At 36.6% G+C, this 72,089-nt stretch overlaps 2 protein-coding genes and 2 pseudogenes across 5 annotated transcripts; 2 read left to right on the top strand and 2 right to left on the bottom strand.

Annotated features, from left to right (window-relative positions):
- The first annotated feature begins 1,424 nt into the window (after window positions 1-1,424).
- LOC104215792 (protein CUP-SHAPED COTYLEDON 1-like) lies at window positions 1,425-2,345 on the top strand (annotated as a pseudogene).
- Window positions 2,346-4,898: 2,553 nt separating this feature from the next.
- On the bottom strand, window positions 4,899-29,722 carry LOC104215793 (uncharacterized). 4 transcript variants are annotated; one of them, XM_070162396.1, is made up of 12 exons: window positions 29,299-29,722; window positions 11,954-12,276; window positions 10,724-10,865; window positions 9,992-10,470; window positions 9,649-9,870; window positions 9,219-9,545; window positions 8,741-9,094; window positions 8,555-8,635; window positions 8,370-8,474; window positions 6,682-7,053; window positions 5,860-5,991; window positions 4,899-5,509 (listed from the first exon to the last, which is right to left on the bottom strand). In XM_070162396.1, exons 2-12 carry the CDS (start codon window positions 12,272-12,274, stop codon window positions 5,357-5,359), a joined length of 2,688 nt encoding a protein of 895 aa, XP_070018497.1. In that variant the 5' UTR covers window positions 12,275-12,276; window positions 29,299-29,722; the 3' UTR covers window positions 4,899-5,356. The 4 variants fall into 4 exon arrangements, with proteins under 4 accessions (XP_070018497.1, XP_070018499.1, XP_070018500.1 ...); XM_070162398.1 differs by lacking the exon at window positions 29,299-29,722 and adding an exon at window positions 12,420-13,108; XM_070162399.1 differs by lacking the exons at window positions 11,954-12,276; window positions 29,299-29,722 and adding an exon at window positions 29,216-29,245.
- A 19,072-nt stretch (window positions 29,723-48,794) lies between these two features.
- LOC104232497 (uncharacterized) lies at window positions 48,795-56,633 on the bottom strand (annotated as a pseudogene).
- A 13,488-nt stretch (window positions 56,634-70,121) lies between these two features.
- LOC138881799 (uncharacterized) lies at window positions 70,122-71,133 on the top strand. The gene is made up of 2 exons (XM_070162074.1): window positions 70,122-70,456; window positions 70,560-71,133. The coding sequence occupies exons 1-2, from the start codon at window positions 70,122-70,124 to the stop codon at window positions 71,131-71,133; spliced, it is 909 nt and encodes a 302-aa protein (XP_070018175.1).
- The last annotated feature ends 956 nt before the right edge of the window (window positions 71,134-72,089 follow it).

A 72,089-nucleotide genomic window follows, 5' to 3' on the forward strand; every position in this document is an offset into this window, starting at 1 on the left:
AGGTTTGATATTTCGATTGGAATTTAATAATTTATTACCTTTACTAGAATGTCATAAAATTGTTTTATGCTTGAAAATCCAGTTTCGCGCTCTTTATTTCCCTTTTTGGGGGTCCCTAATGAACCACAATATTTATTTCCTTTTTTTTATCAATTTGTTTTTTTACAGTGCACATTTTGCTTACACGCCGCTTTAGGCGCATGAATAAGTAAAAAAGAAACAATTAGACTTTGAACGCACCTTTTCTTATATTTAATGATTTGTGTAATAATGGACAGAATATATATATATATATATTAAAGCAATAAAGTTATCATATATAATTGGCATTGTAATTAAGCCAAGTGGCAAGCTAATAAATTTTAATATTATATGGTAACTTTATTCTATATTTTACTATGTTAATCAATATATATATATATATATATATATATATATATAACTGAATTTGAATTAAAAAATAATTTTAAATATTTCAATTTTAAATATTATATCAAATAATTTTAATTTTTTGTATATATAGGGTATTAAATATTATATACTCTTTGTTACACTTAAAAGTAGCTATAGAAACTATCAATTAGAAACCAATTTATCTCTTGTTGAGTTTGAAAAAAAATCTTTCACATAATCTAATGATTCAATACTAATATTCTTCAACGAAAAAAATATTATACCCTTGCAAATATTGGTTTGACTACAGCTAAATTAAGCGTTTCAGCTTATACACTTCAATTCCTTGAATGTGCTAAATTGAAATTAATGATAGCAATTGTATAGTTATAGTTTTGTTATTTGTTTGATGTGCATTTATGCAAATTGACTCTTTAAACAAATATTCTTCAAGAAGAAAAAAGAAATAACTTTTTTTTTAATATTGACTGATTTTGTGATGTTTCTTCTCCAGCATGTATGTTTACTTTATTATATATGTAAGTAAACTTTTATTTGGTTTTGTAAACTCTTTTTTGTTACTTAGATAAACATAGATGTGTACCTTATATATTACATTTATTTTAAAAGAATTTTGTTTTATTCAAATCTAGCTACAATGTTTCAAAGAACTATACTTATAGGATTTTAAATGTGAAAGAGTTATATGTCGAGTTACTTGAGAAAACGTATCAGTAGTAGTTTTATTTCTTGTCTTTGCTACTGCCAGTGGCAGAGCCACATGCACCAAAGGGGTGTTAACCGACACCTCTTCGCCAGAAAATTACATTGTATAGCTCGGTAATTTTTTTTAAATATGTATATATACTATATAATGACACCCCTTGACTTCTTGATGAGTTTATTTTTTTATATTTTGACTCTCCTTAATAAAATTCTGGCTCCGTCACTGGCTACTGCGGCAATTACTATTGTCTCATTCTTGTGTTTTCTCTATAAGCAAGAAAAAGAGACGACCATATATATATACCATGTCGTCGTTACATGTACGTCGTGGGTGTATCATGGGTGTTCGGTTTCACCCAACTGAAGCAGAGTTGATCAACTTTCTTAAAAGGTTCCTAAAGGGCGAGTGTGAATGCCCTAATTTCCAACTTGTCGATATCTAATTCTGATCATCCCGAAGAGAAGGTTCGCTATTTTTTACTCGGTTGAAGAAACAGAAGAGCGAACATACAAGGGTTCGTCGAACTTGCGCCAACGGGGCATGGAAAGTCCAAATCAAAGGTTTTCCTATCAAGAATGGCAAGGGAACAGTGGTTGAGTTTAGAAGAAGTTTCAAGTTTCAAAGTAGTAGTACTAAACAAGGAGAGAACAATAAAATTTGGCTGATAAAAGAATATTTCGTGGGAGATGATTTCTTCATAGAAAACAACATTCCTAAAGAGGATATTGTAGTGTGCCGAATCAAGAAGAATACAAGATCAGAGAAATCATGGGGTAAATATGGAGGAACAAGATGTTGCCAACGTGATCGGAGCTATATATGTTGCATGGACCTGATGAAGATTACTGCGCAACAGTACAACCAGAAATAATTTGTCAAGCAGCTGAACATCAAGTTATGGACCAGGCTCAGAAGATGAACGAACATAACAATAGCAGCTATATTAATGACTGCTCCAACTACCAAGAAGAGATCAACTGGGCTGATGATGTGCTCGTAGATATTGACGATTTTGGTGACATAATTTGCTGTTGATCTTCACAATCTTGAATAATAAATGGTGGAACCAGAACGCAGGGAAGGAGAGAGCAGCAATCAGTTTACAACTTTATTGAATGAAGTTTACTCAATAGAACTTATAGAAAAGTAGAACAATTCTAGGTAATAGTAGTGTCTCATCGGAGCAAACTTCTCACCAGAAGATTTTACTTGTATTCACTTAATAATATTGCCACGATTTTGCCTATATTATTCTAGTGTATCTTGTTTGTTTTGCTGAAAACAATTATCTTTTGTTGTTTTGATTGCGAGACTCAGTAGGAAAGATAGGAAACGTGCGCTTTGAGTGAGAAAAAATATATCTTACTTTCACACAACACCATCTTACTACAGTTTTTTTTTTAAAAAAAATTGAACACCTAACAATTTGACCCCTGATAAATACTATACAGTTCTTTCTACATCATTGCTCGTGATATCGCGATGAATCTCTATTAATTAACTTACATGTTGTAAAGGATTTCATCCATCAAGCTATATGCCCTCTAATTTAATTTACATGTACAATATATGGATTTCTTGTCATGTTCTTACTGGAATAGGCAAATTTTCTAGATCTAACAAGCATTCTAGTGTTGGTGTTGTGGAGGAACTGTTTGAGAAGATTGAATCAGAAAGGAAATATTATTCTTTTATTCAGTATGTGTGTGTATACACGTGTATATATAATACACTTGTCCAACTAACTTAACCACCTACTAGATTCCTATTGGTGGAGTATAATAAAATGACTAACCTACCCTTTAAAGACTTATGTAACACATTTCTTAACACTTCCCCTCAAGCTAGGATGTGCAAAAATACTTAAAATTTCTAGCTTGGAATTGAGGTATTCATGCTGAACTCGATTGAGTCATTTGGTCAGAATGTAAGCTGGTTGATCTCTTGTAGGAATGTACTTAGTCGTGATCAATCCTTGTAAGATCTTTTCTCTAATAAAATGATAGTCAATTTCAATATGTTTAGTACTATTCATGATAAACTGGATTTGCAGCAATTTGCATGGCTGCTTTGGTGTCGCTTATAAACATTAACAGGCTGTTTAGTATCAATTCCTAGTTATATTAAAATGGTATATCTCTACTTTGTCTGCGGAAATCTTTTTTTAAAGAAAAATAATTAGAATATTTCAGCGTTAGAGAACATCTAGTTTATCTCAGAAGCAAATTATGTGGTAAAGATTAAAGAATACAGATAATTCATATAACCCATCTTAATTCATACAAAATTGATACAAATTTAATGTATCTATAACAACTCACAAATTAAAATATAAATTTCTTCCAACTAATTATATAGTATATAATTTATTTATAACTTTCATAATACAACTACAATAACTAACAACTTAAAGATAATTTTCATATAACTATAATACAAATTTAATACCATTTTGATACATCTTCAAACGTGTGTCAATTATAATTTGTGTGTCATGCTTCATACGATATTATACAATTTTCATGTAATTCGCATACAAATTGCATACAATATATCTTTTATGTATTTTGTATGCGGTTTCAGTTCGTATGCATATAACTTAAATGCCATTTTCATACAATTATAATACAAATTTATTGCAATTTTTAACATAGAATCTTCAAATGTATTTTGTATGGATTTCGTATGTTATGTTTTTCTTCCTCTTCGAGTTTCAATATCAAAATTCAGCTACAATTAACTTAGTCTTCACCAAATACCCTCAAAATTGAGATATAAACTCTAAAAGATATTCCCCGTCATTTGTAATAACACCCAATCTAAACAAATAATATCTTGAGAAGACGCGAATATCAATCCAAAACTTCGAAACTTATTAATGGTTGTCAATAGTAGAGAATCAAACACTCAAAAAATTATTAATATGGAATTTCAGTTCGAACAAATATTGTGCTACAGTAAAGGAAATTGCTAAGTTAATACTATATAGCCAAACAATTAAGGAGTCGTTTGGTATGAGGTATAAGTGGTGGTATAAAAATTTAATATTACCTTAATACTTTGTTTGGTTAGCAAACCTGGTATAAGTTATCCCGGAAATAAATTAGTACCGGGATAACTTATACCTTGTAGGGGGTGGGATAAGTAGTGCCGGGATAACTTATACCTTCTTTTTAAAAATTATGCAATTGTCATTTTTAATACAACATACCAAACAGTGGATAAAAGCATAAACCGTATTGTAACCAAACGACAGCTAAAGGCTATGGATCTTAAATCCTTCCCTGAAGACGAGTTTTCAATTTTAGGGATGAGAATAAGCACAGTATCATTCAGCGAGGCAGAGAAGTCACAATTTTCAAGCTAAATTTGCCATTGGCGAACTACATTTGCGCATATAATAGGCCAACACCGCTGAAAGAATGTTGGATTAAAGCCATCTGTTCTCAAACTTGTGTCTGCTAATTTTCTTAATAGAAAACAAAATATTAGCCACAAGTTTAATAAGGCTATAATCAGAGATCTTTATTTTTACACATAAGACATGTAAAATAAAACATATCATAACTTTTGTAGGGTAAAAAGGTAAAAATTGTCTAATTATTACTCAAGCACAGAAAAATTTAAAGTTAGCTGCCAGTGGCTAACTATTCAAAGACAGATAACAGAAATATTTTCAAAAAATATTTCGCACATTGAAGAGATAATGGGCTTATAACCATTTAAAACTCGATAGTCATAATAACAAAAATATAACCAAATCTAAGCTTTACCACAATGAAACAAAACTGATGCATACCATCTGCTTCACTTGAACCAATTATACACTTTAAATACTTCAAATTCAAGCATAGCTAACATAATACACTCAATAATCAAATTTGTATCAGGAAAAAAATAATTAAATACGTAACTGTAACCATACTCGTAGGCAATTTCACCCTGTTCTTTGTCCTACAGATTTACTACACAACAAAATTCTATTTTTGCTGCATGGGCAGAGAGAGCAAAGCCTTCCATCTTCATAATTCTCCAGTCTTCACTACACTGTATGCAACCGCAGCTAATTCTTCTATCAAAACTGCAGAAAAGAGGCTCCCCTAACTACAGAGCCAAAACAAGGACATGGCGAGAAAATTCACTGGTTATCGACCATGGGATCTCGTAGCTGCTAGAAAACAACGAAAGGAATCCTTCTATAAAATGTCAAAGCTCGCGAATCAGTTAGGTTCCAATCTACACGGTTTTCTTTTTCGTGGCTTTATTGCCCTTACTTTTACCACCCTTCTTTTTCTGCATACCACCACGTTTGTGGTCCTCCGATCTTCCATGGGGATCTACTTCCTCGAATTTGATAGGCTTTATGATAATACCATTCCTCTTTACCACCTGTGAGAATTATAACACAAGCAAAGAAAACATCTAAACCACCTCCAGATCACAGCTACAAAAACAACCCCTCCTCTCACCAAAATAGACAAGTAACAAAGGAAAATCTTATGACCAAAAAAGGGAAAGGGCTAAGAAAAGGAATATATTTCATCCAACTGGATTTTAACATTTCAGATAACAGGCATTGCCCCTTTGTCACTCTCTTTTTTCCTTTTTTTTTTTTTTTTTTTTTTTTTTGGGGGGGGGGGGGGAGGGGGTTTCAGATATAGGATTGTATACTTCTGGAAACAACTAGGATATGGAAAGATAGGCAAAACAAAAGTTAGATAGTATGATTGAGGACGGACCTCTGGGCGAGTAAGAGCTCCAACTGTTGTTACGGGGTTGAATTCAGGTCCAATGGGCATCCGAATGCTCTGCTCAAAAACTTCTTGGGAAGTAAAGGGATAAGGCAGCGTCGGCGTGTGTAACTTCTCAGCCTGCACAGAAAATTAGAAATTAGAAATTGAGTCAATCGCAGTAAAAGTTGTACACTTCGAGCAAAGACAAGCAACACTGAAGAAATAGCCCTCTGTACATGTAACGAACAGAGAAGTTGTCTAAGCATGCATCTGTTGAACAGGCTTGAGACAGGCGTAGGGAACATGAAGAAGAATTTGTTGTGGCTAAATAATGAAAATAACCTAACTGCATGTTTCAATGAGTGTCTGAAAATCTCCAGCACAGACAGCATGATCTACATAAATTTAAGAATAGTGTTTCCAAAAAGACAGCAGGTCCATAACCTTTCCTGTAAAATGAACGACGGTGAAGTTGAAACTCTCTACTGCTTTCTGCCATTGTCTGTTCTTTTTTTTTTCCTTTTTTTCTTTTTTTACTTTTGTTTGATTAGCAATCCAACTTCTCTTTAACTGCTAACCTTGACTGTAACAGAAAGTGATTTTAATTTTCACTAATTTTTTTTATAACCAAAATGATTTTAGTTTCAAAAAATTTAATGCCAAGGGAAAAGGCAAACACAATAAATTTTTTCCACGCATGCACATAAGTCTGCAATCACAATAAGTAAAGCTTAGGTTTAGCCTCAACATCTAAAATCTAAACAGACATCAATCACGAGAATGTTTATTCTTAAATCAGGTTAAGGATGAAATACGTCTATGACCAACCTTCTTATCCCTCTTTTCAGAGATAATAACATGATTCAAATTTGCATCTTTTCTCTTCTTGAGAGCTTCTTCCCTTTTCTTTTTGGCAATATCATGTTCTGCAAGCATCCAAGAAGGTGGACCTCTCTTCTTTTGTATATTGGTCCATTGGCCCCAACCAGGCAGTAAAAGGGGTTTTTCAGGCTCGGGAACTTCCTCATTCAAGGCATCTTGTTTTTCTCTCTCAAAGTCGTCTTCAACATCATCACCAGCAAAAGCACGCCGAATAAGTTCTTCCTGAGATGGGATTTCATATGTGGACTTAGTCCCAACAGATAAAATCCCATCAACCATTTCTCCTCCACTATCTGTATCATTATCCTCATCAATTTCCTGCAAGCAGAATTAAGAGTCAATAATAACAAATGAATTCTTTGTGTTTTGCACCCCTTATGTGTGCTCTTTTTTTATTTACACCCTAGCCTTTCTTTTTTAATTTGCACTATAATCTCCCTATTTCCTTGTAAAATAATTAAAACACTCTTTTCTTGATTATCCATGAGGGCAAGATAGGGAAAAAACAATATTACATATTGGGCAGGAAACCACATCTGCCAGAGACAGCATATGCAGTAAACTATCTGAAGAAATCTAGAGGTCCCAAGATAAAATTCTTGAGCACTTTCACCATAAACAATTCTTAAGGAATTTTTTCGCATAACAAGACAAATCAGGTACCCACCAGCCACCATGCTAATGTAACTCAACTTTGAAGAGGAAACAACATTCCGTTAATGTTCTCTGTCTTGTTTCTTTTCATTGATTATTATTCACATTCTGTTGAATTGGTGCTTGCTAATGTCCACATTCTTTTGCTCAGCTGTTAAACCTTTTGTGCTTTAGCAAGTGCAATTGCATAGGGGCCTAGTCGATTTGCAGAAGTTCAGAAAATATATTTACATTTCTCCTATTTTTCAAAATGGACATTGAAGTACAAAATAAAGCAAGTGTAAAGGGGCTTGCTCCAATTTTCTCCCTATTTCTGCAGATGTTACAATCTGCTAATTTGACACTGATGACATTGAAGCAGAAAATAAGGCAGATTTTGTTATCATATCGCAAAGATAGAAAATACAAAGCGAAAGAGTAAGATTTATCAATTAAGAAACGCAATCCGGAGAAGTTACATAGAAGAAATGGAAAAGTAAGAAAGGGTAAAATAAAGCATAGAAGATATACAATCTTGAACTTCTCTAGCTGCTGGAACTTGGAAGTACTGTAACCATTTCGTATTTAAGCTTACAGCCATTTTCATGATAGTGGAGGAAAAAAACCACCTTCATTTCTATTCTCTCGGATAGTGCGAAGTTCATTTCTCTTGTCACTCTCCACTGCATACATAACTGTGGTGAAAATAAAAGATATTTTTTTGGATTAATACGTGATAATTTTATTTTATTTACCACCATATTTTTTCTTTTTCTTATTTGTATCTTCCCTATTGCGCGCTCAGGAATAATCGAGAAAGAAAGTGTCTTTATTGTTTACCAAGGAAATAAAGAGATAGGGAGCAAGTCACCAAACATATTAGGATGATGATAATGTGTAAATCACAAAAAAGAGCACACATTAGGGGTGCAAAATCCAAAGCTTTCGCAACAAACAGGTCAGAGAAAGTGCATTGTGGATTCAGCATATAGAGAGATTACCTCCCCTTCAGGTTCACTCGCAACAGGTTCTGTTATCTGTAAAGCCATCGCACTTTTTGCATTTGCAGATTTTGTCTGCTTCCCTTTAACTGAAGAATCATTCATCTGTTCACCAAATAAACCAGTAAGACTAAATTTGCTAAAAGGAGTAAGAAAATTGATTTTTGCGAAAACAAAAGCTGAACCTTTTTCCACGAGTCGTCAGCAAAAATGGAAACTTCGTATGAAGTCTTTGTGCATGGTTCTCTCGCAATGTCCTCAAAACTCTGAAACCCAGAACAAATTCAAACTTTAAACACCTCAAACAACGCAGAAAAGAGAGCAATATGAGATGGTACTGCAGGATTTGATGAAGTTCATGAAGCAATTACCTTAAACAGAGAATCATGACCAATCTCAGACTCTTCACGAAGTGAACTGGGATCAAAATGAACTTCCCTCTCGGGAAAATTATTTTCTTCACGAGCAGTAATGCCAGTTTCTCTGGCATCTCTCTCACCTTCACTATCACTGTCACCATAGTAATTGTCTGATGTCGCTTTCTTTTTGGGTACAAGTTCCTGCTTTTTTTGAGCTCCAAAAACTCTCCTACCACTCAAAATATTTGTTCCTTGAGTTTTTGGCTCGTTCTTCTCTTCGAATTCCTTCAATGATGACTCATACTCTTTTAGAGCAAGCTTTGCTTCTTCATCGGCCGCTTCTTTCCTTCTTTTCAATCCGCGGACCTGTGACATCACAGTGTTTCAAGATGGTACATAAACAATCTGAGATGCATAACCATAAATGAAATTCCAAACGTCAAAAAATTAAGAGCAAGTAGTGGTGCAAAGGAAAGATTGATGAAATTACCATGAAAGGTAAAGAAAGCACTCCTGACGCTGGCAATTCTTCATCCCCATCTAAGACTTCAACAGTCTTGTCCTTTGCTTTCTTCAACAGTTTCATTGCAGCGTCCTGATCTGATCCATCAGAAGTCTCATCAAGGTCATCGTCATCACTGCTTTCTTCACTACTACTACTCTCTTTCATGTTATTTGCTTTTCTTGTCAAAAGGGCATGTTGATTCAGTTGTTCAGTAATAGCAGCTCGAGTTCCATCGTCTTGCACATCCAAGCCACGTTGTAAGATGCGCTTTGCCCACTTGGAGCTGTTCTTGTGCTTCAGCGTCATGCGTTCCTACATAAAATTTAGTCTCCAAAGAGACAAACTCAATCAGTAAATAACCTGAAAAGCAGAAAAGACTCCTAGGTAAGTTCGCGCAGGTAATGAAAGAAATTACCTCTGCCCTTTTGAATTCTTGTTTCACTGCCTGCTCTTTGGCTTCTTCTGGATCAGTTTCAACTGCAGTACCTGCTTGTTTCAATCTATCTTTCTTCAGCAAACGATGATACACTTTCGATTTTATCTTCTTGACTCGTTTTGCCTTCATTTCATGACGGAAAAGAAGATTACGCATCTTAGCAAGCTGGTCTTGGCGGTCCCTTACATCTTCTACAGATATCTGCCAAAGTGGTACACGTTAATATAATTAAAAAATTTACAGACACCGTTTTGCTTTAAGAAAACTAAATGAAGAACCATTAGTATGAAATAAGGGGTGTAAAATTTTATGACCTCTATACCTTATTCAGTTCAAGAAGCCTTGCACCATCTTTTCTATGAGCTTCAACAATCTCATTGTCATTAACAAGAGAAGCAATTTCTTTCTCAAAATCAGTTCGTGGTTGAAATTCAGCAGCTATAGCTCCTACAGTAGAAAATCCCACATCCTTATCTTCGTCAAAATAGATAGTTGTTGCTTCTCTGTTTCTTTTGACATGAGGTTCCCATTTCGTAACATCTTTCTTGCTAAAATCATAAGCTACCTTTCTTTCCAATCTCTGTTGATCTGGTTTCGGCAGAGGTGCATGCATGGGTATGGACTTCTTCTCCATCCGACTCATGCTCTTTCTAACTTTGCTATAGCCAGACTTCCCCTGGAGAGGGCCGAGAAGATCCTGGACGCTAATGCGGCCATCTCCATCCAGAATATCACGACTGGGATTATATTCAGACTCTGGATATGCCTCGGACATAATAACATCATTTTTCTTCTTCTTTCCTATCATTCAGACATCTTTTGATCAGTCCTTCTCATCTTGGATCACACAATGTATTCAAAGAAATGCCATGTAATGACTTTGAAGAGACACATCATATTCTACTAGTAATTCAGAGATCTTTTGATCAGTCCTTCTCATCTTGGATCACACAATGTATACAAAGAAATGCCATGTAATGACTTTGAAGAAACACATCATATTCTACTAGTAATTGCAAGCATTAACCACGAGAAATGTGGGAAGGAAGTTTACCATCAAAAGCATCAGTCGGAAGACCAGTGATTTCTTGCAATAACCGTGAATGCCTTCCATCATGCTCTTCCTCATCATCCTCTCCTCGCCGACCATCCTCGTCTTCATCACCATCTCCTTCATCTGATGATACATTTTCATCCTACATGGAAAAGTTCAATGCTTATAAATAAACCAAAGCCCCCCAAAAAAATTGATTTCTCTATTCCCATCTTGTGCAGCTAATGCAAATCAAAAAAAAATTGATTGTTAAAGTTTATTGATTTCAGTAATTAGAATGTGTTGTGGAAGTATTTACAACAGTAGACTGCATTACGAGTCGTGTAATGAGCTCAAAAAGTCAACCATCGCCTCAATGCCATTTGCAACAGCCATGTTGCGCCAAAAAAATAAACAAGATATACATCTGTATTTAATGGTAATTACAGATTCCGATTTGCTCTCAAAAACTCTAGCATTCCTTTCTTTCCAAACTATCCACCAAATCACTGAAGGGATTGTGTTTCAGGTTTTCCTCTTTGCCTTTTCTGAACCTCTTAGGCGCCAACTCTGTAATAACTCCTTTGTTGTCACTGGCATTTTCTAGGTGACCCCCAAAATACTCCAAAAGAAACTCCATATTTGTGAGGTAAATGAACAGTGAAGAAATAGGTGGTTGACATCTTCGGTTTGACTACAACAAAGTAAACAACTGCTGCATAGGCCAATTCCCCTTTCTGAAGATCGTCGTGCATAATACATGTATGCACCCTTTGCCACCATTTAAAAAGGGAAAAAAACAGCACCCCTTTTGTCCCAAACATTTTTTGGCACTTTTTGCTTCCAGCAATTCAATCTAAGTGAACTTGGAACATCAGTAAAGTTGTCTCCGTGTAACCTATAGGTCATGGGTTCGAGCCATGAAGCCACTAATGCTTGAGTTGGGGTAGGTTGTCTACATCACACCCATCGGAGTGCGACCCTTCCCGGTCCGTGCATGAACGCGGGATGTCTAATGCACTGAGGTGTCCTCTTTTTCACCATTCAATAAGGGATTGCAACATTATTAACTTTCATGTAGTTTCAAAATATTATTTTAGCATATTGTTAACTGATTCCTCCCTATGAAATTCATTCAAGTCCAACGATATTCTTCCATAATAAAACTCAGACATAAGAAAATCCAGCCAAAGATCAAAACTTTCCTACAAAAATAGACCTCAAAAGCACAAAATAAAAGGCTTTAAGTACCTCAAAGTCATCGGGAAGCTCATACTGGAAATTCTCAACAGGGTCAAATCGTTTATTTTTCTTGGATTCTTCTTCAGCAACCCCTTCTTCATATTCATAAAAATCATTAACAGCTTCATCATCAGAAGCAATGTCTTCATCGGAGTATTCATTGGACCTTTTAGGTAATTGAAGCTCCTTTAACATAGCATTAGGCAAACGCGGACCTTTTCTTCTACCATCTTTACCATCATGTGAATTTTGTTTTCTCTTCTTAAAGTCTTTTCGACCTTTGTTTTGTCTGCTCCCTCCTCCTATGTTTTTCCTCTTCAACTCCGCCATCACTGTTGAAAAAGAAGTGTAAGAAGAAAAGGGTCGGTGGGTTTGACACACGCCGCCGTGGGAGACTGGTGGTGAAAGAAATCTCAATGGCTGAAACTAGCGCAAATCAACCGCCATGAGTGTAGTAGGGATGTTGAAGAAAAACCTGGGTAGAGCTTTCGTGCTCCCGGTACGTTGCCCCCGCTTCGGCTTGAACTGTCCGTTTGGGTAAGCCAGGTTTAGAACAATACGCCTCAGGTTTTTACCTAGAATAACTCAGCTTCATGCCGGCTCCCTAGTAGGAACGTTTGTTTGCATCACGTGCATTTGACTTTGGAGGCTCAACACAGGGGTTGGGTCTGTCTAGGACAGGTGTACCGAAAATAAAAAGACCATCCTGATGCATCCTACTTGCTATATGTGCATTCATTTGCCTCGAACATGCTTGCTGACCGGCTTAAATGAAATCATGGTAAGAGCGGAGGAATAAAATGGTTTTTTTTTGAAAGTAAAATATAGTTTTCAAATCTTGAAATAAAGGTATTTAATCTTGAAAGGTATTTAATCTTGAAAATAGTTTGAAAAATTCCAAAAAATAGTTTTAAATCTTGAAAATAGTTTTGACTGAAAATGATTGGAGTATGTTTTCAAAATGAGTCTTGACTTTATTAAATTAAATTTCAGATACAAAATGAGCACCACACAAAACCCCTCATCCGCAAATACAGAAGAGTTTCTATTCCAGCTTCAAATGTGGTGGTGTGAATTAGGCGAAGATGGTCAAAAGTGGGTCATCAAGCATTTGGGAAATCTCCCGGATATTATGAAAGTTAAACCCCGTGATGATCTGATTGCGGCATTAGTAACTTTTTGGGACCCTGTTCACAATGTCTTTCGTTTCTCTGACTTCGAGCTCACTCCTACATTAGAGGAGGTAGCTGGATATGTTGGTTTTGACGGAAGTTTAAGGAATCAAAGCTTGATATTCACGAAGGCTCCCTCGGTACATCGATTCTTCGGTCTTCTGAACATCAGCAGTCAAATCAGGAAAAGCAATGTCGTCAACGGATGTTGTTCTTTCAACTTTTTGTATTCAAGGTTCGGAAAGTCAGATGGGTTCGAAATTCATGAGAAAGGCCTTACTAACAAACAAGACAAAGACGCATGGCAGGTTCACCGTCGCTTCGCCTTCATGGTGGCTTTTCTAGGAATCATGGTCTTCCCGAACAAAGAACGAACAATCGATATTCGCACCGCAAAAGTTGTGCAAATCCTCACCACCAAGGAAAACCACACCCTTGTCCCCATCATTCTCTCAGACATTTATCGGGCTTTGACTTTATGTAAAGCAGGAGCGAAAGTCTTCGAAGGATGCAAATTTTTGTTGCAAATGTGGCTGATTGAACATCTCCAACAACAACCCAAGATCATACAGTATGGGCCAAGCAACGATAATTACATCGAGGGTTATGAGGAAAGAGTGAAAAATTATCAGGTTCCAGAAGGGATAGAAGCATGGGTATCTCGGCTAAGGGCTCTAACGGCAAATCAAATTGAATGGACTCTGGGATGGCTACCGATGAGGGAAGTGATACATATGTCAAACTCAAATAGTTATCTGCTACTATTGGGATTGAGAAGCATCCAGCCATACGCGCCATTGAGAGTCCTAAGACAACTAGGAAGATATCAAGTAGTTCCTGATGATGAAGATTTGAGTACGCAAGAAATCGAATTACACCCAGAGGCCACTATTCCTGAGGCGTTACTTCAGCAGATGTGGAATGGATGTCGATACTTAAAAAGCGATACTCAAGTCCCAGACACTACAAAGGGTGAGATAAATCCTGGATATGCAAGGTGGTTCGAGAAACGGTCTCGCGTGGATGATGTACCAGAACCTGAGCTGAGAAGGCCAACTAAAAGACCCCATATTCAAAACTTTAATGATAAAATCCAAGAGCGGTTGATCTGGGGAGAAAAAGAGAAGGGGTACAAAGCAACTATCCATGCCCTAAAGGAAAATCTAAGGAACCTCAGTCTGGAGAAGGATTTGCAAGCACAAGAAGCTGAAGGCGAGAAGAAGAGTCTAGCCTGTGAGAATGAAAGTCTTCATGCTCGATTTCTGAAAATGAAAAAGGCTTCTGAAACGCCAATGAGGAATTGGAAGGATCAAAAAACTATCGCCAATCTTTTTGAAAGAATGCAAGATTATGATTCCGTTCTTGCTGCAAAAGAAAGGGCGTTGAGCAAAGCAAAAGAAAGGATCCAACAATTAAACGAAGAAGCCAGATCTGATAAGGAACGCCAAGATAGGCAATCCGAGAAAGACAGGGCACAATTCAAGAAGGAAAAAGACCATTGGATACGATCAGAAGACCAACTTCGTGCACAACTAGAAGAGGCAAGAAGGTACAGAGAGCATCAACAAGCGGACACTGATAGAGAAAGAGCGCAGATGAGATTAGAGCAGGCCAGACTCCGAGCTCTATTAGAGTCAGCCCTAGATCGTGAAGGCCGTATCCGAGATATAGCCACCACTCGCCAGCAGCAATTACAGAATCAAGGCCAACATCTCCAAGATTTCAGGGCACAGATCCACGACCTGGCGGTCTACACCTCTCAAAGTTATGTAAACTGCCAAGGAATGAATTATGAAAGGTTTACCGAGCATGCACCCACCTTTGCCCGTCATCTAGCAGTGGAGTTGGAAAGGATGTATCGAACATTGGGAGGTCATCCGGGTCAAGCCCCGCCTTGAGCAAATGATCTAATAAGTTACAACACAAGTGGAAAGTGGGGCACGTTATGAGATGTTAAGAATTGTATCTTTTTATTTCAATTTGAATGTGTGTATTTCAAGACATTGTTTTTACAAAGTTTTTCAAATGTAATGTTTGTTCATCTTTTTATATAAATGTTAGCCTCATGGCAGAACTACGTCTGGTCTGATTCACGCGGGGACGTGATACGTAGGCAATCCCCATAAGATTCGACCGCTTTTAATAAAGAAAGAAAAGAAAATACAAAAACAAATAAAAAAGGGACAACTGAGCAAGCCGGAATGACGCGTGTTGTTTGAAGCAAAGCATGTAGAAACGGTTAACTGCCTAGGAGCATTGCATCCTCTATGTGTTATGATCAAATCTGTTAAGCTCTAACGCTAACAAAGTTTGTTGTTGTCTGATACCAGACAGTTAGTTGTTAAAGAATTCTGGCAACACACTCATACCAAACCAGATCCAAAGGACCGGTAGCAACAAGCATGACTACTTCGGAGAATAGCAATGAGGAAGAAAGGCCGATGAGCCAGTTGTTAAAAGAAGCGATGGAAAAGATTGAAAGGATGGGACTAGAGATGAATGCAATGCAGCTAGCCATAGCCAAAACACAAAAGAGCCCTGAAACACTGGGACACATGCCAGAATACCCTCACTCCGGCCCTTCCACAAGCCGCCCAAATCCCCTTTATCATCAAGAAAGAAGCCCTCATGATTCCCAAGCTCCACCACCCCATCAACCTCTCCCAACACCCAATATTCCCATTTTTGTGGGACCAACATCAGCCCCTTTGCAAAGAACGACCAGTGAGCCATTGTTTCAGGCTCACGATACACAATACTATCCCCCCGAGCCTACGTTTCATGCCCCCGAACCACAGGCTTACAATCCACATTTGGAAGTGCCGGCAGAGATTGAGAAGCCGGCTAAGGCCCCTGAACAAGATGAAGTGTTGAGAAAGTTCAAAAGCCTGGAGCAGTAACTAGGCCGGGTAGACTTTCGTGCTCCCGGTACGTTGCCCCCGCTTCGGCTCGAACTGTCCGTTTGGGTAAGCCAGGTTTAGAACAATACGCCTCAGGTTTTTACCTAGAATAACTCAGCTTCATGCCGGCTCCCTAGTAGGAACGTTTGTTTGCATCACGTGCATTTGACTTTGGAGCCGGCATGAAGCTGAGTTATATTAGGTAAAAACCTGAGGCGTATTGTTCTAAACCTGGCTTACCCAAACGGACAGTTCGAGCCGAAGCGGGGGCAACGTACCGGGAGCACGAAAGTCTACCCGGCCTAGTTACCCGGCCTAGAATTCGGAGGGACGGAATTTCGACTTCCGCTGGTATTACGGCCTCAGTTCCGTACACTAACAAATAAGGAGTTGTGCCTATGGAAGTTCGGACGGTAGTGCGGTAACCCAACAAAGCAAAGGGTAATCTCTCGTGCCATTGTCTGGATCCTTCCACCATCTTTCGCAGTATCTTCTTGATATTCTTATTGGCTGCTTCGACTGCTCCATTCGCCTTGGGACGATATGGGGTGGAATTGCGGTGTGTAATCTTGAATTGTTGGCATACCTCTCTCATCAGGCTGCTATTAAGATTCGCACCGTTATCCGTGATGATCACTTTTGGGATCCCAAATCTGCAGATGATATGGGAATGAACAAAGTCCACCACTGCCTTCTTGGTTACTGATTTGAAGGTTTTAGCCTCAACCCATTTGGTGAAGTAATCAATGGTCACTAGAATGAACATATGACCGTTGGATGCTGCTGGTTCGATGGACCCAATGACATCCATGCCCCATGCTACAAACGGCCAGGGTGCTGACATCGTATGTAACTCTGTTGGCGGAGAATGAATCAAATCTCCATGTATCTGGCACTGATGGCATTTCCTCACAAAAGTGATACAGTCGTGTTCCATGGTGAGCCAATAACACCCTGTTCGAAGGATCTTTCTTGCCAATACATATCCGCTCATGTGTGGCCCACAAACTCCAGCATGTACCTCTGCCATAACCGTCGTTGCTTGACTGGCATCTATGCATCTCAACAATCCCAAATCCGGGGTTCTTTTGTACAATACTCCTCCACTGAGGAAGAAACCATTCGACAAACGCCGAAGGGCTCTTTTTTGGTCTCTAGAGGCATGTTCTGGATATATCCCCATTCTGAGGTATTCCTTGATATCATGAAACCAGGGTTCGCCATCTGCTTCTTCTTCTATGGCATTGCAGTAGGCGTGCTGATCACGGACCTGGATGTGTAGAGGATCAACATACATTTTGTCAGGGTGGTGCAGCATTGATGCTAAGGTGGCCAAGGCATCCGCAACCTCATTGTGAACTCTCGGGATGTGTTTGAACTTCACCGATCGAAATTGCTTGCTCAGATCATGCAAGCATTGTCGGTATGGTATGAGCTTTAGATCTCGTGTTTCCCATTCACCCTGAATTTGATGTACCAAGAGGTCCGAGTCTCCCAAGACCAAGACGTCTTGGACATCCATGTCGGCAGCCAAGCGCAGACCCAGAATGCAAGCCTCATACTCGGCCATATTGTTGGTGCAATAGAAGCGTAGTTGAGCCGTAACAGGATAATGCCGTCCTGTTTCAGAAATGAGTACTGCTCCTATTCCAACCCCTTTCGCGTTTGCAGCTCCATCGAAGAAAAGCTTCCAACCCGGTTCCTCAGGCAATTCCAACTCATTTGTATGCATTACCTCTTCGTCAGGAAAATACGTTCTTAAGGGCTCGTATTTTTCATCAACGGGATTCTCTGCCAAATGGTCTGCCAGCGCCTGGGCTTTCATGGCCGTCCTCGTTACATAGACGATATCAAACTCTGTGAGCAGAATTTGCCATTTTGCCAACCTTCCCGTGGGCATAGGTTTCTGAAAGATATACTTCAATGGGTCCAAGCGGGATATGAGATAAGTAGTATACGAAGACAGGTAGTGTTTCAACTTCTGAGCTACCCAAGTTAGGGCGCAACATGTTTTCTCGAGTTGAGTGTACTTGACCTCATGTACTGTGAATTTCTTGCTAAGATAGTAGATGGCTTGCTCCTTCCTTCCTGTGTCATCATGTTGCCCCAATACACAACCAAATGAATTTTCCAAGACCGTCAGGTAAAGAATTAGGGGCTTCCCGGGCTTAGGCGGGACCAATACGGGTGGATTAGACAGATACCCTTTGATTTGGTCGAAAGCCTCCTGACACTCTGCCGTCCAACCTACTGCAGCATCCTTTCTCAGCAGCCGAAATATGGGCTCACAAGTTGCTGTGAGTTGAGCGATGAACCTGCTGATGTAATTGAGTCTACCCAGCAAACTCATTACCTCTGTTTTGTTCCTTGGCGGTGGCAAATCTCGGATGGATTCAATTTTGGATGGGTCTAACTCAATCCCCCGTCGACTGACGATGAATCCTAGCAACTTTCCTGATGGAACCCCGAATGCGCATTTGGCCGGGTTAAGCTTGATATCATACCTCCGGAGTCTTTGGAAAAATCTCCTTAGGTCTGCTACATGGTCCTCCTGACGCCAAGATTTGATGATCACATCATCGACGTACACCTCGATTTCTTTGTGTATCATGTCATGAAACACAGCAGTCATTGCTCGCATGTACGTTGCCCCGGCGTTCTTTAACCCGAATGGCATTACCCGATAGCAGTAGGTCCCCCATGGCGTAATAAACGCTGTCTTCTCAGCATCCTCTTCGTCCATTAGGATCTGATGATAACCCGCATAGCAATCCACAAAGGATCCGATCTCGCGCCCAGCGCAATTATCGATCAGGATATGAATGTTGGGTAACGGAAAATTGTCCTTGGGACTTGCTTTGTTGAGGTTGCGGTAGTCGACGCACACCCTGATTTTTCCATCCTTCTTTGGGACTGGCACCACATTGGCCAACCACTCGGGATATCGAGTGACCCGAATGACCTTTGCCTGCAACTGCTTAATCACCTCTTCTTTGATTTTTACACTCATTTCTGTTTTAAATTTCCTTAGTTTTTGCTTGACCGGAGGGTATGCCGGGTCAGTGGGCAATTTGTGAACCACTAAATTTGTGCTTAATCCAGGCATATCGTCATAGGACCATGCAAAAACATCTTTGAATTCCATGAGGGTTCTGATCAATTCTTCCCTGACATTCGGCTCAATGTGGATGCTGATTTTGGTTTCTTGGACGTTATCAGCGTCTCCTAGGTTTACAGCCTCAGTGTCATTTAGGTTAGGCTTGGGTTTTTCTTCAAATTGGCATAATTCTCGGTTTATCTCTTCGAAGGCTTCACCTTCATCACATTCAGATTCATCATCACAAACGACCTCTTGCATCATTGAGTCAGATTCAGATTGATTTATTAGACTAGGTCGAAGATCCGCTGTGCATGCCATGTCATTAGAACCAGTAAAAAGAGAACTGTTCAGAAAGAAAAAGAACAAAACAAAATTAAAATGGGACAAAAGAAAAGAACTTTATTAAACTTGCGGGATAAAAGGGTTCACACTTTTACAAAAACGAAAGTAAAATTTGGATTACACCCTTGAATAATCCGAACAAACAAACAAACAAAACATAAATCAAAGCCTACTACCAAGACTCCCCTCGGACAGGAAGAGGAGTAACTGTCCAATTGTTGGTCTTGGCCTCAGGCCCCACAAACTGTATCTCTGCTCTGCTGGAACCTTCTCCAGCTTCCACCATACTGACATCCGCGAATAGCTTCTCAAAACTCTGATTCAGGTCTTCATTTATACCGATCAAAGGTCCTAGAATCTTTTGGGACCGGTGACCCCTTGGCACTTGCTTTGACAAAAGACCTTGAGAGGCGTGGCACTGGTTTAGGCAGAAACCAGACCCTCTTCTTCATTTTTCGCGCTTGCTTCCTATCTGCTGCGGTTGGTTTGAACCCCAATCCGAAAGTTTCCAGATTTTTAGGAAGGGAGACAGGTTGGACAATCCCTTGAAGCTCGACTCCCAGGCCTTTTCCCGGCACAAATCCATTACCCAGCATTTCTGAGACCATCATGACCGTTGCGGCAGCTACCCTAGGGTGCGGGATGATTTCTCCTTCAGAAATTTTGTTGGCCGACCCTGTATCGAAAATCTGGTAGACCCAAGGACCTTTGTCATCAGCGGTCTCTATGAAAGGTACAATGGTTCCGCCCATGGTGCACGTTGTATCCTCGCCGTGTAACACGACCTCTTGTCTTTCCCACTCGAACTTCACCATCTGATGTAGGGTGGAAGGCACCGCTTTGGCTGCATGAATCCAGGGTCGTCCCAACAGCAGGTTATAAGATACTGTGGCGTCCAACACCTGGAATTCCATGGTAAACAGGACCGGACCAATGGTCAGTTCAAGTACAACATCCCCTACAGTAGCTGTTCCGTTTCCGTCAAACCCTCGGACACAGATACTGTTCTTGTGGATTCTTCCGTGGTCGATCTTTAACTGGTTCAAGGTAGATAGTGGGCAAATATTGGCGCTTGAGCCGTTATCCACCAATACTCGAGTTACCACCGAGTCTTCAGATTTCACAGCTAGGTATAGAGCTTTATTATGCTCCGTACCCTCCACCGGCAGGTCATCATCTGAGAATGTTACCCTGTTCACTTCGAAAACCTTGCTGGCAATGGTTTCCAGGTGGTTTACAGAAATCTCACTGGGCACATGAGCTTCGTTCAATATCTTCAACAGGGCCCGACGATGCTCCTCAGAATGGATCAGTAACGACAACAGTGAGATCTGGGCCGGTGTTTTTCTCAGCTGTTCGACCACAGAATAGTCTTGTACTTTCATCTTCCTCAGGAACTCTTCAGCCTCTTCTTCGGACACAGGTTTCTTGGTTGCAACTGGGTTGGTTCTTCTTAGCTCCACCGGAGCAAAACATCGACCTGATCGAGTCAGCCCTTGCGCTTCACAACTGACTTCTTCTACCTGTTTTCCCTTGTACATCACCACCGCCTTTTCATATTTCCAAGGCACAGCCCTGCTGTCAATCATCGGCAGTTGGACCACAGGCTTTATGGTCACCAGTTCTCTACATACCCCTTTTAACACGACTGTCGGTGTGGGCGGGATCCCTGATATTACCAACTTGCTTGGCTCGGGTTTGCTTGTTATGGCGGACAGGCTCTTTCCCAATATCACTACTGGCTTGACGCTTTCTCCCTGTGACTGTACCTTCGTTCCCCTACTGGTTGAAACTTCCTTTGGGGCGGCTTGAATCATCATCACTGTTTGTGAGGGTTTTCTCAACTCTCCTCCCTCATACACCAACTCAATCATGTGAGTTTCGTGGTGCGCTGGTAGTGGGTTTTGGTTGATGTTAGGAGCTTCTGGTGTCTGAACCTCGATCTTATTGGTGTCAATAAGATCCTGTATGGCATGCCTTAACTTCCAACATTTCTCGGTGTCATGCCCGAGCATCCCTGAGCAGTATTCACAACTGATTGATCGATCTAAATTCTGAGGTGGGGGATTTGGTTCTCGAGTCTGGACAGGACTAACCAAACCCAATTGCCTCAGCTTGTGGAACAAAGCGGTGTAGGTTTCTCCCAGCTCCGTGAAAGTTCTCTGCTTCCGCAACCTGTCATTCCTAGCATCTGGATTTCCCCGAAAGCCTGCCCCTGAAGGGTTTCTATACGCCCTTGGTGGAGGGTAGGTGTTTTGTGGTGGTGCATATATGTTCTGGGGAGCCGGTGCGCGCCATTGTGGGCGAACTGGAGGCTGAGTGTATGCCTGGGCTTGGTGTACGGAACAATGTGGTTCTCGAGGTGGATAGAAATTTTGTGGTGGGTTGTATGGGTATTCTGACCTGTGCGGTCTGGGTTGGTTGTAGTGCGGCCTGCCAGCCCTGGACCAACTGCCTGCCTCGATCGTGGCAACCTCTTTTTTCTTTCTTCTCAGCGCACCTCCCGTGCCGCTTTGAATAGCCTGGGTTGTGGCTTTGAGTGCCGAATAGTTCAAGATTTTGTCAGATCTCAGACCCTCTTCTATCATGACCCCTATCTTGACCACCTCGTTGAAAGATTTTCCAACTGTTGTCACCAAGTGACCAAAGTAGGTTGGATCTAGTGTCTGCAAGAAATAGTCCACCATCTCTCCCTCTCTCATGGGAGGATCGACTCTAGCTGCTTGTTCTCTCCAGCGGAACCCGAACTCGCGAAAACTTTCCCCGGGTTTCTTCCCAGTTCTCAATAATGTGAGACGGTCAGGGACTATCTCGAGATTGTACTGGAAATGACCTGCAAAAGCCTGCGCCAGATCATCCCACGTGTACCACCTGCTGGAATCCTGCCTGGTATACCATTCTAGTGCAGATCCGCTCAGACTTTGGCCGAAATAAGCTATCAGCAGCTCATCCTTGCCGCCTGCCCCTCTCATTTTGCTACAGAATCCCCGCAAATGTGCCATGGGATCACCGTGCCCTTCATATAAATCAAACTTAGGCATCTTGAACCCAGCCGGGAGTTGGACGTCTGGGAAAGGGCACAGATCTTTGTATGCTACGCTGACTTGATTGCCCAGCCCGTGCAAGTTCCTGAAGGACTGCTCCAGGCTTTTGAACTTTCTCAATACTTCATCCTGTTCAGGGGCCTTAGCCGGCTTCTCAATCTCTGCCGGCACTTCCAAATGTGGATTGTAAGCCTGTGGTTCGGGGGCATGAAACGTAGGCTCGGGGGGATAGTATTGTGTATCGTGAGCCTGAAACAATGGCTCACTGGTCGTTCTTTGCAAAGGGGCTGATGTTGGTCCCACAAAAATGGGAATATTGGGTGTTGGGAGAGGTTGATGGGGTGGTGGAGCTTGGGAATCATGAGGGCTTCTTTCTTGATGATAAAGGGGATTTGGGCGGCTTGTGGAAGGGCCGGAGTGAGGGTATTCTGGCATGTGTCCCAGTGTTTCAGGGCTCTTTTGTGTTTTGGCTATGGCTAGCTGCATTGCATTCATCTCTAGTCCCATCCTTTCAATCTTTTCCATCGCTTCTTTTAACAACTGGCTCATCGGCCTTTCTTCCTCATTGCTATTCTCCGAAGTAGTCATGCTTGTTGCTACCGGTCCTTTGGATCTGGTTTGGTATGAGTGTGTTGCCAGAATTCTTTAACAACTAACTGTCTGGTATCAGACAACAACAAACTTTGTTAGCGTTAGAGCTTAACAGATTTGATCATAACACATAGAGGATGCAATGCTCCTAGGCAGTTAACCGTTTCTACATGCTTTGCTTCAAACAACATGCGTCATCCCGGCTTGCTCAGTTGTCCCTTTTTTATTTGTTTTTGTATTTTCTTTTCTTTCTTTATTAAAAGCGGTCGAATCTTATGGGGATTGCCTACGTATCACGTCCCCGCGTGAATCAGACCAGGCGTAGTTCTGCCATGAGGCTAACATTTATATAAAAAGATGAACAAACATTACATTTGAAAAACTTTGTAAAAACAATGTCTTGAAATACACACATTCAAATTGAAATAAACAGATACAATTCTTAACATCTCATAACGTGCCCCACTTTCCACTTGTGTTGTAAATTATTAGATCATTTGCTCAAGGCGGGGCTTGACCCGGATGACCTCCCAATGTTCGATACATCCTTTCCAACTCCACTGCTAGATGACGGGCAAAGGTGGGTGCATGCTCGGTAAACCTTTCATAATTCATTCCTTGGCAGTTTACATAACTTTGAGAGGTGTAGACCGCCAGGTCGTGGATCTGTGCCCTGAAATCTTGGGAGATGTTGGCCTTGATTCTGCAATTGCTGCTGGCGAGTGGTGGCTATATCTCGGATACGGCCTTCACGATCTAGGGCTGACTCTAATAGAGCTCGGAGTCTGGCCTGCTCTAATCTCATCTGCGCTCTTTCTCTATCAGTGTCCGCTTGTTGATGCTCTCTGTACCTTCTTGCCTCTTCTAGTTGTGCACGAAGTTGGTCTTCTGATCGTATCCAATGGTCTTTTTCCTTCTTGAATTGTGCCCTGTCTTTCTCGGATTGCCTATCTTGGCGTTCCTTATCAGATCTGGCTTCTTCGTTTAATTGTTGGATCCTTTCTTTTGCTTTGCTCAACGCCCTTTCTTTTGCAGCAAGAACGGAATCATAATCTTGCATTCTTTCAAAAAGATTGGCGATAGTTTTTTGATCCTTCCAATTCCTCATTGGCGTTTCAGAAGCCTTTTTCATTTTCAGAAATCGAGCATGAAGACTTTCATTCTCACAGGCTAGACTCTTCTTCTCGCCTTCAGCTTCTTGTGCTTGCAAATCCTTCTCCAGACTGAGGTTCCTTAGATTTTCCTTTAGGGCATGGATAGTTGCTTTGTACCCCTTCTCTTTTTCTCCCCAGATCAACCGCTCTTGGATTTTATCATTAAAGTTTTGAATATGGGGTCTTTTAGTTGGCCTTCTCAGCTCAGGTTCTGGTACATCATCCACGCGAGACCGTTTCTCGAACCACCTTGCATATCCAGGATTTATCTCACCCTTTGTAGTGTCTGGGACTTGAGTATCGCTTTTTAAGTATCGACATCCATTCCACATCTGCTGAAGTAACGCCTCAGGAATAGTGGCCTCTGGGTGTAATTCGATTTCTTGCGTACTCAAATCTTCATCATCAGGAACTACTTGATATCTTCCTAGTTGTCTTAGGACTCTCAATGGCGCGTATGGCTGGATGCTTCTCAATCCCAATAGTAGCAGATAACTATTTGAGTTTGACATATGTATCACTTCCCTCATCGGTAGCCATCCCAGAGTCCATTCAATTTGATTTGCCGTTAGAGCCCTTAGCCGAGATACCCATGCTTCTATCCCTTCTGGAACCTGATAATTTTTCACTCTTTCCTCATAACCCTCGATGTAATTATCGTTGCTTGGCCCATACTGTATGATCTTGGGTTGTTGTTGGAGATGTTCAATCAGCCACATTTGCAACAAAAATTTGCATCCTTCGAAGACTTTCGCTCCTGCTTTACATAAAGTCAAAGCCCGATAAATGTCTGAGAGAATGATGGGGACAAGGGTGTGGTTTTCCTTGGTGGTGAGGATTTGCACAACTTTTGCGGTGCGAATATCGATTGTTCGTTCTTTGTTCGGGAAGACCATGATTCCTAGAAAAGCCACCATGAAGGCGAAGCGACGGTGAACCTGCCATGCGTCTTTGTCTTGTTTGTTAGTAAGGCCTTTCTCATGAATTTCGAACCCATCTGACTTTCCGAACCTTGAATACAAAAAGTTGAAAGAACAACATCCGTTGACGACATTGCTTTTCCTGATTTGACTGCTGATGTTCAGAAGACCGAAGAATCGATGTACCGAGGGAGCCTTCGTGAATATCAAGCTTTGATTCCTTAAACTTCCGTCAAAACCAACATATCCAGCTACCTCCTCTAATGTAGGAGTGAGCTCGAAGTCAGAGAAACGAAAGACATTGTGAACAGGGTCCCAAAAAGTTACTAATGCCGCAATCAGATCATCACGGGGTTTAACTTTCATAATATCCGGGAGATTTCCCAAATGCTTGATGACCCACTTTTGACCATCTTCGCCTAATTCACACCACCACATTTGAAGCTGGAATAGAAACTCTTCTGTATTTGCGGATGAGGGGTTTTGTGTGGTGCTCATTTTGTATCTGAAATTTAATTTAATAAAGTCAAGACTCATTTTGAAAACATACTCCAATCATTTTCAGTCAAAACTATTTTCAAGATTTAAAACTATTTTTTGGAATTTTTCAAACTATTTTCAAGATTAAATACCTTTCAAGATTAAATACCTTTATTTCAAGATTTGAAAACTATATTTTACTTTCAAAAAAAAAACCATTTTATTCCTCCGCTCTTACCATGATTTCATTTAAGCCGGTCAGCAAGCATGTTCGAGGCAAATGAATGCACATATAGCAAGTAGGATGCATCAGGATGGTCTTTTTATTTTCGGTACACCTGTCCTAGACAGACCCAACCCCTGTGTTGAGCCTCCAAAGTCAAATGCACGTGATGCAAACAAACGTTCCTACTAGGGAGCCGGCATGAAGCTGAGTTATTCTAGGTAAAAACCTGAGGCGTATTGTTCTAAACCTGGCTTACCCAAACGGACAGTTCGAGCCGAAGCGGGGGCAACGTACCGGTAGCTATAGAAAATAATATTTTAAAATAATTTTGATTTATAATAAATAAGGTGTATACCTTTGCTATAGGAGGTAAAATTTCCTTTACAAAAATGATTTTGAAAGTGGGTGTCTTGAATTTTTTAAGGGTATTGCCATGTTTAACTCGCGCCAAAATTATTTACATTAAGTAGCCGAAAAAATATATAAAATTTGTATAACTTTTGTATATAACATACAAAATGTGTATATATACAAAAAAATATTATTATTTTTTTATATTATTTTTAGAGCGACTATACAATGTCATTCTTTTCTATTTTTAACCCTGATTGTCTTATAGGCAAACTTTCTACGTTTAAAATGTTTAATCTTGACGTTGAAGGTTTGCCCATGGAGCAAGCAGGGCGAAAAGTTTGCCTCTTGGGCAAAATTTTTAAATTTTGACTAACAAAAGGTTTGCCCATAAGGGTCATTTGGTCAAGCATTAGTTAAACAAGGATTAAGTTATCCAGGTATTAGTTATGCAGGAATTAAGATTCTTTTATACAGGTATGAAAAAGAACTCTAACTAAACATTGTATAAGTTGTGCAAGATTATCAAACATTGTATTAGTCGTCCAAAAAGTTTTACGGAGACCAAAACACCAACTAAATATTGTAATAAGTTATGCTTAATTTTATACATAATTATCCATAAATTAATGTATAAGAAAGGCAAGCCAAACAACCCCTTGATTCTTAAAGTATCATATTTCTCCAATTTTTCGCATCAGGAGTAGTTTTAGTTTTAAAAAGTCTCGTCTGTAAACTTCGAGTTAAGGAGAAAAAGGTTAGAAAGATATTAGAGCTTCTCTCTCTAAAACTCCAATACCACTTTCCGTTATACTTATTTCCTTCATCAACTAAAATCATATACAACAAACCTATCAAACAACAACCAGCAATGAATGACTCTACACAAAAATTTGCTTACCAGGAAATAATAAATGAACCACCTGATATAGGTACGATACAAATTGATGATACAACACCAATCACGCCTTCAACATCTTTCCTTCAAACACTACTCTCTAACAAACACCCACCAGCAACTCCTCATATAAACTATACACTGGATCTATCGGATGAAAGTCTCAACAGCAACCAAGATGAAGACATCTTTATACCAATCACTAATGAAGACAAATGTCGTTTATATACACCATGGAAATAATTAGTAATAGTTAAGATACTTGGTAGGAAGATAGCACACCAACTATTACAAAACAACCTTCTTGCCTTATGGAATCCAACAGAAGATCTACCTCTAATAGATATGGGCTCCAACTTTCTTTTTCCTCATCAAATTCCAAAAAGAAGAAAACATGTTTAAGGCACTACATTGAGGTCCATAGTTTGTACTAAATCATTTTCTGTCAGTTTGAAAATGGGAGCCAAAATCCATAGCATCATCTACACAACTCACATACTCAGCCATATGGGTTTCCCACCGAATTTTATGACGAGCAAATATTACAAAAGGTGGGATCTAAGTTGGGACAGTTATTAAAGGTTGATACTTGCACTTCCTCTACCACTAGGGGAATGTATGCTCGTATATGTATCGAAGTGCCCTTAGAAAACCACTCAAAATACACATACGTATAGGACATCATAAGCAGATACTACTCTACTAGGGGCTTAATTTACTATGCACCAAATGTGGGCGCTTTGGTCGTGCAAACTTTAACTATTAATTTATATCACAACAGTTGTCACAACTCCTTTTTACCCACCCACCGAGGACGGTATATACGGGAGTTTTTCCAATTAAAGTACATTAATCGAGATGGGATTATTTTGTTTATCAGAGTCGCCACTTGGAATAAATTATGGTGTCCCAAGTCACCGGTTTATTTTAAATCCCAAATCGAGGAAGTTTTATTTTTAAAGAGTCTGCGAACCAGAAATTCTAGATAAGGAATTCTGTTAACCCGGGAGAAGGTGTTAGGCATTCCCGGGTTCCGTGGTTCTAGCACGGTCGCTTAGTGATTATTACTTGGCTTAAATTGTTTAACTACTCATTTTTAGGACCTATGTGTATTTATCTTTTACCGCTTTTAATCACTTGATTTATTCGTATTTGAAGAATTGAGTTGCGTGTAAGTATACTCTTTTCTTTTGGCGCGTCAAAATCATGTCACGCGAACGTGTCCACGATTAATAACGCTTTTTGTTGATTTTATTAAAAAATTGGTTAAAGTTGCGCGAACACATCCCTCGAGTCTTTTTTAGAGTTAAATTTGCAATTTATGTTACGCGAACGTATATATAATCGCGATACTAAGCTAAATCGGGCCTAAAGCAAACTACGATTGTTCAAGGGTGTTTTCTATACTAAGTTAATATTAATGTGAGGCCAAAGTTTATGGATTTTTGTTTGTGCATGGCACACCTCGATTTATTTTAGAAGAATGTATTCAACTAAAGCCAACCACGGATGTTCATAATATTTCCTTTACACTCTGATAGATCAACGAAAACTCATGACAGGCAGCAAAGAAGATTGGAGAACTTTCTTGCATAACGGATTACACAAATAATCAATTACTCCTAGTTAAACTGGATTCCCAAAGTGTCGAAAGAAATTTTCAGCAACATATGTTAACATGCTAAAGTATATTTACAGTAGATGTATCATAATACCATGCCAATCTTAACTTAAATCCAAACAAATGAAGACAAGGTTAAATTATTCCCCAAAGTTATACTACTACTGATATTTTCAAACAATTTTACAAGAAAAGGCTAGCAAAGTAACGAAAGGAACATGTATTGGAAAACTATCTTAAAATTAAACAGTTAAGTCCAAACACATGACAGGAAATTATCTCAAACATTGATCTTAGATTAATCAAATACGGAACCGTGAAAATCACGCTACTACCAGAAACAACATTTTTCAGACATGACATATTTAAATATATTGAACATGGATTCAAGCATTTGGAGCCAAACTCAGATCTGGATTAAAACTAAATTAGTGTGGAACTATTCTAAAGAAATAGATAATGAGGAAATTACCAAGCCTAAACCCATTTCAAACCAAAACTTTGATCATACTTATAATCAGACCAAACAGTAAGATAAGGAGAAAGGACATGGACCTGGAATAGCTTTCCGGTATATTCAAATCTTCTAAAATTATAGCGCGATGAGAACTCGAACCAAAAATCGAACGTGAACGCCTCAATCAACCTCACCTCAGTCGAACTCGAATCCAATTCCAGCACCTATTAGTCAATTAACGGATGTGTTGGTGATGCCATTTTCTCGTAGCTTAAGGAGGTGGGGTGCAGGGGTGAAGGGAGATCGAGAAGGGTGGCTGTAGTGTAAGGTTGAAGAGGATGAGGGGTCGTTTTGGCTAAAAGGGTCACGGCTGGAGCTTCAACACAAGGATTTTTAGATTGTTTCCTCTTTTAGTGTTGAAGATGGCTGCTGATTTTGTGCTTTAGTTTTTGAAGAAGATGATATTGAGATAAGGGGTCCGGCTGAGGGTTCAGTTGATAAACGGCGGATTTGATTTTTTGGGTGTCAGGGTGTTAGTGTTATTTACTCTATGTTATTATTTGGGTTTAAGGGTATGGGGCTTAAGGAATAAGTTAGAAACTTGAGCTTTTATGACTAATTTAATTAACTAAAAATTTATCCATATAGAAATATTACCAAAAATATTAATTAGCCCTATTTAAATAAAAAATAATTATTAAAATAAAACTAACCATTAAAACAAAATTATTTTTTGGTATTTTTCAATATTAAAAATGACTACAAAACCTTAATCTATTTTTTGTAATTTTTATTTTTGTGATAAAATAAAGTAAAAGAGTTAAAATTTATTAAAATAGCGATAATAAGGCCTAAATCAAATATTTACGTGCTAAAATATAAAAAATCTTGGGGAGGGTCAAAAATCACATGTCTACAACAGCCACCGGATCAACTTACTAGTAATCACTCTTCGACATCAACCAATAATGACACAGCTCATGAAACGGAATGGAAAACAGTAAACTTTCCAAAGAAATATGTGCAACGCTACAACAACAATTGTCACACAATCAACAATAGGGCGGTGCAGGTGGCGACAAAAGCCAGGGCAACAAACGACTACATGTAAGTCTACTATCTCTATTGGGCCTTCTGAGGCCCATCAACCATTAAAAATTCACCATTTAATAACAAACTAAGTAACAAATTCAGTGGATTAACTGAATTGGAAAATGATGTGTGTCATACCTCCTTTTTCCGCCCCGCGAGGGGCGCAAGGGAGTTTTTTTCAATTAAAGGACAATCGAAACGGGATTAATTTAATTATTTCAGAGTCGCCACTTGGGAGATTTCGGGTGTCCCAAGTCACCAATTTTAATCCCGAATCGAGGAAAAGAATGACTCCATATTACAATCTGCGTACCAGAAATCCGGATAAGGAATTCTGTTAACCCGGGAGAAGGTGTTAGGCATTCCCGAGTTCCGTGGTTCTAGCACGGTCGCTCAACTGTTATATTCGGCTTGATTATCTGATTTTATACAAGTGTGAACTTATGTGCAAAATTTAACTTTTAACCGCTTTTATCATTTACTGTTTTTATCAAGAATTGCAACGTTGTGAAAATGTATCTCGAACCGCGCTACAATCAATGTACCCGTGGTCGTCGACACACTTTGACTCCGTTGAGATTTGGATTTGGGTCACATCAATGTGCACCCGAGTTTAAGGAAATTAAATTATTAAAGGCGCGCCTAAAGCGACTAGCGTATTTATTTTGGGTAGGACCGTGGAATTTTACTAAACGGTCCATCCCGAAGTCTAAATAATTTTTAATATATGCATTTAGAGGGCCCCGCAGCTTCTACATTTTTGTTTGTCGAGGCTCGTCTCGCTCTACTTTTAAAAGGAATTTGCGACGTCATGGTCATGCATCTCGAACCACGTCACAATCAATGTACCCGTGATTAGAAATACATTTCGAATCCGTCGAGATTTGGATTTGGGTCACATAAATGCTCACCCGATTTTAAGAAGGTAAAATTATTAAATACGCGCTTAAAGAGGCTATCGCATTATTATTCTGGGAGGGCTGTGAGATTTGCTAAACGACCCGTCCTGGAAACTGAATGCTTCGATAATATACATTTAACGAGGGCCCCGCAGCTTGTGCAATTTTATTTATTTTTGTCGAGGCTCATCTCGTTCTTATTTTAAAAGGGTATCCTATAGCAACTACGTTTCTTGTCGTGTTTGTCTCTACTAATTGAAAACAGTAGATAGTCCTAATTAATTACGTGCTTGCCAATTATCTATAACAGCATTCGGGAATGCTTAAAAATCAGAAACGAGACTGTGTGCACAGTCAGCCGAATAAATAATCACGGGCCCAAATCCAGCCCATGCGTGATGGACCAGACCTGGGCCATGGTTTGTTCGATGCGGGCCTGCTTGGTCCGTTTTCGACCTGGGTTCGATTTTCGCGAGGTTGAGATTGCAAGCTATGTGTTCTTTGTCTTAAAACATGGTTTACCAGTTATATGAAACAGTTTTATCCGAAAGGAAAGAACTTAACTAGTAGAGTACGATTTTCATGCTTGGCATACATTACAGGATCATACTACACCATTAAACTAAGTCTAAAATACAACCTATTGCATTGGGCATGCTTCTATCTACCAGCCTGCATATACAATTGGGTGTCAAATTACCCTACATATACAGTTGCTATGTATTAAAGCTAACCCAGTATCCGAACAAAATACGAGCTATCATACATCCCGGATCATTCAGTGTACAGACTATACATAAATTACATGATTTCAACCCTTTTCTTTGTATTCATACTCAACTTCAGATTACATTGACAGTATGAGTTGTGTACCTGGTATAGAAGAACAAAAGAAGAGAGGAATGATCAGGTGGGCAATATGCAGTAAGCACAGCAGCAACAGATACACAGCAACAACACAGCAACAAATCAACAATCCAAGTGTTTTCCACAGTCCACAGACAACCAGCAATAATTCCCAGAACAAAGAAAACCAGCAGATGGTCGAGTACCAAACAAGCAATCCCAGGAAAGAGTAATGAAACAAAAGAAGTAACAAAGTGTTCAATGCAACAACACCAGCAGTTCGACAATCACAAGCAGCTCAGTCAGTGCAAAAGAACAGAACTTGGCCAAGACAACTTGACCAATATGAACTCTTATATAGCTTTCAGACAGTGTTTGGTTACAGTGTTTACTGGAAATTTCCTTATGTTTTCAGTCTTTTTCTTTAAACTCACAAGACCTCTCTTAAGCCTAAAAATTTTCCAGCCCCTGTTTAAGTTATGAAATGGCCTATTTATAAGTCAAACGACCCAGTGCAGCTAAGCTGCCTGGATCCCCCACTTGCAGACTGCCCATTCCCTTTAAGCCCATGCCTAAGCATCTTTTGGTGCCAGCTATTTGTTCCCCACGCCTGGTTTATTCTTTAATCAAGGATTATGGGCTTATTTTAGTATTCCTTTTAAACTCATACTCTTGTGTCTTGTCCCCCATTTGCATTAGTTTAATCCTCTTTTAGTACCCTATTTGTCAGCTTATTTAAACTAATTATTTCTGTTCTTTTTAACACCCCAGAATACCCCTGTTAGCCCTTGATTATTACTGTCCTGCGCCACTGCAGCCTCAGGACTTTTTTGAACTTCTGAAAGTTCCATTTCAGAACTGCCCTAGCCTGGTTCTTTTAATTGTTTACAATACAGTTACAAACCAACATTCATAGGTAATGTCCAACATTCAAATCACAATACAGGTCCATTCAATCAAGTGAGGTTGTACGTATTAGAATATTTGAACATTCAGTCGTAGAAAGTTAGTCGACGATATTTATCAAGTCGACTATACTAATTATAACAGGTAACAATCAGTCGTTCATATAAATATATACATACAGGGACCTAAAGGGCTTCGGACAACTTTGGTCCATCACTGGGAACCTACATAAATTATTTATGTGACGACTATCCTAATCGGACATGTTTATCACAGGATACGTTCAAATTATACACAGAAAACAATCGACCAAATAAAAAGGTCTTTTGACAGAGATGGAAGAAATTAAGATAATTATCAGACAATAACAAACAGTCCCAAAAAAAACATGCTAACAACTCAATCAAAATTAAAACAAGGAGAAAGGAAAACTTACTGAAAAAAAAAGCTTAAACCAAACTGACCCAAATCTGACTCGACTTTGACCATTTGAGGCCGAACAAATTTTAACCAGGGTGTTCTCACATGAGAACACCTTGGCTAAGGTCTATTAGACCTCAAACCCCTTTCAAGACCGACCGGATTCCCCAGGTGCATGTGTTCTAAGGTCTGGATTTTCAGATCTGGTTTTTTAGAAGTTGTGGGTAGATTCGGACCAAACCAAGCTTGGTTTGGTCACGAGGAGGGTCGGGGAGTGTCTGGTATGAAGATGGGGTGATTTGGTATAGATCGAGCTTCGTCTCGAATCTTCAAATCCAAATTCGAGACGATGGAAGGTGATTCGAGGTACATGGCTAATGGATTCGTGCTCAGGGTGGTTGGATGTATCGGTGGTGTGAAGGGGGTGGTCACCGGCGTTCATGCCATCGGGTTCTGGTGAAAGGGATATCAGGGAGGCGTTAGGGTTTGAGGGGTTTCAGGGCTTGGGGAAGGGGACGAGTGAAGGGGGGTTCGGATAGGGGGGCGTGGGGTGTGAGGGAAGGCTTATATATGGTCTAGGGGTTTAGATCTGAGCCGTTGGATCAGATGATCTCAACGGCTTGGATCTGATGGTGAGGAGTGAGACGGGGTCGTTTGATAGTTAAACGGGGTCGTTTGGTTTAAGTGAGGGGCTGGGCTGAACCGGTAGCTGGGTCGGGTTTGGAAACGGGTTGCTAAAGGGGGGGCTGGGCCGTTGGATCGGCCTGGACGGACGACTCAAATCAAACGCCTTAATACGACGTCGTTTGGGGGGGTTTGTCTGAGGCCTGGTTTGGACTGGGTCAGATTGAATTGGTTTGGGCCTATTTTTGGTTTCCTTTCTTGGCCCAAACCGTTTTCTTCATTCTTTTTCTTCTTCTTCTTTTTTTTCTAATTTTAAAACTAAAAATAAAAATGAAATTCAAACAAACATTAATTTAACACTTAACATAATTATCAAAATATTTAAATAGGTTAGATCGCACCCTAGAATATTTTTTGTGAATTTTCTTTTAATGACCGAATTATGGTCTAATCACCATGACATACACATTTTGTATTTTGTTTGATAATGTTAAAAATAGCAAAATGGACAGAACTACACATGACTAACAGCACACGTTACGGAAAATCGAAAATTGTACAGCGAGGTCCTTTGTCACTATTTTTGTTTTTCTTTTGGAGTGATTGTCCGCGAAGCAAAAATCACGTGCTTACAATGTGTTTTCAATGTCTTTTATGTGTGCTTCTTATGTTTTGATGATATAACAAACTTATTGTTAAGAACCAGATAGAGAACCTGACTCACTTGATACACATTCAAATGAACAATGTCTAGTCTGATCTCCAGCAAATGAACTACTACAAAAAGGAACATAACAGGGACCTGGTCCCTTGGTGTTCTTTGACAGAAGTACAAGTCAACAACAGTTGGAACGCAAATGCAGAAAGTGAATGTCTGCATACTGTACACGCGACAATGCAACAGATAGTGCGGTAGTCACTTCTTATTGGGAAGAAGCGTGTATCAAGAATAGATATCACCATTGTGATGTCCTTTATAGTATAACAACCTGGTGCAAGGCATAATACATTCACTTGAGCATTTAGTGAAATTCTCTCAAGCAGCAAAGTGTTCATCTAGCATTGAAGTCACAAGTGCGTCAAGAACAAGAAGACAACTCCACTAAAGGATCTGTTTCACAATGAGTCTATGTATATCCATAGTTGAGTTGTAATCTTGGTATTTGTTCTTCATTGTAACTCCTATCTTGCTTTCTTAGAAGTTGTGTTTTAGGAAACGCAAAAATCACAAACCCTCTAAGTTTGTGTTGTGACTAGAGTTAGTTATAAGTTAAAGTCTTTGTAACCAGAGAGTAACAAAGTTGCTTGTGGTAAGAGTATCACAAGTTAATTAAGTTGAAGTTTTTGTAGTAGAGTCATTACAAAGTGGCTTGTAATAGTGAGATTACAAGTTAGTGAAGTTGATAGCCTACAAGTGTAGGTCGTGGTTTTTGTCCCCTTGAGTGGGATTTTTCCACGTAAAAATCTCGTGTCTCTTTTACTTATTGCTTCATAAGTATTCTCAGCAAAAACTCATAGAAGATCAGGTGCTCTATAGTTTGGTGGACTCATATAAGTTATCAGAAAATCTCATAGAAAATTATATGGACACGGAAAAATAAATTGCACTAGCCCAATAAGGGATGGACCAACTACTAAGCCCACAACTAACTCTGAACAAGACAAAAACAAAAAACTACTCCCAAGTGGAGATGATATGGCCACATATCACATCCTCCAATGAAAGGATTTCTATATCTACCCATAATAATTTATCTCTTACATCTCTACTAGGCACTAAAGATCAGAGCACGCCTCCTAACTTAAACACGCCACATCAGGCACCCACCCACATCACAACTATAGGAGTAATACTGACCAATCATCAGTAGCCAAGACTACTAATTCACAAGACACAAATGGGCCCTCTATGATCCACGTTAATAGCAGCAATAGTAATTCGCATGCTACAATAATCTACATCCATCAACAACCTAGCCAACCTCATTTCCCATACAAACCAAATCATTGCCTTTCATATGATACCCATCAGGAAAACACAAATAAAACACAAAACCACTCTTCTGATTTAATAACTCCATCTCTACACAGCACTGCCAAGAACATGAGTTCCTATAACAATACTATATCATCTCCCTTCTCTACAACAAATCACCATGCGACGAAACATTCCCCGAAAATTACAACCAAACTTACCTGAGGAACCTAGACAACAACCACTTCTTTCATCTTCCGAGGCTAAACATGCAAGGCCCACAACTCTCACACATTAACACACCACTAGTCTACACATCTCAACCAAACACGATGGACCTTCCACTTCAATCGTGGTTGGAGATGGGACTACAGGGCTATGCACTAGTGGTCACCATGGAACTCAACAATCAGGAAGTTGTTCTCATCGTTCAGAATCCAACACACTTGGCAGAAATAGTCACGGAGGGGATGAGATTGGGGATGGAAGCTTATGCTCAAAATCAACGGTACAACACTCAAACATCACTACTACTAGAGCACCAAGCATCAGTTTCGAATCCACAACAGTGGACATACCCCATGCATCCCCCAACTCCTATTATCAACTCAACAATCAATCTACTGCCATTTTATCCTCCACACCACATGGGGCAGATTTATGCTCCTTGGTTTCAACTATGGGTGTCTGACGGGTCGAGTCAGCCCGTCTCCGAACCGGCCCAGATCGGTTAAAAATGGAACGGTCCGGATCGGTACATGGGGGTCGGGTGGGGCTGGGTTAAAGGGGTAGGGGGTTTGGTCCGTTCACATTTTGTCAACCGATTAACCGGACCAGTCAAACCCGGTCAACGCAAATTACTGTGCAACCGGTTAACCGGCCCAGACCGGTAAAACGGTAACTAATTTTTTTTACTAACGGGCCTAACATTTGACCATTGGCAATGCTCCTTTTCCCATTATTGTCGTTGCCCAACGGCAGAATTTCATAAATAGCCCATTTTGGGTTTTTTTTTTAAAAAAAATTAACACCCCTTTGAAAAACTATAAATATACCCCCCCCCCCATCTTCTTTATTTCTTCGCTCATCTCTCATTTCTCAATCTCAATTCTCATATTCTCTCATTCTTCAATCTTTACTTAAAGTGCAGTCAACTATTTGGCTCTTCTTTTTTTGGAATTTAATTTATCATAGTATTTATTATTTGAAGTTTGAACAATTGAACTTCAAAATTGGAACAATTGACGTTTCTTCGTGGTAACATTGGAGTTGCGAAATCATCAAGTGCTCAATTTATTGCCGAATTCGGTGCACTCCCTCCAACTCTTTATCTTATTTACTATTTTATTTGCTTATTTAATTGTTGCTAGTAGTTAAATTTTTACAATATGTTTAATGCTGCAAAAAGAGTTTGTAATGAGGTTACTAATCCGGAAAATAAAAAAAGAGGTAGTACTTCAGCATTTGGTAGTAATTTAAATGCCTCTGCAAATATTCCTAAAACATTACCAGATAATAATATAGATTATGAATAATTACAGGAAGATTTCAGTATAGAAGATAATGAATTAGAAATGGAAGATGAGATACCATTTATACCTAGTAGTGTTGGAGCTGGTAGCAGGCATGGTGATCATGGTGCTAGTAGTAGACCATTTGTGGGCCCAACTAGTAATCGGAGAAAAAGAAGTAAGGTTTGGAAATTTTTTGACGAAATAGAAGGTAGTGATAGAGTTAAATGCAAACTTTGTAATGATACTTTTAAACATAAGACTGGAGGACAATTGGGGGGACTGGGACACTTAGTAGACATATGCGAATTGAGCATCCTATAAAATGGGGCTCTGATGGAAATGGAAATCAAGCAACTCTAAACCCTACTACTGGAGTTCTTATGAAATATGATAAAATGAAGGATCGTGAGGAGTTAGCAAAAATGATTGCTTTGGTTGTCTACCTCTTTCTTTTGCTTCTTCATCATATCTTATTATGTATATTCAAAGGATTTACAATCCTTTATTTAAAGGTATCCCTAGAAGTACTTGTAGATATGATATCTTTAGACTTCATGAACAATATCAAACATACATACGTTATTTGTTTAGCCACCTTCCTTGTAGAGTTTCTCTAACTTCTGATATTGGTCATGCTGTTAATAGAAATAATTATTTGACAATTACATGTCATTGGATAGATGATAATTATTGTATGCAAAAACGTATTATCGATTTTAAATATGAAAAAGATCAAAGTCATACTGCTGCGTTTATAAGTACTACTATTTGTGAAGTTGTTGAATTTTATAATCTCAAGCAAAAAGTATTGTGTATGTCTTTTGATAATGCTTCTAACAATAACGCCGCAATTTTAATATTAAAACTGCATTTGCAACCACCACTTGATGAAATTTTTCATGTTAGGTGTGCATGTCATGTTTATAATTTAATTGTTAAAAGTGGTCTTGATTTATTTTCAACTAAGATTACTCATGTTAAAAGAGCAGTTGGTGTTATTCAAGGAAATAGACAATCTAGAACAAAGAAATTTAAGAATAAGTGTATCCAGTATAACCTTAAACCCAGATTCATGCCAGACGAAATTATTACTAGATGGAATTATACATATATATTTTTAAAATGTTGCTACAAATATAGATTTCCAATAACTGAAGTTGCTAATACGCATTGTACTGATCCAAATTGTATGTTAACAACTACTACTTGGGAGGTCATTAATGATGTTGTTAAATTTTTACATAAATTTTATACAGCTATTGTTGAGTTTTCTGGAGCATATTACCCTAATGTTACTATGGCTTTAGTACATATAGCTGAAATTTCTTTTCTACTCTTTGAATTTAAGAAGAAAGAAAGATATATGGATGTTGTTGAGAAAATGCAAGCAAAATTCAAAAAATATTTCTGTCAAATTCCTCCGATTTACTTAATTGTTGTTGTTTTAAATCCTTCTATTAAGATGTCTGATTGTCACCAATTAATGAATGCTTTATATACTTATATGGAGATTGGACCAACTGAAGCCCCAGATTTATATGCTTGTATGAACAAGCTAAATGAATCTTTACAACAATTATATAATTATTATGCAAATGTAATTGATGATGATGCTCTTAGTGTAGGTAATGTTAATTCCACTATGCACTGTACCATTTCTACTACTGTGGATGATGAAGAAGGCCTTGGTAGTTTTAATATTTTTTCTATATTTCCTAACACTCAAACCAGTAGCAGGAACATTGATGAACTTCAATTCTACTTGCAGAAGCAAAAAGAGCTTCGCACAAAGGAATTTTCATTGTTGGGATGGTGGCATGAGAATGGAAAGCAATTTCCTGTTCTTTCCGCTATGGCTCGAGACGTGCTGAATGTGCCAATTTCAACTGTTGCATCAGAGAGTGCATTTAGCCAAGCAAGACAACAACTTGGAGACACCCGTCACTCATTGGGAAGCACTGCTTTGGAAGTTTTAGTATGTTTCAGAGATTGGATTAGATCGGAACGAAGAAATCAAGGATGTGAAGATGTTGATAGCCCAGAAGACGAGGAACTTGGAGATATATTAACACATGGTAACCCATCCGAATTTAACACTCCAGAAGAAGGCCACTCAGATCATATTGATTATGATGAACTTACTAAGGCAATGCAAAACCTTTGAATTTGCTCCTTTTTGGTTAATTTACTTGTTGTTAAATGTAAACCTTTCAAATTGTAAGTTTAAATTTTGAAATAAATGTAGCACTTGCAATTTATAAGTGCAATATTTTCTCATCTTTATTGTATTCTTTATATTTTTACTTTATATTAATATAACTTACAATAGTTATACAAAATACAAAAAAAAAATTACACTAACCCGGCCCGGCCCATTGTACCCGTAACCCTTACGGTTCAATTTTTACCCGAATGAACCGAAACCATTAAACCTGGTATGCCCCAACCCGTAACCGGCATGGACCACAACCCGTACGGTTACTAAATTTCCCTACCCAGCCCAACCCGACTCACCCGTTAGACACCCATAGTTTCAACACCTCAACTCTTTCAATCCACTATCTCCATACTCCGGTCCCAACAGCCCATTCGAAACACTCACACCACAAGAAAGTCTACCATAGACTCCACCTCCATCTTCAAGCGCACTAGACACGCAAATAAGGCAGAAATTAGAGGAGATTTTAGCGGAGTTGAGGGAGACAAGGACGGAGTTCTTATGGCTAAAAGGAATCCAACTCTACAACCTAAAGGAACAGTACGAAAAAAAGTTCATCCTCAAGTGTCCTCCAGAAATGATCTCATGCAGCCTAAACTTTTGAGTAACAACAAATCGCGAGGCAGAGAAGTATTCAATGGTGATAATTCCGACACTTCGTCAAATTCCTCCAGTCATGGATCATCAGTATCAGACGACAACAAATGTTGTCAATCCCCTGATTCCAACTCCACTAGTCATAACAACCATCTCTAATATTATGAATCTACTAGTATGGAACTGTGGGGGCTCTCATAATCCGGAGTTTAGGCGCCATTTCAGATCCTTATTAGATATCACAGGCCAGTCCTAGAAATCCTTCTAGAAACACACATGCAAGACCATGAAATGCTTCGTGACGAATTCAATTTCACTAACATGGCCCAGGTTTCCGCTAATGGACTCATAGGTGGTTTGGTTGTGCTATAGAATGAAGCTCTAATTACTGTGGAGGAAATGAGGATGTCTAAACAAGAAATTCACTGCCTTGTCCAGGTATGCCCCATCAAACCTAAATGGCTTCTATTTGCAATTTATGCTAGCAATTCTTACTAATTATGTAATATTCTTTGGGAAAGCTTAATGAATTTGCATGACAATTTTAATACTCCATGGCTAATAGGGGAGACTTTAATGACATATTATATTCACGAGAAAAATTTGGAGGGCTTCCTATTAATGTTAATAGAGTAGACAAATTTGCAAGTTAATTAACTTAGGCTTTAGCGGTAGTCGTTTTACGTGGACAAATAAATGTAGAAATGATCATACAATTCTAGAAAGAATTGATCGTATTTTCGCAAATTATGACTGGATAAATATGTACCCCGAGGCTACGGTACAACACTTACCTTGAACGTATTTTGACCATTGTCCGCTTCTAATAACTTTAGAGGCCAACAAACATACTCTTAATAAAAAATTTAGATTTGAAACTATGTGGGTGTCACACCCACAATTTCATCTATTGGTACACCAAACATGGACTGATACATCACCCCTCATAGAAACACTATAAAATTTCAGGAAGTTGTCACAACATGGAATCAAACTATCTTTGAAAATATTTTTAATCGTAAAAGGAAAATGCCAGCTAGGCTAGTAGGAATACAATCTTCTATACATTACCCAATTAGTTTTTTCTACAAAACTTGGAAGCACAACTGACTAATGAATTTAGTAGTATTCTTAGAGTAGAGAAAAAAATTTGGAAATTAAAATCACGATTAACATGGCTAAATGAAGGGAACGCCAACACGAAATTCTTCCATATGTCTACTTTACATAGATGTAGGAGAAATAGGATAACTTCCCTAAAAGATTCAGTAGGTAATTGGAGTTATGACCAAAATAAAATTCAAGAACATATCCTAACTTACTACAAGAATCTTTTCACTACATAACAAGAACAATCGTTAATTATTAACACGAACTCAAACTCTAGTCTACTAAATTTTACATACTTCCAAGCTTTAAATGAACCACTCAAAGACAATGGAATCACTCAGGCTCTATACAATTTTAGTCCTTATAAAACACCTGGTCCGGATGGACTCCATCCATTCTTTTATCAAATGTACTGGCCTGACGTAGGTAAGAAGGTGAAATAATTTTATCACGAAATTTTTAATACTAGAATTATACCACCAATACTAAATCAAACTTACATATGCCTTATACCAAAAGTGAGGCATGCCCAGAATATTCAACAATATCGACCAATAAGTCTATGTAACACCACTTACAAGATTATAACAAAAATCATAGTCAACAGACTTAAGCCTATTATCTCGGCAATGATAAGATCAACATAAACCAACTTTCAACAGGGTAAAAGAGCTTATGATAATGCTATAATATTACAAGAAGATTTAAATCACTTTGCAAAAATGAAAGGAAGGACGAGTTCTATTCCTCTGAAATTAGATCTTAAAAAAGCCTTTGATCGACTGGAATGGTCGTTTATTAGGAAAATACTTCTTTACTTTAATATCCCTACATCTATGATTAAGTTAATCATGTCTTGCGTTACTACTACTTCCACTTCTATTCTCATTAATGGATCACGTGCTCCTTATTTCAAATCTTCCAGAGGCATTCGCCAAGGTGATCCTTTGTCAGAGTACTTATTTATAATGTGTATGGAAATATTTTCACGTTGCATTATCTTATCTATAGAATATCTACAATGGCAACCCATCAATATTGCAAAAACGGGACCAAAACTATCACATCTTTTTTTCGCAGATGATATCATACCTTTTTTAAAAAAATAACTACTAAAAGTTGCGATGCTATTATAGATGTAATAAATCATTTCGGCAAATATTCAGGACAAAGAATCAATTTTGTGAAATTGTACTTTTGGTAAGTATTTAGGATTCCTAATTTTCCAATCACGCCAAAAAAAGATTGGCTTCCAATTCCTATTACATAATTTTAAAATTAGACTAGCACGATGAAAAACCAATTTCCTAACTATGGCAGGATGGGCTACTCTAATCAAATCAACTCCCAACAACTTGCCAAATCATGTCATGCAATATATTCACATTCCAATAAGCATTCTTAATAAGATGGAATAATACCAACATAATTTTCTATGGGGAACAATCACAACAAGGAAAAAAATACATCTTTAAAAATGGAGGAAAATTACTACACCTCGATAAATATGAGGGTTAGGAATTCAATGCCTTCGTCAGAAGAACAATGTATTACTTGCAAGCCTAACATGGAAAATTTTTCATTCACCCCAAAATCTTTGGGCTAAGATATTAATTAATAAATTCCTATACTTGTCATCGTCTACAAATCACTCCACAACTAGGTGTAACATACTAAAAGGTTGGCAATACTGTCAACTAGGATTATAATGGCAAATAGGAAGAGGTGCACACATTAATTTGTGGGATGACACATGGGTAAAGGATGAGATTACTATTCGTTCACTAATAAGCGGGCCATTACCTTTGACACATCAAAAAATAAAAATTAATTCTATCTATAATTCAAATGCTTGGTACCAGTTGCCTTTTGAACTTACGGATGACATACACAATCTTATAAGGACTCCTTACATATCCACTTACAATAAAAAAGTTGATAGTTTTTACGGGGCTTTAACGACAAATGAAAAATTTACGGTTAAATCAATGTGCAAAGCCTTGGAAAATCAAGCCACTGATGACCACAATACAATGTGTAAATTCAAATGGATATGGAACCAACCTATACATCCCAAAATTAAATATTTCATATGGTTACTTAACCATAATAGACTGCCAACATTTCAATTTCTACAATAAATTAGCATTATAACTAACGCGGAATATGCATACTGCCATGAAGCAGACGAATCCTTAAATCATCTGTTTCTAACTTGTATTAATGCGAAAAATTACTGGAATGAACTGGGAATGGGAAGGCATATAAATAGTTTGTTAATTTAACTACACCACAATAATGGCTACTTCCTTTAATTAACTACAAAGATCATAAATTACCATATAATATTAATCCACATACTTATTTACCTTTAAGCTTGTGGAACATTTGGATCACGAGAAACAAACATGTTAGCATCAAATTTACTACACAACAAGCCACTGAATTTTGTTATCTAGCAGCTTCAAACCACAAAATACAATGACGTATCAAGATTCCTCTAAAATGGATACCACCAAAACCTAACATATATAAACTAAATACGGATGAGGTGCACTCGTCAGCATCAAATACAAATGGTATCAGAGGAATAATTAGAGATTACAATGGGGACTGGATTATAGGTTTCTTAGGTAACATACCACGTCAATCTACTATTGCAACAGAAATGTATGCATTGTTACATGGGCTTACATTGGCGATACTTAACCTAATGCCAATTCACGTGGAAATTGATGCCGAGGTAATCACACTACTACATGCTGACAATTTAATTTATGCTAATCTATTGATTGATTGCATGTAATTGCTGTGGAAGCTCCATAATCCAATAGTTAGCCATGCGTACATAGAACAAAATAGATTAGCAGATCAGCTAGTAAAATCAGGAAGCTTTTTGGAAGGGAACTATACAATGCAAGTTTTTTTTTATCAAACACCACTTTTTGTTAGAAAAATTTGGGAAGATGATAAGCAAGGTCTACCAACTACACGCTTACTACCACTTATTGCATGGGCTTTGCCAGATCAACGGCCTACAGTGCATGGAAGGAACAACTACCACATAATCCCAAACTTCTTTTGTTGTTGTAATGATAGATCCATTAGAGATACTACAAACAATATAACTAGTATTAGTAATGACTTAGTTTGTAATATGGTGCTACCTGGGCACCGACATCTCTGTACACATATGTTTATTTAATATAATATTTATATTTGGTACCAAAACAAAAGTCTTGCGTGTAGGGTCGGGCTTTTTGTTGTCAATGACGTTTCTCAATGCTAGATATCAAAAATATTATTGAGAAAATTACATTGTATGATGCCCAAAAGTTTTATTAGCACACGTTTCCATCATTGACACAAAATATTCTCTAAGCCCAAAATTATTATTCCTTCCGGTTCACTTTAACTGATTTTTCGGTTGTTTTCATACATATTAAGAAATTCATCTTTTAATATTAATTAACAATAAAATTGGTCATATTAACCTTAATTTGTTCATTGGAAATATAACAAATACCCCCAGGCTCTTTATTTAAAGGACGACTTTGAAAAAAAAAAAGTTAATTCCTTTTTTATATCTAAAAAATCAAATATTATGGACCACAAAAAAAGGCCAAAAAATCAATTAAAGTAAACTGGAGGTCGTATAACTGATACCCCACCATAAATGATATGTTTATTAAGACATGGATTTGTTACTAGTAACCCATCAAAAGGCCTCGCTTCTTTGCAGTTGATGTAGGTTTGAATCTTCATCATTCATATTTTAGACATTAAGTGTGTTTGTTTTGAAGTCTGAATCTTAATCATTTAGATCTTAATTATTAAGTGTAGTACTTATTTATTTTTACTTCACAACTAATTAATGGGTCTAAATTGATCTGTATGATTAAGATCTATAACAAAGACTTAATTTCATTAACCGACTATCATCCACATTCATTACTAACTACCATCACCGCCATACTCAACCACCACCACTACCATTCTCAACCATAGTTGCTACCACTATCACCATCCCCTACTATTATTAACTAGCACCACCACCATACTCCACCACCTCCAGCACCACCACCATCATCCTTAACTATAGCCATTACCCTCACCCACCACACCACCATCATTCCCTACCACAAACACAATCACACATTCACTCACCTCAACTACCACAACCAACCACCCCATCATCAACAACTATAGCCGGCACCGCCCACCATTATAAACTACCACGCTACCTACCATCACCTTCCTCAGTCACAATCATAACCACCGACACCACCCACCACCACCATCCTCAACTATAATCGTCATCCTTACCAATCACCACTAAGTGCTACCCAGAACCACCACCGTCAACCAAAACACCACCAACCACCGTCTCCAGTCGGCATTCAAGTACCTCTGTTAGCCACCACCAACTCTCTCTCTCTCTCTCTCTCTCTCTCTCTCTCTCTCTCTATATATATATATATATATATATATATATATATATATATATATATATATATATATATATATATATATATATATATATTTGAATTTTATGTTTATTAATTTTTAAATAAATATAAATTTTATACATTCAGATGTTAGAAAAATAAGTAGTCTTAATCATTTAGTATTCAAATCTTAATACACATTTTAATATTCAAAAATTTATTCAAATTTATATATTTTAATCTTAATACACATATTTATATATGTATTCAGATTCAAATATCTTAATCTTTAAAAGAAAAAAACAAAAACAAAAAACAAATGAGGCCTAAATGATCAGCTTATTAAGACATGGATAAAAGCCACGCCTTTCAATCAGCTTATTAGCTACGGTTAACTTTCTTTTATTTTTAAAATATTTTGAAAAAAGCCACGCCTTTCAATCAGCTTTTCCCAGTGTATTCTTGTAACTGCTCATACATGCTAATGCAGATTTATTCAATAAAAGACTCCAATTTAATGGACTTCCTTAGTTCTTTGATATTGATCAATATAGAAAATATATAAAATATTAATTTGGTGGATTGGGGGTTTCCGTCAGGGTTGAGGGCAAAAATTAGAATTTTACTAATACTAGAAGTATATTTGTTCCCATAGTGTAATTGAGGCTAAATGTCAACAATTTTCGAAAATAAAAGAACAAATGTGACCCTTTTTTCTTTCTTAAATGCAAGTTGAAAACATTAACAGTACGCTTCACTTTTAGTTAAGGTGTCAAATCAAATGATTTGATCAAATTTAAACATTCCAAAATGGGACAAATCAATAAAGTAATTATTCAATTTGCCTAAAATTTGTTTGGGTTAAAACGAGTGGGTCGAAGATATGTCAAATAACGGGACCGCTCAACTATTTCTTCTTTTTCATTTTGCCTTTTCTGAAAAAAAAACAAGAAAAAAAAACAAGTGATACGTAGTGTAGTTTTCATAAATTATTAGTTTAGGTGGAGTGGTTCGTTCATTTGGATTAAACTAGTTTTGGACGTGTGGCACTCATGTCAATCAGTAAAGACATCTTAAAATGATATTGATAATACTAAAATATGTGTGTAATGAGTGGGAAAAAAATTTAAGGGAAAAATTATAAACTCAAATTGATAAACAACCTGCCTATTTTTATGACTTGGTTATTGAACAATAAATGATTAGATGTTGTCTGAACGATAAAAATTGAACAACTTAATTAAGTTGGTAGGTATGATGTGTAATAATCTGATTATTTCTGTTATTAAATGAAAATATATGATATGATCGTATCATACCTAATACTTTTTTATCGATGATATTCTTGGTGTATGTTTCATTTTCATGTTTCGATTATTCTCGGTCATGACATGAAGCAAGTAACTTCAGGTGTCAATAGGCATGATTATATTATGTGAAATAGTTAAAACTATAAAAGGGCAGAATTATTATCAATTTCATGATAGAGTAGCCGAGCAATTTTCTCAGAAGGATTATAATGCCAAATTAAGCCTAAATAGCAAATGATTAATCTATCGCTTATTAACAATCTTGTTCTCTAAAACTTATGAAAAGATTAATATTTCGTGGCTTGAATCTAATATAAAAATCCTAATATAAAATAACGTAATAGCTAGCACTAAATTATAGACTGAATTATGAAGGATGTAGTAATCGTGGCACATATTTCGTTTAGATTGGATTAAAGACGAGATCAAATTTTGTAACGATAACTAATGTTTGTCACCTAAAGATGTCTTACAATTATTAATTAGAGGTAACCAATAAGTATTGCAATATCTAAAATTACTCTCACTAATATTAAAATTTATTATACTAAATAAAATTTATAAAAATTTCGTATATAATGTACTAATAGATTAGTTCGAGTATTTTAAAATGAGTAAATATGTTTATATATCTTCATTTGATAAATTTATCTATTTGTAATTATCACTGCAATTTGTTTTCTCCATCTACCATGATTGTTGGACATGCTTTTAAATCAAATTCTTGAATTGTTAATTATGTGAAAAAGGGACAAAGTTTGTAAAAGAAGGAAAAAAAAACATGCAGCAAATTTAAAAGCTCATATAAATTATGAGCACAAACAAGATCATAAGCAAATTCACCCGTTTCAATCTAAAAGTAATCATTTAATGAAAAGTCTTTTTTTTTTCAAGACAAAAGGCTCAACTAACTTTTGAGGGATATATTAGTAATTCAATTCTTAACTTTGGTTTTCACACTTATAGTGTGAATGATATGCTAAGAAGAATATAATATTGAGAAACCAAAAAGAGAGTAAAACTTATTTTTTAATTAGTTAGTTAGGCGGAGTTTTATACACCAATTTTGCTCAAACAATACAATAAAGAGTACCGAACATAAAATCAATCGTGTACATATAGAGTTTTCAAAATATTTTTCTTATTTCGCAACCAAACCACCGAATAATAACTAATACGTAGAAATTAACTCGCAAGGATGGCCGAGTTAATTGACCAGGAGATCCTCCGAATAGAAGGTCGCAGGTTCAAAACCCCCTACAAGCTTTCTCGATCAAGCTCATCTCACAAGGCTTGCCTAGCACGGTGTGGTTTGCAAGTTATTATACTGAAGCAAGGTTTACTCAGAGCGCACCCGAAGGATAGCGGTGACGGGTTTGCCTAATTTTTAGAAGAAAAAAAAACTATATTAGAAATTGATATTATGTAGTTACTAACTGGGAACCTGACTCTCTTCTGCAATATGTCCATGGAGATGTGCACGTGTATATGAAATATAGTTCAGTAAAACACAGTTCACCCAATGTAGACGTATTACTAGATAATATCGTAGTACATTTCGTAAAGATTTAGCTGCTTTTATCGTCGTACTCCCTTTTCCACAGCCCAGACAAGGAAACACAAAAGGAAACTACATTCGAGCTGAATACCAAAATACTTGATTCATGTGCCAGGTTAGAAATGCATTTTGCTGTACTTACAGAAATCAAGTTCAGAATGCTTATGTTTCATGTAAAGCGAGTGCCCAATACTGGCCTTTAATATCATCAAGCTATACTATAGTTAATACTAGGTGATGCAACATTTGTATTTTATTTGTTATCTCCTAAAACCTTGGATCTTTTGTTATATGAAACTACCTAGATTGCCTCTACATAGTTACAACTTCCACTATGAGGTCTTCTATCAACAATTTCTCAATTTCCTTACCTATCAGATCAATGTCATCCTTGAGTTCTAGCCAATACATCTCTTCCACAATATTAGCGGGCGTGTCTTCATGGCTTCTCAGCAGTTGCTGCAGCATATTTATCATCCCATATTTCTGCCACTTCCAGTTAATACCTCTATTGGCTTCACCCACGGGCAAGGATCCACACACTTCCTGAGAATCTCCAACAGACTGATGTTTATACGGTCGAAAAGTATCTGCCTTTCATATCTCGGTCCAGTTGTTTTATTAGTGTACTTCTTCTCAAGGTTGTCAAAAATCCAGGTATCCAAAGGAGACTCCAGAGAGTGGCAAGATGTTACGAATGTGTCGGGGTCGGATGCCCTCAAGCCAGAGTTTGTGAGCACATCTAATGTGTAAGAAGTTTGCCAGCTTTGGGACCTTAGACTACACTTGTCTTCAAAGGCCTCAGCTGATGGTCCTTCAACCTCTTCATCACTTACTACTACATCAGCATAAGCCTCTGACTCCATTCTGAGGAGCTTCAGTTGCATCCGGAGCTCTGGCGAGATTACAAGTATGTGAAATAAATAACTCTCAAAATACTGGGACAGATATAATCTATTAAACTTAATAATAAGAACAAGAAGAAGACATAACAATAACAATGATGAGAATGGTAAAAAGGGGCTCAAATACTAGATTCGTCATCATTCAAATGCAAAAAACTGACATTTCAGGAAGGAGAGTAGCAATTTCAACTGGTGAGTAGCTAAAGCGTAAAAGATGCAGGTTAAAAAATTCACCATCAGAGGTGCGCCCTGTCAATTGAATACACAAGGTGTTTGATGATTTGAAATGCATCAGAAAAGTAAGTCTGCAGTTTATAAGCATAGAGTCTTCTCCTTTCTTATTTATTTGTTTTGCTAATCCGAATGTTACGAACTATACAATTACACATGACAGATATTGGAGATTGGAAGTAGCATATTGCAAATAATTGCAATGGTCAAGAAATCAGACGTACCATTAAGTTCAGCACTGACTCTCAAAGCATTCTGAACCAGAAGACGCATCTTCGGTAAAAGGAACCTCCAGAACTGAAAGCGGACTAGGATGATCAGCCTCCTTGGAGCTCACTGACGACTCAGGTTCAGGTGCAGGATACTCCAAAAGAACAGAAGCTGCTGCAGGTGGTGGTTCCAGAAGTACTGCCTAGATAACAGAAAGCTCCACAATAAGATACAAAAAAGACTTGAAACTCTGAAAACATAAATAGAAAAGTACTGTAAACATACAAACTAATAAATCTTTGGTGTTTTAAAGACCTAATTAACCACACTCCGCAGTCTGCCCACCCTTTTGGTGCAAGCTTACTACTCTTCTGGAAACAATTAAAATAAAAAACTATCACTCATCTCGTTATAAACACCATAGTAACAAAAAGCAGATACATCCTTTTACTCCAAGGACTAATCGTCTATCTATGCCCATAGAACATAACAATAGGCAATGTTTACCCCAAATAAATGTGTTTGAGTGCTATATTATTTAATGTGCATTCAGCATGATGAATGTATGCAGTGCCTGCCATTTTGTTACACGTGCATTTGGTACATCATACATATGATACCAGCATCACTAGCTTTTCAAATTGATCCAAGCAAGAAAGTTTTGCACAAACTAATAGGCAACATAGTAAATGTTGTACACATTATTACTTCCTGATGCGTTATTATGCAATGGACAAAGAGAAAGATGCAACACTATTACATGCAGTTTAGAAAAGGTACGAAAGATACAATTGGTTTACAAGTAAAAGCTGACACAAGGAAACCATTCTACCTGCCATCCGCTCACAGTGTTAACTTAAATAATGTCTCACATACTAAAATGTAAGGCTGACGTATCAATTCCTTCTAGAATAATACCATATCAATTACACCAGCTATATAGCCATATGTCAGAAACATCTGGATCAAATACCACACATACAAATACCCTCCAACTTGAATTTATTCAATGTATATCTCCAATTCAAAGAGTATTTCATAAGCAATTTCTCAGCTTGTTGAAACAGAAAATCCAACAGTAAGTGACCATATACAATCAATTAGAAAATCTGCATCGTCCAAAATGGGAAACCTTAAATCAGAAGTGTTAACAGGAATCTAAGCTGTCTTCCCCAAAAAAAGTGGCTTAATTTCCCCGGACCTCCTAGGTCTTTTTAATACAAATGCACCCTTCAAGTTCTACCATAATCATGACACAAACCAATTCCCATTAGGCTTCATCTTTAGTGTTATTGAAGTGGTCGATGCACCAAATTTTTGTAAGTAAATAAAAAACACCATAAAGTTGCTTTTTGAGTAGTAAAGTGTATAAAACACAGGCAGAACTTTAAGGTATCAACATTTTAGTGTGTGCAAAGCATTATATAGCACTAAATCACAATGATTGGCTAAGATAGACCAGAAGCCATCCCAGTCAGCTAGTTACTGTTTCGAGCTTCTTTTGACAAAAATAGCCATGTCAGTTTGAGCTTACTAAAAGACTAGTCAAGCCTAAGCTAAGAAAATGCAAAATAGAGTACTTGATTAGTCGGTTCAGTCACTTGCAAAGCGGTCACCCATGAAGTTAATCAAGGAAATTCCAGATAATATTGTTATATCTAGAAAGACTAGATATTGCATAGTAGCCATGTCAGTTTGAGCTTACTAAAAGACTAGTCAAGCCTAAGCTTCAGTTCAGTCACTTGCAAAGTGGTCACCCATGAAGTTAATCAAGGAAATTCCAGATAATATTGTTATATCTAGAAAACAATCACATGTATTTCAACTACTTTCAAGCAATAAACATCGACAATTTTTCAGCTTGAACATTTTATCATTTTCTAAGAGGATGCTCCTCTTTAGATAATAATTGGCAGAAAACTGATACTAACATTTATGTTTGACTATTCCCTACTTAAAAGCACTTTCCTTTTTTGGTCATATGCGCTTAAAAAACGAAAGGTGTTCTTCATTCTATGGAAATCAAAAAGGAAGTGGTCAACTGCACGTGTAATCAAATAAATCCAGAAATCATTTTCTAAAGCGACCTGTAAAAAGGAGACATGAAACTTGTATCCCCTCAACTAGTATATAGTCATTGCTTAAAACAATCAGATTTCTCAGCTAACATATTCTCATAAAACACATCATCTCAATATGAAATTTTCCAGCCAGAACCCATAAATTTTCTGTCTCAATATTACTGAATAAGGAAGATGCCACTTAGTGCTGGCCATGCTACTTCAACAAGTAGTCATTGTGGCCATTTCTGAAAGCAGTAATGTCAGAGAAATAGGATGCCAAATAAGGAAAATTCACCAAAGAACATAAACACCTATATCCTAGGAAGACTCTAAAACACAAGTACACAACTGACAGAAAATTTACTATGCAAAACTTATAGCCAAATCAAAAGCGCATCAGTTACCATATCAAAGCCAAGGCTAAGCAAGGTAACCCAACAGGTATACAGCTAGTTAGAAAGGAAGAAAAAGATATGGAAACTATGTTTAAGTGAGAAGACGTAAAACATCTACGCGAGAATAAACAAACCTGTGGTACGGAAACCTCTTGGTTAAGAGGAGAGGCACTGAAACATTCTGCAGGTAGCTTTTGAAGCATCTCAATAGAATATTCTGATGACAGGGTTATACTCTCGGTTTCTGCATCATCCGCAGCATTAGTATAACGCATGTCATCTGCAGCAGGCACCTGCAAAGCTACAGGCAGCTTCGCAGATTGATTCTCTTCTAGGTTCATATCAATTCTCTGGCTTAGCTTGCCTTTTGATGAGTCACTACCAAGACGACAGGAATGAAGTTTCTTCTTGCTAGATCTAGAGTCTTTGGATAAGAATTTGTCTCTCAAATTCAGCATACCGTCCAAGGACCTACTTCTGCGGTGATTTACACATTGTTCCCTATTTACGGGATTTTTGGGAATTGAGGATTGCTTATTAGAAAAACCTTCCCGTCGTCCTCTGGTTCTATGCTTTTTGCTGCCAAAAGGCGGAGAAGTTGACCTGTATCCTGATGAATTATTAATACACACATCCTTCCAACCATCTCTACTACTAATACCCAAAGGGAAATCACATTCAGCAGTTCCTTTCCTGCCACCAAGTTCTCCAGTGGATTCTTCAACTTGCACCATGGTATCACAATGATCGGGTTTGGTTCCCCCATCAGGTAAAGAAAGCATTTCACCAAGTGTACTACTCTTACCAGCCATTTCAATGTCTTGATAATATTGAGTCATCTTCCACCTCTCAGACAACCTCTTTTTTGCCTCCCTGCCCACTGATGATTCGGAAGAACCTTGAGATGAAGATTTTTTCAGATTACCCCTGCCAAATGACTTCCCACCAGACAAAGTTGCAATATCTGACTCACCGGTTGAATCACTTTCATACACATCACAAGAACTTTCATCTCCAGCATATCCTTTAAAACCAGAACTTCTAAAATATCCATCCCCACCATCAGAAGGCCCAAAAGAGTCCCGCATCCGCCTTGTAATTTCCTTTGCAATATCCCTTGCTTCTTTTGACTTGGGCCTTGATATCCCCAAATTCTTAGATGAACTTTTCTCTTCCTCTAGTCCTGCTCCCCCAGGTGAAGCACGAGGATGTTGTGCATGCTTCCTCACGTCAGGGTGATGTGGAACAGAAGTAATATCACTTTGTGTTATCCCAACGTTAGGCTTTAGAACAACAATTCTTGTTGGAAGAATGTTTTCCTCCTTTCCTTCAGAAAGAATCGGTGATGACTTTTGGGAATTATGTCCACTATGACGATGCTGTGACTGGAGTAAGAGACCATCAATGCGCTCTTTCTGCAAGTTGATGTCTTGTTTACGTGAACCGCCTCTACCAGATTTGCAGGATTTGACACTGCCTTCATATTTCACAGAATTTGATGGCTTTAATACTGCTATGTGACTGCACATAGAACTAGCAGTGTCAACTTGCAGATCCTGCAGGTGCTTCACAAACAAGGGATCTGGTCCCTGAAGATACTTTATCAATAATTCCTTATTTGATTCGAGCGCCTCAAGAGTGTCATCAAATTCTTTTGAGTTCTGAAACCTTTCATCAGTCGAAAGACGTTTTGCATCCATAAATTTCTGCTGTATAAGTGCCATATCAGGACTAGCAAATCTACCGGTTTCAGTCCATCTTGATGAATGGCGGCGGTTGGCAACATGCGATGCTTCCAAATCCTCATACACATCCTTGAATTCTTGATGCTCCATGGAGCTTCTTTTACTTGATTGTTCATCGAATAGCTGCCTCCTCCTCCTGGGATCTACCTGTTCATTTCTACGTTAGCAGCTGTCTGATAACCTTCTATGTTGTCTGCCAATATGCTGTGGAGATGGCATCCCTTCAAGACCCATCAATCTGGCAACAATGCTGTGTGGCCTTCTCTTTGATTCGACTTCTTCTTTTGCCATTTCTTCTGCAAGCAACTTCTTAATTGGTGTCCCAGCAACTCGTTTGGAAGAGCTCTTCTCTAAATCAAGCATAATCTACAGGTAGAAAATATTAATGTATGTCAGCTAAAACTATTAATTTATTTGAAAACTAGTTAACCATGAGATATCCCACAAAAAGGCTGATATAATTTAAATATTTCAGGAATCTATACACATTGGCTGATCATATCTCCCCTAGCAGTTCCATCACAGTAGGAACGAGAATTTAGAGCCACGTTTGGTGTAGCAATCTGTTTCTGAGCTAGTCTACTTCCTGGACATGGGATCAAGTAACAATGTCAGTACTTGCTTTGCATATCATCAATTAAAGAGAGGTAGCTGCAACTCAGATTAAACTTCAAGCTGAGTATTAAAAGAAACAGTAAAATTTCTAACATGCTCAGATAGCCATGGAAGAATAAACAAAAGCAAACCAATAGCACCATTGAATGGGATTAGGTTTTGTGTAGTGACAGCATAAAAAATATTTACACGATTAGTAACATATACGGTAATTACATGTAAATCTCTTGATAAGCATTAATTGGTACTAGTAAAAATTGTAACTAACCTGCTATTAAAGGTTAAAATAACTAATAGTGTAAAAAAAAAACTTTACACTGTCATATAATTTAAATATTTCAGGAATTTATGTTAGTGAACATCAAGGAAGAGAGTAAATTACAATAGGGTTAAGCAGAATAGCTATAGCCTATAAGTGAATCAACCCATCGCTTAACATAATGATAAAAAAAAAATCGAACAAAAACAAAATGATGGTGTTGCCACCACATAAAGGGGCCTAATAATTCATGGAAAACATCTTACTTTAATTAAAGTAAGAACTGGAAAAAAGTAATTTGGAAGCCAAAAATATTTTAAAAATAAAAACTAAAGCCATACCTCATGGGTATGTACATAACAAGGAGAAAAGCAATCATCGAGATAAAATACGACATCGAAGAGGAAGACAATTGAAAGGAAAAAAACATTAAATGTATCATTTCATCTTTAAAAATAGAAAACTTTGAAATAGAAATATCTACCACTAGAAAAAGGAAAAGAAAAAGGATACGAAGTAAATTTGAAAGAGAATTTAATAAAGAAAGAGTCAATTATGCCACATTAAATACTAGTACTAGTATTAAAAATGGCATACATAAGACGACGAAAATCTTACTTAGGAAACAAATTAATAGATTATCAGCAGAAAAAAATGGAGAGATTCATTTAAACTTCTGACGTTCAAATACACAAAGGAAAATTTAGAGAAAGTTTACAACAGCTAAATTATCAAAATGTAAGAGTACATAAATAAACAATATAAATTCCGTAAATCATATTCCTTTTTTTTTCAGCTTTTGTTAGTTTGGTCAAATAGGCAACCAGATTTCATCCAATTCTCCCAATCCAAAGACGCATTTTCAGAAAACAATTTATTCACTGTAAATATTACTATTATTTTTCTGTTCAACCACAAAATTTAGCTCATCAAAGCAAAATTACTAGTAATTCTAGCAAACAGTTAACTCAGAGAGAATTGAGAAATTTACCTTCCATAATTCCCGAAGCACTTCTGGACTTTCTGTGACGACTTTTCTCCATTGTTTTTCAAAAAAATATCCAGCTCGGGAGACAGCAAGAGAACAAAAATGTACAAAAAAGAAAGGCGAAAAAAAGAAGCTAAAAGGAGTTTGAAAAGAGGAGAGAGGGAAAAAATTTTATTAGATCGTAAATCTCGGAAAAAAGCAAGCGACAACCTCGGAAATCACCACCAGCTCCATTTCAAAAAACTCAACAAACAAAAAAAAAGAAACAAAAAACCCTAGCTCAAGTTTTCTAGATTCTTCTTCTTCTTCTTCACAGCTTCATCATTTTTGAAAAGACATTGACAAAACGCAGTGTGTGCGTGTGTGTGTGAGAGAGAAATTGTGATTAGCGGATCACATTGTAGAGAGAGAAAGGAAGGGAAAGAGTAAATACGTATAGAGAAAGAAACAGTGACAGAGAGGGAGAGGGAGAGGGTTAATGAGGGACTTATCATTCTAGCAAAGCTATGAGTTTATTTTTGGGTGCAGAGAAACTGCGTGTGTGTGTGAGAGAGAGAATAGAGTGTAGTGGGGTTAGTGGGACCTACGTGCTATGTTTTGATGCCACGTCACTTGACTGGCACTATTTTATTTTTATTTTATTATTTATTTATTAAGTACTTATATTGTTTTGCCATGACTTGAAGCCTGAATTTATTTGGGAAATTATTTGGCAGCACGTGTTTGGTTTTAAAATAAAAGATGTTTAGTTTGTTGATTTTTTGGTTAATTCCAGTCAAATTTCTGGTTTGGGCTTAGGGATATCGTATTACTACTCTTCATCTTTTTTTGGTTAACATTTTTTTAAATGTTTGATTATTATTTTGGCAAAAGTACGCACTAGATAAAGATGTTTAATCAATTTTAATCTACTAGTCTTAGAGTACGCGTTTTGCGCGTGTACCCTATCTCAATGACTAAAAACTTATTTAAAATTTATCCTTGAATTGTCAAATAAAAGTATAAGTTCCTGAAAATGATGAACGGTGATTGTGTATAATTAACTCTATAATGAAACAATTGTCCAACATAAATGCTTAATTATCAGTCAATAATTCAGCTTAAAAATTATTTCAATGACTGAAATTAGAATTTTGTATTTGGTTTTGCAGTATCAGTATTCAAGTGATATGAGTAATTCAATAGTATTAGCTAATGCCAAATTTTAAATATTTAACTGTAGTTATATTCTTATTCAATAGGATTTTTTTTCAAATAATAAAAAATCAATTAGGTAAAAAAGTCATCCATGAATGACATGTTCCCAGAAAGAAAAAACAAATAAAAATACTTTGTATATCTCAATCATTATATACAATAAATAAATTCTAAATCAAATGCAAAGCTATAATTGTAGTCAAGAAACCTACTTATATTCATCTAAATTTAATGTTAAAAATGTTAAGATATCTCATAAATTATCTTTTTGGAATAACTGATAATTGTTTCATATAAATCCGAACGTACAAAGTTTATAAAAAGACTTTAACACCTATGTTATTATTCAAAACCTCATACTTCCTCTTTCTTTGATCTTTTTCATTATTCCCTTTATTTATTTTGTTTATCATTTATATATAGTTAAATGCAAGATTTTGATAAGGTAAAATTTTAATAATTTTAAAGTTCTAAATATAAGGACTTTCAATATAGTTCAAATAAAAAAATATTTAATATGTAAAATTTAGTTGATTTTAATTAAAAGAATAATTAAATTACTATTTTTCTAAGTGCAAACTATATTTTTAAAAGGTAAAAAGGCTAAGAACATTTCGCTATGGGACTTTGTGCTTTTAATATAGTATACATTATTTGATAATAACTATGTAAAAACAATATTCAAAGTTGTATTTGTATTTTAAATTAAAAATTAACAGACAATTATATGATCCTAAAAATGATAAATACTAATCATAGATAGGGATTTGTACCTATTTTAGAAGATACAAAGAGGATCAACTAACTGGCAAAAGACGTCTTCTTTTATTTTTCTTGCAAAGAAAATTCAAATTGTTCAATTTCTTTTATCAATAAAAATAATATAAAAATTATTTTCAACAGATTAGAAAAGAAGAAATCACTATTTCTTTCATTTGGAGAAAACTTTCTTTTCTCTGCCCAATTATATATTAATGTATTTATTTGGATGCATCCAAATGTTGTCCTTTTACCGAGTAAGAATCAATAATTAAAATTGAATTACTTGTTGACGGATTCTGAATGGACTATTCTAATCACATCATAGAAGGAGTAAAAATATGAAATTTATATTAAAATCAGAATTACAATTTATTCTTTCAACCAAATCTCATGAATATAGTTTTTAGTTTTGTTATGTCTGTAATCAGTTCTCATTTAAATTTGGATTAAAAGTAAGTATTATTTAATTAAAATAATATTTTAATTTTTATATTATTTAAAAAAATTATGAAAAATAATTTACAAAAAAGCTTTACATGTTTGTTTTCTAAATATATTTTGTATGAACTTTTTATTTTAATTTATTGATATGTATTAGTATGTCTGACCAATTTCATGTTAGGGAATGCAAATGATCCGAATGTTGGGTGTTTGCCATAATTTTCTTATCATATTTGGTTTTCCTATTTGTTGAAGGAAAGGGCAATATAATTACCTTAATTGGGTTTTCCTTTTTGTAGAAGGAAATTATAATTCTCTTATACTTGGCTAGTCTTTTTCTTGTAGGAAAAGGTTTGGACTTCTATAAATTGAGGATTCGTCCTTCTCATTCAACAGCATCCACAATGTAGCCATAGGGGCTTGAGAGTAGTGTTTAGGGGGGAACCTTACGGGACAAGTGTTAGTGTGTCACTTGTGTTTGCCTCTTCGTGAGGTTGTTCTCTCGATATTTTGTACTCTTTTTTTATATAGTGGATTGCTCATCTCCGCGGTGGACGTAGGTCAGTTGACCAAACCACGTTAAATGTTTGTGTCTCTTTTGGTATATTTCTCCTTTGTTGTATGATTTATCGTCGTTCAAGGTTTGCTTTGCTAGCTTCCGTATGACACCTGATTTTTACGGTCCTAACAAGTGGTATCAGAGCGAGGTTCAAGACGGGTTCATCTTGGCGGGTTCAGTTCTAGCCGCAACATATTTGTCGATAATCATGAATTTTTTTTCTGAGAAATTTGACCGGTGTGCTACGCACGTTGAGACAAACTTTGTGGTGGATATTTGGAGATGCGACTTGTTGAAGGCTATGTGAAGAAAGTGGATCAAGTTTATTTTGTCAGAAAATTCCGGCCAAGGGGGGGAATTGTTAGGTGTTTGCCATAATTTTCTTACCATATTTGGTTTTCCTATTTGTTGAAGGAAGGGCAATATAAATACCTTAATTGAGTTTTCCTTTTTGTAGAAGGAAATTATAATTCTCCTATACTTGGCTAGTCATTTTTCTTGTAGGAAAAGGTTTGGACTTTTACAAATTGAGGATCCGTCTTTCTCATTCAGAAGCATCCACAATGTAGCCATAGGGGCTTGAGAGTAGTGTTTAGGGGGAACTTTACGGGACAAGTGTTAGTGTGTCACTTGTGTTTGTCTCTTCGTGAGGTTGTTCTCTCAATATTTTGTACTCTTTTTTTATATAGTGGATTGCTCATCTCCGCGGTGGACGTAGGTCCGTTGACCGAACCACGTTAAATGTTTGTGTCTCTTTTGGTATGTTTCTCCTTTGTTGTATGATTTATCGTCGCTCAAGGTTTGCCTTGCTAACTTCCGTATGACACCTGATTTTTACGGTCCTAACACCGAATAACCTGTATAAAATTTGTAAAAATGTCAGTTTAAACTAATAATCATACATGAGATATCGTAAAAAAAAAATCATAACTGACACCCTTTTAATTTTCAATTGTCTATCAAAAATTCACTTTATTAATTTGCTTATACTTTATTTAAACATAAAAAATATTTTTAACGTTACCTGCACATCATTAGTATATGTTTTTTGTAATATAAAATTATAATATAAATATAATACATCAAATAAATTAATATGGTCGTAGTCACCAAAAGTACATTATAATTGTATATTTTTAAGAAGTGGCATAAAAGATAAAAGAACTATATCGAAAACGGGAACAAACAAATAACTGGAAAAAGTATTTTCTTTCTCCTACCAGAAAAAGAAAGAAGACGAGCATTCATAGATTGTGATTTAAAGTTTACAAATATGACGTCTTTATGTTCATGCTATATAATTTTTGAAAGATCATGCATGACTCAAATTTAATGATATAACTAACTATGATTATTTATGGCAAAAAAATAACATAATATGCATATATCTTGTATTTAAATAGCTATATGGCAGAAATATTTTCATGCTAAAATTGTGGTGGGGGGGGGGGAGGTGAGGACTCCTAAATCTTACGAAACGTTGTAAGTGGGCGAATGTTAACAAAAAGGAATGAGTAAATAGGTTAAACTATGAGGAAAAAAGGACTTCAAAACCTAAAAATGATGGAAAGAAATCCTAAATATTAGGGAATATTGATTATCTATTCCTAAATATAGGAAAAATAATTCAATTTTTATTCTCAAATATTAGGAAATATTAAATGATTATTTCGTCTAATGTGAAATCAAATTTCAAAGGGTTAAAAAAACGAACGACATTTCGCTAAGGGCCTTCGTGCTTTTAATATAACAAGTAACTTGAGTTGGCATAGCAATATGTATTATTAATTATACAACAAACGAAAAATAATACTAATATTTAAGTAATAAGACTTAGATCGAATGTCTAACCAATTTTCTGTGATGAATTGTAATTGTTCAATAACCTATATTAAAATTATAAGTTACGTGACATTTGAAATTAGCCAAGTCCAAAATATGAAACAAAACATTATATAATAAAAATTTCTCGATGCAACACTAAAGATAATTTCTTGATGCAACACAAAAAACTGGTGCATGCAAACGTGCTTGCAAAATATGAAGTAGCAAAAGATATTGATATTAGTAAAAGAAACAAAACCTGAGATCGTGATGTTGGAATAGGGCGAAGCTTGACGATTAAATTGTGACATTGTAGCTTCTTTTATAGAAGTATTATGGTACACAATTTGATACATGAAAGGAATTATTTAAAGTAAATTTTTGTGTAGGTCAAAAAAACAAGAAAAATTTACCAAATAATAAAGACTTCTAACAAAATATAAATCGTAACGTGAAGGAATTTTAACCAAGTCCAAACTTCCCTTGTGTAACCAACGTGAAGAAACTTTTACCAAATATTAAGACACATTTAATACTCTAACTTTCCTTGTGTACCAAAGTCCCAACTTTTACCAAGTCCCAAATGTAAAGGGAATCTAACTAAGTCCCAAGTCTGAACTTTCCTTGTGTAACACTCGTGAAGAAAACTTTTACCAAATAATTTAGGCAAACATAATAACTCATTTAATACTCTAAAGAGTAAAAGGAAACTAACGAAATTAATGAGATAGTGTCATTCAATGAGAGTGAAAATTAGGAACTTTTTTTATTAAGTTTCCTTGTGTAAGAAACGTGAAGAAAATTTAACCAAATAATCAAGGCAAAGTTTAATAGCAAATAATTCAAGATTATTTACCAAAATTTACCAAAAAATCTTACAATACTTAAATTACTATATTGTCTAATGGGAACTATATGTTTTAAAGGGTAAAAAAGGCGAATGACATTTCGCTAAGGGCCTTCGTGCTTTTAATATAATATAGATTTAATTAGAAAAATTAACTCAAATAGCCTCTCATCCAACTACTTAAACTAAGTATTATATGTGTATAATCAATGTATAATAATTTATGTATATGACTAAAAAAAAATAAACAATGAATATGATCAGCTATTTATGTAAAGACCCTTTAAATTATATGAAGTTTCACTGATATCTTCTAAAACAATTGTTCTTCAAAAAAAGGAGTAAATTTTACAAGATATGGTAGGAGAAAGACCAAATAACCACAAATGTAGAGAAAATAGCAAAATTTGTTCCTTTATTATTCGAAAATATTCATATATATCCTTTCCAAAGTTCAAATAATTTTCTGATATGGCATCTCGCGAAAATTTGTCTTTAACTCAATTATTTTTTCTCCCTTTGTTGGGTCAAATTTATCCCTCTAATTCGGTTATGAACTTTCCTCCATGCATTTATCAGTTATATATGCAACAAATACCAATTTAATTTTCTCTTTGAAGCCAAGTTAGTACTGTGCCTTAAAGGAACAATCCTGTTCTGGTTCCTTTATTTGTCAATTTCAAATTTCAAATATATCAGGTAGATAAAGTCATAAAGCATTTACCTTCACTTCCTATTGAGTACTACATAATTGACTTTATTTTCCAATTTTGACCAAATGAATGCAATAATAAAATAACTTCCTAAGACATACTTAGCTGCAACCCCAAAAATTAATGCTGTACTGAATCAAAAGTCGTTGAACTTTTCAAAAAAGGGAAGTCCATAATCAATAGTATTGGCAAAAATATATGCTAAGGTCAATTTTTGTAAATGTACACGGTTTCAAAGTTACTTTTGGTAAATTTTTACGGTGTCACTCTCGCTTTGAATCCTAGAGTTTCCTAGTTCGGGTACTGGATATGGATTCGTCTTTGTTAGACAATATTTTATTCTTCAATGTAAAAATTTTCGATACAAATATAAATTTAGTCAGACTCCAATACTGATTATTGGATGAAAAAAAAGAATCAATTTGGACGCCGAGTAACCACATTCCTACTAAAATGTTGTTATCCAAGTCTCTCTCTAAATTTTCAACTAAAACTGTCAAAAATGGGGATAATAAGCTTGATGCTTGTAACTTAAAAGAACAAAATCAATTCGACTTTGGTAATTCATTTTTTTTCCATGTAAAGCGTATTAATAAAAAGAATTACATAATTTTATCTATAAAAGAATGTGATTAACTTTAAGGAGAAGTTAGAATCAATATGTAGTTATCTAACCAAATGTAAATGTAGCTCCAACTTTTTATAAGGAAAAAAAATTATTCTTGCCCTATAACTTTTACTATCTTTTGAAGCTTCCTGCATTGTCTTTTTTTAAAATAAAAAATAATAATTAAGGATAAATAGAATTGTTTAAATATTATTGGTGAAACCAGAAAGTTGAGTGGTAGAAGTTAGAACAACATAACTTCTTAACTTGCCCCTACCCACCATCCAAAAAATAAAAAAATAAAAAAATAAAAAAATCTTAGCTTAAAGCAAATAGGATTAAACTAGAACACAAGAAAATATTGAAATACTTTCTACCAATTTTAATAAACATCAATAGACCAATCATTGATTTGGCGGCAGCCAAGTAGGGTATAATATACAGTATATTACACTGTTATAAAAAACGTAAATGTACTTTTCATTAGAGCTTTTACCACAGTGTTATTATTGAGAACTGAGAGGGCAATGCTCGAATTCTGAGGTGAAATTTTAACTTTATTCGATGAAAAGTTTTACTAGCGTTTGGATATAGATTTGGTTGAAACTTGAAAAAAAATTATTTTTAAAGTTATGTTAAAAACAGTTTTTGGAAGTTGAAGTTGTGTTTGAACATGCATTTTACTTGAAAATTTTGAAGTTTTGTGAGTGAATGGAAAAAATTCACCTAAAAACTCACCCAAACCAGTTTTTCAACTTGAAAATTTGTCTTCAAATTTTTTTGAAAAACTGATCAAATTCCATGAATAAACAATATTTTCATTTTTCTGAAAAAAGTATTAAAAAAATTTATGTTCAAACGGGAGCTTAATTTATTCGAACTTTCGGTTGCTACCCATCTAACAAGGTGCATTTACATAAATGACCTTATCGAGGCACTGTTTAAATTTGTCCCCCATTAATCCATGCGCTAATTGTCTGCAAAAAGTAAAGTTCATCCAACTATTTGTGAAGGTAAAAATTGAGTCCGCTATCTAATGGGACAAAACTTGAATAGTAATCTCAAAAAAAGGTTTTATTGTTATAAAATAAAGATTGTAAAGTAAAGACAAGTATAGAGGGAAACTGATATATTATTCAACTTCAAATTCATGTACATAATGAACTGAAATCTCTTCTATTTATAGAAGAAAGGAAGCTGCTGTGTAAGCTGTTACGCAAGCTGCTACTACAAGCTGTTGTGTAAGCTGCTATTACAAGCTGCCGTGTAAGCTGCTACGCAAGCTGTTGTGTAAGCTGCTACTGCAAGTTGTTGTGTAAGCTGCTACTGCAAGCTGCTGTGTAAGCTGCTACTATACCAGATATGGATAATCTTCTACCTAGGGTAATGTTTATCCATAACCGGGTACCGAAGTGATAAGCTTCTTCAGGAAGCTTATTTCCAATAGAGCACTAAATAGATAAACATATTTACGGTGGAGTCCCATATGGATAAGCTTCTTCAGGAAGATTATTTACAACGGAGTACTAAATGAATATCCATAATATAATATATTTATAACACTCCCCTTGGATGTTCATTAAAAGATAATGTGTCTCATTAAAACCTTACTAGGAAAAACCACGTGGGAAAAAAATTCTAGTGAAGGAAAAAGAGTACACATATTTAGTAATACGCATTGCTAGGTGCTTCATTAAAAACCTTATAAGGAAAACCCCATAGGAAAAATCTTAGTAAGGGAAAAAGAGTGCATCGCGTATTTTACCCCCCCCCGATGAAAATCTTGTTTCAAATATTTGAGTCTCCGTATTCCAATCTTGTATACCATCTTCTCAAAAGTTGAAGTTGGCAAAGATTTAGTGAATAAATCTGCTGGATTATCACTTGAACGGATGTTGCACATTAATGTCACCACTTTTCTGAAGATCGTGTGTGTAGAATAATTTTGGTGAAATGTGCTTCGTTTTATCTCCTTTTATAAATCCTCTCTTCAATTGGGCTATGCATGCAGCATTGCCTTCGTATAAAATTGTGGGTCTTTTCTCACATTTCAAACCACATTTTTCTCGAATAAAATGAATTATTGATCTCAACCATATGCATTCCCTACTTGCTTCATGAATAGCTATTATCTCAGCGTGATTTGAAGAAGTAGCAACAATAGATTGTTTTGTGGAGCGTCATGATATGATAGTACCTCCATATGTAAATACGTAGCTGGTTTGAGATCGAGCTTTATGGGGATCAGATAAATAACCTGCATCTGCATTATCAATACGATTTGCACCACTTTTGTTAGCATTAGCAAGATAAATAAGTGCACCATCTACACCGAGATAGAGTATTTCAGGACCAAGGAGCTCATCATCCTCTTCTAGAGGTTGGAACGGATCCTTATTCACTTTAAGTGATTGAATATTCATTGGTGTACTTAATGGGTACACTTTGTCCATGTAAAAGTATTTTTAAGACCCTCTTGGAGCTCTTCCGGAGTTCCAATAAGATTTATGTCACCAACATAAATAGCAAGTGTAACAAATTTTGATGACATTTTCTTTATAAAAATACATGGACAAATAACATAATTTATGTAACTTTCTTTCAGCAAATATTTACTGAGGCGATTATACCACACGCGCACAGATTGCTTTAAACCGTACAAAGATCTTTATAATTTGATCGAGTACATTTCTCAAGACTTTGAATTATATGCTTCGGGCATTTTCAATCCTTCAAGGATCTTCATATAGATTTAGCCAAATAAGTCATATAGGTTAAGACTTGTATCTAAATGGTATGACATCTTCAAGTGTCTAGACTGCTAGTCCGATCCTCACAATCGGTTACAATATTGTGCACTATATTGTATTAAATATATCGTCGACGATCATTTTGTGTCAGTTCCAAAGCGACATAATTTGTGGAGATCTCATTACTTTCTTTATTTTCAGGTACCTGAACTTTTTCGGGAGTTTCATGAAATGTTATGTCGTGGGCTCTTCTAGAGCTTATTTCCTCCTCATTTTGACCATTAGCTCCTACTATTTTGCAAGGATTGTTACCTTTGGAACCGATTGATCTACCACTCTTCATGCGTACAGTAAACTCTATCCTTCAGGGACTTTATTTTCAATAGGAGCATTTGCAGCTGAAATATGATATTTAATTTTGGATCATCGAATGCTTCTGGCATTCGACTTGAATTATCTTCTAAGTGAGGATCATGATAATTCGATTTATATAGCATATTTTTCAACTGTTTATTCCATCCCCCAAATGTTAGAAAAACTAACATATATCCCCAATCATCTTTGGGAAACATATCTTTGTGTATTATAGTAGAGAAATTAATCATATACCACGCAACAAAGGATAGTAAAAATATTTGGTTTCTGATCCTAAACCAATTGTGAAGGGAGGACTTATCATATATTGTTGATATGATGCATACAAGTGCTGCTATATGCAATTTAGAAAATCTTAGACCAACACATGAAGCTTTGTTCTCATAAGCAATGGTTTAGCCATTAATATGAGGTATTCAATGCTAAACCAGCTTGGATATAAACCAGCATTATCAAGATGAACTGTCTTGATTTCATAATCTGAAAATTATGCTCTTAATCGAGAAAAGCAATTCCAAATGCCAAACTGCAGGTTGACAATAATTACACATGTAACCATCTCATATATGCACCTATAAGTGGTTCACATGATAGGTGAACGGGCCCATATTCACCTTTTATATATTTCAGAATCAGGGGTCTTAGTCCCAACTTTAGCTGGTATAATCAATTCATTATGAGAACAAGCAACACATGAGAATTCCTGAAGAATCTTCTAGTTCTTTAGTATATGCTTATCTGAATTTTCAAATAGCTTATTTAAAAGTGGCAAATGAAAACTTCTGGTTTACTATGGCATAAACTTTTGCTTTAGTAAACTTCTGGTTTACTGTGATACATGATATAGTACAAATTAAAGAATAAGGCAGGTAACTTCTCACATACATATTATTTTACCCCCTATGATTGTGGAAACATGAAGATTATCAATCTTCCAATCATTTGTAGTCTCAATATGATAGTCATTTGTATTAGTAAACTTCAGGTTTACTACAACATATGTTTTGACCATAATCATATAATATGAATGACATATTTGTATATAAACTCTTCGAGAGCCTTCATTTATTATCCACAATTTAATATTTATCAGACACTACTTGTGCCATATGTCTTCTAGACAAACAGTTAGCTCTTCAGGAGTTGTTGATATATTTTGTACTATCAAATATTGCTCAGACACTTCTGGTATCATGAGAGAAATTCTTAATAAAATGAACATTATAAAGACAATTCTAAATTTATAAATGTAAGAAATTAAGAATTTCGGTATTTTTACCACCAACTTTGTGAAAAATGTTTCCTTCAGGGAGAAGCGTCATTAATATCTGAATATTTTATATCAAAGCGGCAACCACATAATCATTGCGTCCTTTAAGAAAAGATACACGAGTTGTTATTTCCTTCGGGGAACTCAATAACTAACCATAATGTACTGATGTGGTTGTAGTAGAAAGCATTCTACAAGAATACTTTTGCCTTGGAATGATATTTAATAAAAAAATTCCAAGATATTTTACGTACAACAGGTACGTGAGACAATGATCTTTATGCCACAAAAACAAGATTTATATCCTTTGTTATCTACCTCTTCAGGAGGTGAGTTATGATATTTCTTCATTCACTCCAGGGAATGAAAACGTGCTTCAAAAATAACTTTGAATAGTTTATTATTTATTTTAAGCACAGAAAGACACAATTTCATAATATTTTCCTGCTTCAGGAGAAAATTTCAATTGTGTTACTTCTTCAGGAGCAAATTTAAAATACGAAATATTGAGTATATATTCCCTCAATTATATTACCTCTTCTAGAGGTGAATTGTAATATATTCACATCAAAAGCGCGTTCATATTTACGAGCTTTGTTAATATTGTCACATTCACTTCGGGAATGGTTAATATTTGTCAAAAGTTCTCTTCCTTCGGGGAACGGAACATAATTATTTGAATGTGTATTAATCACACCAAATTATGTGACGGCTTAGAACCTCTTTTAAGATATTGCTACTTCAGGAGCAAATCGAGGCATGCAAGTAATATAGAGAAATTTTCTCTAACTTATCTTCAATTGTAACCATAGAAAGCCTAAATTATCACTTCTGGTGGTTATAGGCATATACCATTTCTGGTGTTTAACAAAATTTAGTTACAATGAGATATACAAAACATAACCACTTCTGGTGGTTATATATTTTTTGCAAACTATGCTGGAGTTTAAGTGGATCTAACAATGTTATCCACTTTATAATCCTTTATTATGATTATTAGGATAAAGAAAATAAATACTAAAATACAGTAGCATATAACCAATCAAGCGATGATAAAGATATTAAATCAAATATAAGCAAAAGGCTCAAGTTACTTTAAACAAATTTGGCCACTCCAGACGTAAGTGATATCCACATCTCTACCGCCAAGAAAAAAAGCTCATCACCTCAAGGATATAGTATGCCTTATGATGCTTGGAATGAACAAGATCTAACCACGGATATAAGAATGTCTTCATACATCATAGATGAACACTGAAATAGAAATTAAATTCGAAGTAAGTGCTCAAAATGGTAGAGTCTCATGCTGATAACGTGTTATAAAATAAAGATTGTAAAGTAAAGACAAGTATAGAGAGAAACTGATATATTATTCAACTTCAAATTCATGTACATAATGAACTGAAATCTCTTCTTTTTATAGAAGAAAGGAAGTTGTTGTGTAAGCTGCTACGCAAGCTGCTACTACAAGCTGTTGTGTAAGTTTCTATTACAAGCTGCTGTGTAAGCTGCTACGCAAGCTGATGTGTAAGCTGCTACTGCAAGTTGCTGTATAAGCTGCTACTGCAAGTTGCTGTGTAAGCTGCTACTGCAATCTGCTGTGTAAGCTGCTGTGTAAGCTGATACTATACCAGATATAGAAATTAAATTCGAAGTAAGTGCTCAAAATGGTAGAGTCTCATGCTGATAACGTGTTATAAAATAAAGATTGTAAAGTAAAGACAAGTATAGAGAGAAACTGATATATTATTCAACTTCAAATTCATGTACATAATGAACTGAAATCTCTTCTTTTTATAGAAGAAAGGAAGTTGTTGTGTAAGCTGCTACGCAAGCTGCTACTACAAGCTGTTGTGTAAGTTTCTATTACAAGCTGCTGTGTAAGCTGCTACGCAAGCTGATGTGTAAGCTGCTACTGCAAGTTGCTGTATAAGCTGCTACTGCAAGTTGCTGTATAAGCTGCTACTGCAAGTTGCTGTGTAAGCTGCTACTGCAATCTGCTGTGTAAGCTGCTGTGTAAGCTGATACTATACCAGATATGGATAATCTTCTACCTAGGGTAATGTTTATCCATAACCGGGTACCAAAGTGATAAGCTTCTTCAGGAAGCTTATTTCTTATAGAGTACTAAATAGATAAACATATTTACGGTGGAGTCCCATATGGATAAGCTTCTTCAGGAAGATTATTTACAACGGAGTACTAAATGAACATCCATAATATAATATATTTATAACACTTATGTGAAAGATAATCTATTGATACGTTTGTACTTTTAGCTTTAGTAAATGAAGAGTTTTTTAAAAGAAAAAACAATTTTGTTTGTAATCAATTACCTATCGTCACCTAAAAATATGGTAAAACAACTTCTTCTTCCTCGCTCTCTCGGCGCAGTTTAAGCCAACGTGCACCGACCTCGTCAATGGCAGAAAAGAAGTCATGTGATCGTCCTAAAAACAACAAATCAAGGTAGATGATAAGATCCCCAAGCTCAAAAACATTGGAAATTCCTCATCTGCAGTCATGGAGTCAATCTCAGGAACTTTAAAAATAGATAGAAGGCGGAATTCTAACTCAGATCCCTTACATTGGAACTTCAGCATCTGCAAGTCAAACAATAGAAACGAGCAAATCATAGCCCTATTCCTATGCAAGTGAACTTGAGAGATAGCGTTACATCTCCCGCGTCTAGGGATATTACTGTTCCATTGGGCAAGGAGCTTAAAGCTGAAAATCAAGCTCTAAAACCAGTTGATACTATATTGGGGAAGACGAAGGAAGCTGAGACTCAATTGCCAGAAAATACTAAAGAACCAACTTGGGTTGGGATCCTTAGTGGTAATCGACCAGTTGTGAACGGTATGCCTTTGCACTACATTACTCCTGAAGCAGTAGAGGGTAATCTTGTGGCTAAACTGGACAAATCAGATTTAAAAGATGAAACCCTAAAGTGGAAATGTGCCCTAATCATTTATGCAATTGGGTAAAGCCAGGGTATAATTACATGCATCAATACATAAATCAAATGTGGAATAGGTTGCTATGCCAGAACTTTATTCTCATAAGGATGTGTATTACATTGTTAGGTTTCAATCCGTGGCTAACATGAAGACAATTCTGTGTGAGGGACCTTACACAGTCAACAATAGGCCCATGATAATGAAACAATGGAGTCAATTGTTTGATTTTGATGCAGAATTTTTAACTAAGATTCCTCTTTGGGTTAGATTTCCCAAACTAACCATGAACTGCTGGGGAGGTACGTCATTGAGTAGAATAACTAGCACTATAGGGATTCCATTGTTAGATGAGTGCACTGCCAAACAAACTAGAATCTCTTATGCTAGAATTCTCATCGAGGTGAATGTCACTAAACCTCTCCCCAACAAGGTCCCTGTTATGGATGATTCGGGCAACGTGTTTGATCAGGAAATGAAATATGATTGGAAGCCAGAATTCTGTGGGGAATGCTTAAAATTTGGGTATGATTGTACAAAGATCCGTAAGAAGGAGGTTAAGCAAATTCAACAGCCAAAAAGAATTAGACCACAACCTATGAAGCAAGTGTGGAAAACTACAGGAGTTGTGTTAGCTCCTACACATAAATCTAATCAGGAGCAGCCAAAGATGATGAATGATGCCTCCTATGTGTGTTGTTGAGAGCAGAACCAAATCCTGAAGAATGGCAACAACAAAATCTTGATAAAGGGAAGTAAGCAGCAGAAATAAATGGCATACCCCTAAATTATGAACTAGCAGTTATGTCACCTAGCAAGCAGAGATCAAGTCAACAGACAAATGTAGCAGCGGTGGTTAATTTGTCAGTATTATCTACAGGTGGTATATCTAAACCTTCTTGATATCCTGGTTGGTTTGGAACATTAGAGGTACCAATAAACGATATAAGCAAAAAGAGTTAGGTACCTATATTAGAGAGAACGATACCAAACTAGTTGGCTTAGTAGAAACTAGAGTCAAAAAAGATAAGGCTGATGGCATTGCTAATAGGGTAGTGTTAGGGTGGAAAGCTAGATTTAACTATGATCATGCTGCTAATGGAAGGGTCTGGCTATTATGGGATCCTTCATACTATGATGTATCAATAATAGACCAGTCTGCCCAAGCTATATATTGTGATGTTAGAGGAAGGATGAATCAACTGAATTGTGTCATGATAGTCATTTATAAGTTTAATACAATTGAGCTGAGAAAGCCTCTATGGGTACAACTACATAATCTTGCTACATATATCACCAAGTCATGGCTAATTTGGGGAGATTTTAATTCAGTGCTAACTATAGAGGATAGATTATATGGGAACCTAGTAACTAGCAATAAGATTCAAGACTTTGCAAATTGCATGCAATGTTTGAACTTATTTGAGTTACCTTGGAAGAGGGAATATTATACATGACCTAATAAACAACAAGGTGTAGAACTGTAGATAGAGCTGTCAGCAGGATTGACAGAGCTATTGGCAATGATGAATGGATGAACATTTTGGGCATATGGAAGTGGATTATAAAATGCCTTTTATCTTAGAACATGCCCCCATGATGATCACTCTAAGAAAAGCTGAATCCAGTGGCAAGATTCCATTTAAGTTCTTTAATGTT

Source organism: Nicotiana sylvestris, chromosome 11, assembly GCF_000393655.2.
Source record: "Nicotiana sylvestris chromosome 11, ASM39365v2, whole genome shotgun sequence".
In the NCBI taxonomy this organism is placed as follows: Eukaryota; Viridiplantae; Streptophyta; class Magnoliopsida; order Solanales; family Solanaceae; genus Nicotiana; species Nicotiana sylvestris.

What these genes read in the sequence shown, in the direction of transcription:
- LOC104215793 (XM_070162396.1), bottom strand. Translation starts at nt 12,274, where the DNA reads ATGGCGGAGTTGAAGAGGAAAAACATAGGAGGAGGGAGCAGACAAAAC. An exon ending in TCCGACTGATGCTTTTGATG is followed by an intron (nt 10,471 to 10,723) that starts GTAAACTTCCTT and finishes TCTGAATGATAG; the next exon opens with GAAAGAAGAAGAAAAATGAT. An exon ending in AAGAATTCAAAAGGGCAGAG is followed by an intron (nt 9,546 to 9,648) that starts GTAATTTCTTTC and finishes AATTTTATGTAG; the next exon opens with GAACGCATGACGCTGAAGCA.
- LOC138881799 (XM_070162074.1), top strand. Translation starts at nt 70,122, where the DNA reads ATGCAAGTGAACTTGAGAGATAGCGTTACATCTCCCGCGTCTAGGGAT. An exon ending in CTAATCATTTATGCAATTGG is followed by an intron (nt 70,457 to 70,559) that starts GTAAAGCCAGGG and finishes TTACATTGTTAG; the next exon opens with GTTTCAATCCGTGGCTAACA.